Consider the following 72,089-nt stretch of genomic DNA (forward strand, 5'->3'; position numbering starts at 1 on the left):
TATTTTATTTTTCATTCTTTATTTTTTGTTTTTCAATATTCTCTTCAGATGTCGAAAGAATGCTTAGTTGTTTGGCTTGTTTGCGGACTTGATTCAAGTTTACATGCAATAGAGATACTTCGTTCAGAATTTTTATCGGTGTTGGTTGGTCCACCATCTGCCTGGATTTACTTGGTTCTGGATCTGAAACTGATTGAGCCTGTACTGAATATCCTATGTTTTTTTTAATAGATTGCTCAATGTTTTCACTAAAAACGTACTATGAAATGGCTCCTGGATTTAGCTTGCTGCCTTGAATCCTGATATTTCCACTTATCTTTGATTTTCCCTAGGCTTGGTTTCGTAAGGAGCGATCTTGTTAGACGGCGTCCTGGCTAATGTTTCATCCATAGTTTGCAGCATTCGTACAAGTAAGTTCTTAGAGACTTGAAAACAGCCATATCCAGTGGCTGAAGATGATAAGATGTTTGTGACTGTATCGACAGTAAGATGAAATCTTTATTATTAACATACTCCAGCATTTTAACCCAATTACAAAGTGTGGATGGCCCTCTAGCAAAAGAAGCACTTTACCATCTGGTTTTCCAATCCAGAAATGGGATTTTATACCTTCAAAAAAAATATTGGAGGTTATTTTTTCAGTCAAAATATAACTTGGTCGATGATTCAATTGCAGCCCAGATTCGTCCATGATGTGAACTTGATCAGGTTTATTTATTAAGTCATTGCCACTAGGAGTTCTTTGAAAAAATTTCAAAATAGGAGCTTACTTCTGCTTTATTCATCCCTTGATTTCTAGCATATGGCACCCCTTCTAATCGCCTCAATGAAATATCGGAATTCTTTTAAAAAACATTTTTATCTAATCACAGCTCGCCTCATCTGATGTCCTATTTAATCTGTCTTTGAATCCTAACTGCTCAGCATACTTGAATGCAACAATTTTTAAATAATTGATAATCAAAGGAAAACCTCGTGACTTCATGTCTTTTATATGCTTGTTCAGTCTTCTTTCGTTGTCTGCGCAAAAGATTGATGATGAATCCATAGGCCTCTTTATGCGATTGTTTTGTTTAAATCTTCTTTCCAGTGTTTTTTAGGGAATACTGTGAATTGAAGAGGTCCTATAAACAGTCCTCCTGCTGTTTTGTATGGCATTTTTTAAATCGTCTTTACTCCAGGCACCTGTACTAGCAGTAGCATTCCAAGTAATAAAAGCGATTTCTCAAATTTGTAGGTTATTTCGAAGTTCGAACATCGGGCAAATCTTTCACAAAATAAAAAAAACACGTAAACAGTCAGAACTTCTACAATATTTCGTGACCAGCTAATATGTTAACCCTTCAACTTAAATCGAACGTTTGATTGAAAAACAAACTCAAGTTACTTACTTTTTCATTTGTTGCACGTGCAGATACGAAGAGACTAAATTGAAAGTAGTGCCTCCGGCCTATTAATTTCAGAACTTCCATCTATTGATAATCTCTCCCATATGGCTTTCTCTCCCGGAATTATTCCACCAATTTCTTTTTATTTCAGAAATATAAACCAAATTTTTAGAAATGAATGATATGTATCCAAGTAAATTATTCTTTTGTCATTTCAATAAATCAAAAACTTCTACAGTTAAGTAACAAGTTAATAAAGTGAATTTTTCTTTGAAAAGAAAATAAGTCTCATAATACCTACTCATTTCTGTCTAAATAATAATTTTCTCCTTTTCGAATACAGCAAGCTGCTTATAAATCTTGTTGAGTGAGAAAGCGGCTAGCAAACTAACTTGTGGCAACGCACAAACTCGGAATTAAAAAGAAAAGTACAATGAAATTCATTTACGTGAAACCTTTTGGAGTAGCTCCCCTTTCGTGACAAAATTTTCTCATCCGCATTGAGCGGAACAATGGCGTACATACAAAATAATATTTTTTTTCAAACATTAGATGCCGTTTTCATCATTGAATTGGGTTAATCTCCAGTCGCACAAAACAGGGAGTTTTCATGAGATGTTTGCCCGTAAAAACTTATGATGAGTCTTTTCTATAATAAAATTTTCTCGCGTTCAACATTTGATTTTTTTTTCTTTTAGTCAAGGAGATCAGTAACTAATGGAATGTTTCGCAGTAATGCCTAGTACATGTTTGACAGTACTGGAGCATATCACAAGGCATAAACCACTTGTGAACACCTCATAGGTGTACAACGGCATAGCAGAGTTCACAGTTGTACTTCAGTACCTAATCTAACTATCTTAATGCTCTTTATTCTTCTTTTTCTTCTTCTTTTATCTTTTCTAAGTTATACTATCGCTCCATCTTTTCCACCGACACTTCTCCTCCCGGCCAGCGATTTGTCTCTTGCGATCTTCACTACCCTGTCATCTGTTATTCTACTTATATGGTTGTTCCATCCTTTTTTTCTATTCAATAAGCACTCGTTAATCTTCTCCACGTTACATGTTGTTCTAATGTAGTCTCTACTTACTCGATCTCTCAGTGCATTCTCCGTGATTCTCCTCAGTATTCTCATCTCAGCTGTTTCCAGCATTCTTTCTGTTTTGGACGTGTCCGATCGCGTTTCTGCTGTGTATGTCATTATTGATCTTATAACAACTTTGAAAATTTAAGTATTTCTCCATATTGTATCATTGAAACAACTCTATTGAACATTGAAGCAGCTCTATTGGCTTTCTATATTTGTTTTTCTACTTCTGATTCTACATCTCCGTAGCTTAATAGTGTGATGCCTAAGTAGTTAGTTTCCATAATCTGTTCAATGCTGGTGCCGTCAATTTCTATCTTACATCTAATCGGTTCTTTGCTAATGACCAATGTTTTTCTTTTTTGGGATGAAATTACCATGTTTATCTTCTTAGCTACTATCTTAAACTTGTGGACCGATGTTTGTAGGTCATCTTCACTTTTTGCTATGAGGATAGCATCATCTACATTAATGCTCCTTATTGGAAGAAATTGTTCTTTGCGCTACAGTAGAGGTTGCTTCGGATCCGTAGTAATGAATACAAATGAAACAGTCGTTTGGAAATACTGATATTTCTTAGGTCTAGTAGTGAGTGTTAATACCAATATGATAAAGTAACATCGGACTGTAAGATTGACATTTGTCAGAGACCACGTTCGTTGGAATGATAATGACTGGAGCTGGGTATTGTTATCAGATGAGTCGCGTTTTTGCCTCACTTAATGAGATGGAAGTCGACGAGAGTGGAGAAGACCTGGGGAAAGATATGCTGAAGTTTGCATTGACGAGCGTCTTCGATTTCGAGTTGGTCTTCATAGAAAACGACTCCCTAACCTCTCACAGATATATTACGGAGGTGCTAGAAGACCACCTTCCAAGGTGACTATGGGGGAACGTGACATTTTTATGCAAGATAATGCGAGATCACATGCAGCCAGAATTTTCAGGGAGTATCTGGATGAGGTAGAAATGAGGCTGTTTGACTGGACTGCCCGCAGCCCAGACATGAATCTCATAGAACATGTCTGGGACGAGTTAGGACGATTGATTCGCAGACACACACCAGAACCAAGAACTGCCCAGGAGCTGAGAAGATTGCTGTTGCAGGAATGGGATAATATCGACCAGAATGTGATCCGCAACTTAATTCAAAGTATGCCGCGCCGACTTCCAGCAGTTATCAATGTAAGAGGAGGGAATACACGTTATAAGTGCTAAGTTTTTTTATTTTGTTCGTTCCATATCTTCCCTAACAACAAAATGTTGAATTTCGCCCAAAATGTTAATGTGTTATTTTTTCAGAATAAATCATTAAAATCCAAGGAAAAAATGCATTTTTCTTTAGTATAGTGTATCACATTCAGCTTACAAAAGCCATGCGATGTTGTACAGTTCGCGAATATTATCTGAAAACGTAAAATTTCTAAGAATATGAAAAGTTTAAGGTGACCTCATTTTTTTGCTCGCGTGTATTAACTCTAGCAATTAATCACATCTCCATAGATTACATTTGAATTATAAGAGCATATATAAGAAAAACAGTGGAAACTTTGGTTTCATAAAAAAAACTAAGAAAACCAACAAGATATTTTCAAAAAATTTCGTTTCCAGTTCTAAATAGATTACGATATATCACAGTTCTTGTGGTCGCGTTTGTTAACCCATAAGTTCAATACACATTTCTAGTAAAGCACTCTAGACCACATACACGATATAAATCAAGAGATGCGAAGCACTTCGTGACAACACCAGATTTCTCAAAATACAAACTGCCGTTATATTTGATACGATAGTGCTGCTAAAAGGGGACAAAATATATTCTTGATTTATACTTGTTTACATCTTGATGATTTCAATGAAACATTGTATACGCGCTTACATTTGAGGAGCTCTAGCAAACGAAAACTGCATTCATAATTACAAAAAAAATATTTAAAGAACTTGTCGAAATGACTAAATTTTTACATGAATTTGTTGATTCTTCCGAAAATGTAATTGTCCTAATGCGACTTATAGTACAGTCAGTGAAATTGAAAATCAGGTGTAACCTCCGAATTTTTTTAAAACTCAATGGATTTGCATGAAAATTTGGAATAAGTTTCGTCTTAGACTCAATATTAAAAGGGACATAAGTCCGATTGTGAATAAAATTTCAGTTTTAATCATTTTACTGGTGGAAATCTTGTTCAAGCACAAAGATTAAATAGTGTTTCATGTTCTCCAACGTATTCAATGTTAAATTTGACGTTCACAACTCCTTATGTAACTCTTAACAACAACCCCTATGCAAAATATAATGACAAAAAACAACTTTTTGAAGATGTGATATATTCAAATTATGGAATTATTCATACTAAAAGCGATTTTGAAATTGATAAAAAAACTTTTTCCTTTCAAACCCCAAAAACCACCTCTGTATTGAGAAAAATGAAAAAAAAAAATGCTTTCCAAGAGATTGGAATGCTTTATCGGTGCTTGTTATTTGAAATAAACATTTCTTTATTGTTTGAAAAATGGCTTTACTTTTAACCCTTAAAAACTACCGCTGAACTAAAAAAATGTTACAAAATTACTTTGTACGTTATGTAATGATTGAATTCCGTGCAATAATTTAAAATAAAAATTCCCTCATATTATTTTTGGGAAAATATATCTTATTTTCATTATCAATATTAATAAATAAAAAATTTTTATTGTATAAAAAAATTGATAATATAATTATTTTATATTTCAAAATAAAAATTGTTATCTTCCAGCTCTGCTAGCAGACAATTCTGCCAACTATCTCCGCAGCATGTTCCACGAATGAAACTGCAAAATAAGCTTACTCTTATGCAACTGGAAGTAGCGCAGCACCCTTTTTTGCAGTTGCAGAAGATCATCTGTTCTTAAGGTTGGTCCACAGTTTGTATGGGCTTCAATTAATTTCCAATTTTAACTCATCCCCAATCGGTTGAATTGATATTTCTATTATCGAGCCAAATTTGCTCAAATCATAACATTTTACTACAAAAATTAGAAAGCCTATTCTGCTCCAAAAAAATGTCATTTATTTTTTAACCATAACTCGATGAATTTCAAAGCTATAATATATTATAAAAAAGCTTTTTAAAGAAAATTTCAGAAGCTATAAACTCATGAAGAAGAAAAATCTTTTGAGGCGTTTATTTTTCGAAGGGAATTGTTAATTGGCTCGAGACAGGTCATTTTTCCACTAAACTAGATACCTAAAGCTGGAACTCCAATTTTTGTTTTGAAAAATATGAGCTACCATTTTATTTTTGACAATAACTTCTCCAATTTCAGTTCAATCTTCTTTTATAAGTACTCATTTTAAAGATCTTTTTGAATACTACAGAAAACATTTTGCACGCAAAATAACGTCCTTTCCGTTATTTGAAGTTGAGCCCATCGATCAGAGTATTCTCCCTTCACTAATCATATATTACTTTGTATTGGACGTAGAACATTTTATAAAAAATTATTTTCCTTGTTTTTTCATAAGTTGTAATTTTGTTCATCACACTTTTTTCAATAAAATGTGTAGTTTTTGAGTTACTCGCGAAAAATACTTTGAAAACGTAGTTTTTTTCACTCAAGTTTTCAATCGTGATTAACTAAAAAACTATTGATTTCTAAAAAAATTTTTTCAAATATTTTGCATTCAGAATTTGATTATCTATCGACGTTATTTTTTAAAAATACTTTCTCACCCTCGAGAAGGAGTGTCAACCCCCAACGAGGTGAAAGCGTCAATCGGTGCTGTGTAGATTGTGGACTACACTGGTATTTTTCAAACAACTACCGCCATCTCTAGGTCAGAAGAGGTACTTCTGCGACCATCTTCGTATATTCAGTTCTTATGAAACAAAAACGCGTTGCTCTCCATCTCTTGAAAAATCTTTGATAATTTTATCTGTATCTAAACGAAATTGCGATGATAACAAACTCGATTATTCACCTTTTATCCAAATTACAATCTAAGGAAAACATAAAAGTTATCAATTTTAATATTCATACTGTTTTACTTCAGTTTAGGGAGCATATTGTAGCAAATGTCTGAAGCTTAAGTGTAGTAATTTAACAAGAAAGATCTGTTCTTTCCATATCATAATTTTGTGACTCACTCAGAGGCAACAGAAGTTATTACTGACTCACTTACTCCTGCTCATTTCTTAGTCTTTCTACCGTTAGATGTAAAATGGTGAAGTTGAGTTGATTAATATCTGTCATCATGAGACTAACAAAGAATATCAAAATATTATAAATAAAATGGGACAAGAAAGAAAAGTAGTGGACCCTTAAAAATTATATATATTAGAAATTGAAAATGAAATACATGAAAATTGGGAAAAATTTATATAGGGTGTTCCGAGATGCGAAAAATTCGGGAGTGAAGTAGATAACATGAAAATGATGCTGTGACACTTCTTTACGTTTTGAACATTCAGAAAGTGCATTTCATGGAAGTAGAGGATTGTACAGCAAGACTAGCCTACGCTCGTTGGTTTTCAGATAAACAACGAGTTACTGATGAAGCTGGTTTCATACGAGATGGTTTTATTAATTCCCATAGCGTTACTTAGAATTTCTCGAAAATGATTTCCCACTCATTTTATGTGATATTCCTTTAAACAGTCGCAGAAACATGTGGTTCATGCACGATGCAGCCCTCCTCACTTCCTAAATGATATGAATGAAATTATCTCAAGGCCACCACGTTCCCCTGAATTAAAGGCAATGTAGTCATTTTTTGACGGGGAACGAAATGATCAATAGAATTGTAACGCTATAAGGCAGAATCCTCTTCCAATGTTCAAAGAGATATCCTCTGTAAACTCCGGAAGTATGTAGAGGTGCAAAGTGCCCACTTCAAACAGTGATAATAGTTTTTTTTTTGTTTGTATTTGATAAGTTGTAGGCTAATCAACTGAACTTTTCTATAATTCAATTTTTTCCTTATGTAAGTAATACGATCTTCGACAGTATGCAGTTGAATTAGAAATACTTCATGTAAGTATTTTCAATAAATAATTACAATTTTTGATAATTTTCTTCGGAATTACTCTTTATGGCGAACGGTTTCATTGGCATTACAACGATCTATGAATCTACAAATCTACTACACCATAAATTTTATCGAGTTAGCCAAAGAGTACCTTTTTGTTGATAAATGGAGTGAAAAATTCATTTTTGCTATCTTTAGATTGTACAGGCCTCTCTAAAAATTACCATTGAGCATGATCCGCTTCTGGCGTTCTGATAGTGATATAGAATTATTCATTCCATCAAACACTTCATAGACATACGTAATCATCAATTAGAAATTCATAATGTTGTATAATAGTGTATAATTTAAATATAAATTCTGATTTCGCCTTTAAAGGCCTATAACTCAGAAATGAGGTGACGTATGAGAAACTTTTTTTATGTTATAGTATTATTTTCACTCTCGAATTGTTTGCATCAAATCCCGCAACAATCTGTAAAATTAACAACATATTAGTCTGAAAGCGGGTAGTAGGCATAGAAATTAAATAAAATATTTATTACGAGCATTTATATATTCACTAGATTTCTTCAGCAAGAGCACAAATTTATTTTATTTTTTCTAATTTCTTGGGCTCTTAGGTTGTTTAGATAAATTAATCAAACTTCGATGAAATATCACATTTTTATGTTAGATATGTATAATTTAACGTTTCACTCTTGCCTTGGGAGTATTTTTGAAAATAAATCACCTCTGAAATAATTTCGAAATTCAGTATTTCGAAAATTTATTTCGCCGCTCTTCAAAGGAGAAAACAACTACTAATGCCTAATATTGAATTACAAGACTAGTTTCGACGTTATTACGTCTCATCAGATCGGTTTAACGTCAAAGAGCGTTGCATTTGGTACATGTAGTTAAACATTCCATATGTAGTCCATAGCAAAATTAAACCATCATGCCGCATGACCGGAATTAAATATTATTATAAGAATAGAATTCATTTACAGAGTAGAAGACACTTTTCAGTAAATATGCCCTCAAATTATTGCAAAGTGCAGAAAGAGATTATATCGATTTAATTTCAATTGGCAAGTGATTTTACATTTTTTTGCATTGTAAAATATTGAGCACTTAACTACTTCATAACGTGGAGTAGCTGGGTTTAATCTTTTAAAGAAGTCCTGGTAGTGAACCCTGCCGTTTAGTCCGAGTGAATATCTAACAACTCTCTATTGTAGTTTGAGGATTCGCTCAAAATGAGTTGCACCATACGTACCCTAGAACGGAGGGGCTATATAAGATGCGGCTCAATAAGGGCATAATAAACTGTTAAGGAGGTGGATAAGATCAATTCTTAGGCAACTGATCTCAGGGCAAACAGGAGGATCTCCATTTTTTAGATAAGGCGGCAATGTGTAACTCTCATTTCGAGGAATTGTCCACAACAGTTTCTAAGAATTTCACAGAGACAACGACGTCAATGGTGGTATTATTTAATAAAAAAAGCCAATGTATTGGTTTTAGAAACGTTGAGATAGAGAAGGAAGAATTGCACCAAGATTTAAGGGTGATTAGATCACTAGATATTGTCCTATGAAATGCCCAGAAGTCAGGGTTGTTCCAAGAGCGACACATTTTACCATTCATGTCTAAATAGGCGATGTCGAATATGAACAGATGAAACAAAATAGGGCCTAGTACTGAGCCTTGAGCCACTTCACATTCTATTGGCTTGAAAGAAGACATCGTTATATCAACCCTTACAAGTTAACTTCGGTTGGTAAGTTTTGATTTAAACCATGCGAGAGTTGTTTCCCTGAAACCGTCGTACTGCAATTTGTTAATTAAAATATTATGTTTCGCCATAAAACCATTTTCTCTATCAAATGTGAATATTTTTAGTTCAATATAATAGAGTCAGCAGCTCAAAAGTATGAAAAATGTATTTTTCGGCTCAATTTTCATAATAAACTACATCAAACCTCTGATCGAATTTCGATACCACATAAAAACCAAAAAACTCGAGGACAATTTTCATATTTTATCGATCAATTAAAATAACATATAACTAATGAAATGTATAAATAATAAATAAAAGTTGTAGAATATAATATATGCATATAAAAATGCGAAATGCAGACTGGTTTTTATAAGAATAGAGCGTACGCACACTGTATGATGACAGTTTTTACGACGGATCGGTCGTAAAATGTTGAAGTTGGGAGAATAATAAAAGGGTCTTCAAACTTGGCAAGTAACAGCTGTCTTTCGCATCAAAGAAACTTACATATAGGAAATTATTTTCAATGGAAGTAAAACACAAACTTTGTAAAATTATTATTGGATGAAAAGTTCGTAAATTGTTGTGATAAATTGTGAAATATCAAATTTTATTGCAACCGATTGAAATTACACTAATAATTGATAAAATAAAAGTTTATTGGCGAATTTGCATCAAAAATTGAACACAAGGGGTGAAGGGTCAGTAATGGTAAAATCGATCTAACCAAATCCACAAATTTGTCATTTGTGAAAGTTTGACCATTCAAAGAATTCTGTAAACCTCGAAATAAATGGTAATCAGATGATGCCAGATCAGGGCTGTATGAGGAATGTGGTCACTTTTTAGCAAAACTCCAATAGTTTCTCATGAGTTGCCAAAGATTTGTGAGGCCTTGCATATCTTTCCAATTTGACAATTCTGGCCGTTCTTCTTTGATTACTTTATCCAGGTTCATTACTTGTTGACAGTAAACATCAAAATTGATAAGTTGGTTCCTTGCAAGCAGCTAAAAAACCAACACCTTTGTAATCCCACCAAACTGACAGCATGAGATTTTTTTGTTGTTTTTCATCTTTCGATGTTATTTGTGCTGTTTCATCTTATTTTCTCCATGATCGTTTTCGAACTATGTTACTGTAGAGGATCCATTTTTCATTACCAGGGATGATTCTTCTCAAGAAAGGGTCGCTTTCGTTTCATTTAAGGTACATATCGTGAATGTCCATTCTTTGCGTTAAATGAATTTCTTCCAATTCGTGAGGTACCCAAATATCAAGCTTCTTAACTAGCCCATTTTAAGTATTTCTCAATCGTTATGTGCGTAAATGTAGCCTATTCGCAAACCTGTCGAGATATATGACGATCCTCTTCAATTATGACTTTGATTTGGTCATCATCAACTTCAGTAGGTAAACCAGACCGTTGCTGACCTTTGATGATTCCACAAAACGTAATTTTTTATACCATTTCTGACACGTGCACTGTGTTAAGTAATGAGCATGATAAATTTCACATATTTCTTTGTGAAACTATGAGAAAAGACACAGTTCTATAAAAAGTGAAACTTCTATTATGCGATTCCTTGAGACTTACAAGTGAAAATTAACTAACTGCGTTTTGAAATAAAATATGATTATTATATATTTTAAGTGAAGCTCTCCCTCTATTAATTGCAAAGATGTAAAAGAAATTGATTCGACGATTCACTGCTTCATATATATACCAAGTAAACTATACCAATAAATTTGATGCGCGCTCGCCCGTGTTGGTCTAGGAGGCGGGCGTACCGGAAGGTTAAATAATAATCATTCCAATTTTAAACTTCATTATTTATTTATTTATTTTGAACAATTTTCAATAATTTTCTGTGATAGCTTCTGCTAATCCAACGCGATTGTTACCCATATCAAATTCACTGTAATATTTACCAATGAATACATCACCCAATATCCATAGAGGGCCATCAATATTCACATCAAGTCCCATAAAACCTAATATGCATGTGTCTATAAGAAGACTTTCCTCCTAAAACAAATACGAATAATTACTTTTAAAATGATTAAATGTTTCATAATGAGTAATGAATCATGGACGAGATATGATACACAGAGAACTCAAAATCCAGTGATTAATTAACTCTGTGGAAGATGATATGATCTGTTAGTACTACTTCATACTTAATCACAATATGAAGATATTATATAAGACATCCTCCCGTGTTCATGAGAAATTATTCATTGAATTTCTGTTTCCTACAATTTAAAGCGCCATTCGCAAGTGCTCTACGGCACTTGCGGGATTGACATAATAATTTTCATAAATTTTCTAAATTCAGTTGAAATGTACATAATTTATCATAATCTATCATAGCATAATTCTGATTCTGCCAGTTGTGTTTTATTTCATACTTTTTTGACATGCTTTTATCAGTTTCACTTGTATGTTTTTGGCATAGATTTTGCCCTAAATTGAGCGATAAGATTTAATTTAAGCCTTGCATATTTCTGCATATACACTAACTACAATGCAATAGGTCGAACAAAATATCTGATCATTCTGATAGATTCATAACAATTCATGAATTTTTCTTTGTATACTTTGGATGAGAGTAAAAAACATACAGCAAGTGGGTGAACTACGCGTGAACCACACTTAGTAAATCGAGATGTGCATCTTTAAATATTACAGACGGATTTAATATAAAAAAATTGAGGTAAAAATACAGTTTTAAAACATTGGAAAAGATGTGTCCTGGACGTTGATATTACCATTTTGAGCGAGTTGGGCAAATGGAGAAGAAAGCAAAAGGTAGGCCTACTAAGTAAGTAAATTTCGGGAAAATAAATCGAACTAGAAACTAGCTAGAAACTTTGATGTACATCTTCATATGTTATAGACGGATTTATTATAGAAAATTGAGGAATAAAGCCAAAAATTCAGTTTCAAAACATTGAAAAATGCGTTTTCTGGATCTCTATATTACCATTTTGAGTGAGTGGGGCAAATGGAAAAGAAAGGAAAAGAAAGGCCTACTTAGTAAGTGATTTTCGGTGACGGGAAAATAAATCGAACGAATACTTATAGAAATCAAACCCAGATATATTGGTCACCTTCTAGAAACTTTTATGTACATCTTTAAATGTTAAAGACGAATTTAATATAGAAAATTGAGGAATAAAACCAAAAATTCAGTTTCAAAACATTGAAAAATGCGTTTTCTGGATCTCTATATTACCATTTTGAGCGAGCCGGGTAAATGGGGAAAAAAGAAAAGGGAATGTAGGGAAAATACTTTTCGGTGACGGTAAAAAAATTGACTCAGTATAGGAATCGAGCCCAGATGTATTAGTTACGCGCTAGAAACTTCAACTTATAAGATATCCTAGAGAGACGTATCGCATTTATATTTCACTCACCTACTTAATGAGTCCCACTCACTGAATCATTTTTAGTAATCTTAACAATTTTGTGCATTTCTAAACATTTGTTGTACCCATCATGCTGACAATTTTTTTTATTAAATTCTAGCGTGTCAGATTCCTTTAGCACAGCCGTGTTCCATTTTGACCAAACAATGATAAGGTAGAAATAAGCTAATACCAAATGTATGAAGTAAAGAGGTAACGAAATTTAAAGTTTACCAGAATATTGGAAAAGTGTGAAAATACTCACCTTGATGACATATTCTTCTGGTGTCAATGTGAATGTATATCCACCCAAAACGAAATCTATATCTGGCATCGAAGATAGCTTACTGCAATCAATGACAGCTTCTCCGTTGATATTGAATGCAGTTCCTACTAACTAAAATTAATGATAATCATTTTATAAAATAGGTCTCGTAATAATTGATATCATTTGTATTCGCTCGAATTAGTTAAGTATACAGCACTCGTATGATGAGGTGACCAATAAAAAAATACTGTTTTCTACACAGAAAACTGAAAATATTTTCATTCGTAATCTGTTGCTTGGTGAATAAATGCCTGAGAAATACAAATGCTGAAAACTTTTTGTTACATATACGTGGATTGGTTCCAGAGTTACCTGGCGTACCCTAGAGATGGTGGTAGTAGCTAGAAAGAGCTAGAGTAGCTAGAGTAAAATAATTGGTAGGAGACCTTGAACGATTTTTGAAGACCAGCATCGCAGTGGTCGATCAAATGAGGTGATTGCACCAAAGCGGTACTGGACCATCATTTCACACCCGAAACTAAAGAAAAATCGAAATAATGGACTGAGAAGGAAGAACTGGCTCAGAAAAAGGCAAATACCGTCTGCAGGCAATGTCATGGCCATGGCCATGGGATGTGCGTGGGATAATTTCCATTGACTACCTTGAAAAAGGAAAAACTATCAACGACGAGTATTATGCGAGTGACGAAATCAAGCAAAAAAAGGCGCATTTGCTTAAGAAGAAAGGGTTGGTCCCATCAAGACAATGCACCAGAACACATGTCCGTTATTACCATTGCCAAAATCAATTAATTAAAATTTGAATTCCTACCTTACGCATCCTATTAGCTAAATTTAACCCCCTAGGATTGTTTTCTGTTTCCAGATTTGCAAAAATGGCTCTATGATCAAAGATTTTCTAGCAATGAAGATATGATGTTGGCAGTTGATGGCTATTTGAGAAGCTTGACAATTCTTATTATAAAAAAGGTATCTAACTTATTGAACATCGCTGAGAACATTGTATAGAGCTAAAAGAAGGTTAGGTTGGAAAATAAATATATTTTTTTCAAAAATTTTTGTGCTTTCTTGTTCTTCTGGGACCATCGTCGTACATTGCAATCAAGTACAAATATCAGCTACCGAGATGATTCAGACCAATAAAAGACAAGAAAATTTCATCTGCTGCATACTTATACCAATTATATTGAACACTACTGTTAAATTATTATGGGATAATGTAGAAATAATCTTTTTTTGTAATATATAATCGATATTAACTCACTTTCTGAAGTTTGTCAATTTCTTCGGTAGGACCTGTGATTAAGCTGGTTCCAGTATCTACTATTGCGTGACATCCTCCACTACAAAATGTTTCTGATCCAATATTGATACTATCCATCTCAACTTGCCAGTAAGCTTGTCTAGACACTGGTAAATAAGTAAAGTTTCCTTTGTAGTATTTTGGATCGGATCCACCAAGTATTAATTCACCTCCGACTAATCCATAGGCATCTCTTAAAATAAGGAAAAATGTGAAAAATAAACTAGAAATACTGCAACATGATCGAAATAATCAGTAATGCACAGCAAGTTTTTTGTAATCTGAAAGAAACACTGAAGGAATATTAAAATAAAAGGTGATGAATGCTTGTATGAAATTAAAATAAGTTTTTCCTATAACATTTCCTCAGCCTACCCCTTTCCAAGGTATTACCCTCTAAATAGTGGTGACTAAAATTGAGTTTGTATTTTTTTTTTCCAAACATGTATGGCAATCCATGACATTACGTTAATGTATTTTGGCTATAGGTGGTTATTCAGTTTATTTATTTTTATATAAAAAGTTATAAAATTATTGTTTATTTTTTTTTCTCTGCAGCTATTGGTTTTGGGAAAAAAATTATTTCATAAAACTTTATCTTGGAAAAAAGTTTTGATATGAAATAAAGTGAGGGAAAGTTTTGAAAAAAAATGAAAACTCAATTTTAGTCACTGCTTTAGAGCTGGGGAAAGACCAATCACCTGAACTTTGTCACATGAATTTAGAAATACCCTGAAACTATCTGCATGTGCATTACTCGTGACATTCACACCATGCAACTTTGGAGTTATTTTTCAGAAAGAGAAGGGAAATGTTTTGCTCCCATACCTCATTGTGATAAGGTCACTCAAAGTAAATAACAGCAATTCCAAGGAGATTTTTAGAATTGCTGCTACTTGTGGATTCAACGTCAAAGTGAGTTTATTTATTTATCATTATCAATCATGTTTCATACCACAACAGGAATCCAGATCAGAAAGTAATTATACTCCAATATCTCCATATCTCCGAATGGTGATATTTTGAAAATTCATTTTCACATACCGATAAAAGCATTTATCGTGGCTAGTATCTATGATAAATTTCAACCATCCAGGATGTTCCAGAAGTAGTTGAATATATCTAGCATAAAGTCTAAAGAATTGAAATTATTTGATGCATGAAGTTTTTGCAAGAGTGAATTAGGATGACTGGTAATATGATATGTGTTGCTACTTTGTTTTATAATTGGATGCTCAAATATTTTGAGTCACTTTGACCAAATTCATAATAATTTACTTTCTAGCTTCAAGCGAACTCCCCGTACAGATTTCTGCTATCCAATTCTTGACTTAAAATTTAGACGTACTTAAACAGTTTGAGAAAAAAACTTAGCATCAGGCTTACCTGTTCAAGTAAAAGGAAAATATTGGTTGGTCAACAACGTTTTGTTCAACCATCGTGTTGAAAACTGGAGTGATTCCGTTTACTGAAATGGTAGGATAACCCATACCTAAAATGCCATCGAATTGACCTGCTACAAAAGCCAAACCTGGTTCTTCCATAGCTTCAGCGAAAAGTTGGTTGGTGACTTGGATATCACCGACCTAAAAAGGAGCAAATAAAAATGATGAAATGAAACATTTCTCAGTGGTACTAAATATTTAGGTGTACTTGAAGTTTTTGAAGTAAACAGTCGTTCTTTTCCTTAGTTTGTCGTATATTTCTTTGAGCATAAAATATTACACTGAGAGCCCCGTATGAGAACCAACAAAGAGAAGCTTATAGGGTAGCTCACAATATGACGATTGACTGTACCTTATAGGGCCAAAAAGTAGGGCCCGAAAATCAAATTATTTGCCCCCTGCTACTCACAAATTTAATATTTGGATCAGTGTATGCGACTTCTAAGGGTATTAAGTAATGGTAAGTAGAAGGGAGTAGATTACGACCTAATCTTAAAATTTCAGAGAAGTTTTTATTTGTTAGTTGATTCAAGAAATTTAATTTTCATTCCATAGATGATTAAATCTACTCCTAAATTACCGTCCACTTACAGAAATAAATCGTGATCTGATCAATATAAAGGTTGGCGAAGAGCTTGTTTAAGAATTTACGTGTTCTTTAACGTTAACAATACGATAAATTTGAGAAGGAAATATAGGTGAAAGTAAAACACTCACCTGTACATTATCTGATGAAACAAAGCCACTAAGTGAACCAGAACCATACTGAATTTCAAAATTTGTTCCATTTTCCTTATAAGTTGAAGATTTTTCCGAATTATATTTGGAATGGAGCTCTAAAAATATTGAGTATTTTCATATTTCGCAGATCAAAGACAATCTCAATACACAACAACAACTCACAAATGTTTATTCAACTACTGCAGGTATTTTATTTTATTTAGAATAAAATTGTAGATTAATCAACAGGGATTCTAGAAATACCTGTGTGTATCGACCTATTTTGAAAATCAAAAGAGAAAATAGGAAGAATATTCACTATTCACCTAAGAAAAATATCTTCAACAGAGATTGCTTAATACTCTGAATAAGAACAAATGATCTATTTCATAAAATATACATCACAGTTTATTAGTTAAGAAATTAATGTGAGATAGTAGTATACAGTGCATTTAATACAAAGATAATCGTTCAGCAAAACAAGCTTTACTTACAAAGACACAAATATTGTATATGTTTAGAAGGAGTCTACAATCTTAATCAATTCGGAAATCTCCGATATCGCTTAATTTGATATTGTAATAGTAAATACTATTCTACTCACGGCAGGCTATATTAAGAATGTTACACTTTGAGGATGGGACCCAAAGATTGGATGAACCTGTATCAAATATCACATTGAAAGTTTGAGGTGGTGTACCGATACTTATTTCACCATAATATTGTGCCTAAAGCAAACAAATTATTAGCCATTTATTTCAGATAAAAACACTTTTCATATACGTTGAATGCCAATAATACCAATAACTTAATAGTAACCTAATATCGAACACTTTCTTCTGACACATAATAATAGTAATTCTATTAACCTCATCTCTTAATCATGCAGCTCTTGTAGATTTTGTCGCTTATCTACAAAAATCTTCGATTTTAAATAGAGCCTTAGGAAAATATCTAGCAACCTAAAGTGTCACTGTATTGGTCCTCGTAATTGGTTTAAAAATTTGCGAACATAATTGGAATTATTGTCATTTGGAAACATGAGCAATTCCACTCGTATAAATTGTAGATAACCTTTTTTGTATAATTTTGTGGTACTAATTAGTAGTTTAATTGCGGATTAGGATTATTAGGATTAGTTTAATACATTGATACTCCGAGAAATTAAGAATAGTTTGGGAAAGGTGAATTTGGCTCATCATAATAGATGCTATTATGTTTTTGATAATGCTTTATCACGAAACTATTCTATAGAATGTTCAATAGTTCACTTGAGCATTAAGGTTTGTACAGAGATCGGAATAAGTCAAGCTACAAATATAGATTGATAGAAAAAAATGCAACGTCAAAATGAATTTATTGAAAAAAATTACGAAAGGGATGCCCATCATGATCAATGCATTTACGTTTTTCAATGGAGACGGAGGTCCGGCGAAGCATGTCAAGCTGTCCGCGAAGAGTTTCAAATGCTATTTCAATTGCGGTTCGTGGTCCTCTTGCAAAAACGCAGTCCTTGAGAAGGTCCCACAGGAAGAAATCACAGGGTGTCAGGCTACATGACCAACGAATCCTCATCTGCCTATCCATTCTCCAAAATAAACATTAAGGTAGTCCCAAACACATAACGCGTAGTACTGCGAAGCTCCAATGCATGTAATGGCGGATGTCACGAGAGTTGGCCGTCACTTCAAAAAAATATGGACCAGGATACCTTCCGCATGGATACCTGCCCACACACACACACACACACGCGCGCACACACACACACACACACATGGTGCGGAGCGGTGCCTGACTTATGTCGTCCTCAGTATGAAAACCAGGAATGAAAAAAGTTTGGCAGACAAATGTTTTGGCACATCCTAATAGATATCTTATCAATGGTTTCCACTGATCCATACAGTCTTTTCAGAATTTTACTTGGATATAATGATCAGTGAGAAAACAATGAAAAACTCCTAATAATTAATCTTGGAAGGCAATTGTCTTGATAGTTTCAGGAGAACTACAGTACAGGTTTAAGTAATATGTATAGTAATGAGTGCTTCAATGTGGTTCGCTTGATTACATCCCAATAACTTCGACTAGTCCAAGAAGTTCTTTGAAAACTGTTATACGTCTAGATCCAAATAGTGTTTGGATTTAAGTTAAACCAACCTTCTTAGTGCTGCTTCAGTAAAATTAGATCTTCCTGTAACTCCTGAGTATAGATTTTCGTGGTTTTGTTACCTTAATTCTAGATTGCTTTGCCATTGCGTAGATGATCATTCGGAAAAATGTAGAAAAAAAGTGAGACCAGATCAACTCTGATATGGCAAATCTGAAGTACAAAATATAGTCTAATTACAATGTTCATATATATCATAGAGATGCCATGATACGATAAGATTATTAAATTTGATATAATAAATTTTTTGAGTGGTATGAGATGATGAAATAATTGATCAAGTGCACATTGTAATGATAATTTTCTCCTGGCAGCTATATCAATTTTATTGCCAGGAGAATCGGATATTGTTGCATAATCTACCAAAATTCAAATTAGAGGAGAAATTGTGTCTCTAAATTTGATTCACATGATTTTAAGATAACTTTAGTAGATAATTCAATGAAAAACTAAGAAACATTTTGATATAAGAACTTACGTCTAGGTAGTTGGTTAATATAACGTGTGAACCCTCATTAACTTTACCATATTTGTTCAACAAACCTTGTTTGAGTTTGGACAAACCAATTTTCTTTATGAGATTTCTGGCTGTATCGATTTTCTTCAAAGGTATTCTAAAAAATTTGGCATGCATTAGTAGAAATAGAAAATCAATGAGTCAAAGCCTATTCATGTCGTACTTTGAAGTTATTTCGACCAAAAGGAAAAGGAAAATCCAATATTTTATATGAATTGAAGATATGAACACGAAAAACATGAAGCTTGTCGTCGTAAACTATGGAAATATCGAGGGTTAGAAATGCAAAGAAATCAATTTAGGTGGTTATATTTTCCATGTCCATTTAATCAAAGCTATCAGAATAAAATCACTTTTCAATCTCAGTAGAACTAATTCTATTAATTTCTTCTATTTTACAACACTAAATATAATTCAGGCAAAGGCTAAACGCAGAAAAAAAGTTTATTCCCCATTTTCCAGTTAGGTATACGAGAATATTGCAGGTGTCCTTCGGTTTATTCGAAACGATTATTTACATAGATACCTTTAAAAATAAAATTAATAATTTCGCTAAGACACAGACCTTCATACCTCGAAATGAAGAATAATTAATCCATTTACGCTTGCGTGAGTTAAGTGAGAAGATTACGAGGAAACGGGGATAAACTAGAGATGACATCTAGTATACAAACTTCTAGGATCCTAAATCAAATTAAAAGTGCCGATTGATATTTTCAGATTAGTTGGATTTTCATTGTCTAAAAGGTTGAATATAGAAAAAGACAATGCGAAGAATACCTTCAGAACTTGTAATTATTTTTATGAAATATAATTAGTTTATTAAGATGATAATAAAACAATAATAATTTGAATTCAGGTGACATAATTAAGCAAAGAGATAAAGAAAATCCAACTTACCATATTTCTCAAAAATATCATAAGAAGAATGAGGACAAAGTGAAGTAGATATGCGAAAAATGAAACTAATCGAATGTATGAGGATTACCAAAACTAACATAAAAAAAAACTATTTTCAGTGACGACTCCTTATCTTCGACATATTTCATGTGATACTAACTTTTTTGATAGAAGCAATCGATTCCTTCAATTTATTTTCTCTATAAAAATATGTTTTTCTGAAATTATTAGCTGCAACTTTTTCGCCATTATCACTTAACCATTATTAACAATATCATTTACCTGTGTAGTTCACTGCTAGCAGCAGCTACAATAACTAAAAGTAATAGGAGATTATATAATTTCACCATACTGTAACAGTTATCTATCACACTGTCAAATATCTAGTGAATTTCTATTCTTTCTATTTATACCCGTCCCCTTTAGATCAGGTATTCACTTTGATACGTGAAATCAACACGTATTTTCAATTTATCTAATTCAATCGCGATAAATATTCAAAAATCTTCAATTCATGAAGTACCTTTTAGAATCATTATCTGATTACACATAAAGAATTTCATAATAATAACTATTATTGAATAATCGAAGTAAACTGCTCAAAAAAAAATTCAAAAAGTTGAATATGTTTCAATTACAATTGTTGGTTTTTTCGGGCAGTTCCGGAAATCTAGGTAAATTATTTTTCTGTTTATTCGGAACGCAACGGAATGATTTTTTCAATGACTGCCCAATTGTCTTACTTGGAGACTGAAATACGAAAACGAAAATCATTAAATCAAAAATTTATAACAAATAAGATCGATATACATATCCACAATGTAACAAAAAGACCATCGTGAAGATATTTCCATCAAGGTTTTAGCAATTTTTCACAGAAATAAAACCGAATTCTTACGCACGATCATAACAATGGACTACATAAAGGAGAACCGATTTCAAAGGAGGCAAAGACCGTTCCAAGATCATGTCGTCGGTTTCTTGAGATGTGCGTGAGATAATTATCATTGTCTATCTTGAAAAAGGGAAAATTATCAACATCGACTATTATGCAAACTTATTGCAACGTTTGAGCGAAGAGATCGAGCGAAAATACATCAGCTCACACATCCGCTATTGCAATAGCCAAAATTAATGAATCAAAGTTTGAATTGCTACCTCATGCACCCTATTTTCCAGATTTAGCCCGCTCGCATTATTTTCTGTTCCCAGAATATGGAGCTAGAAAGATTGAGTTGAAAAATAAATATATTTTTTTCCCAATATTTTAGTTTTTTCTTTGTTGAGCCAGGTACTTCTCGAACCATCCTCCTACTTTCAACAATACTAATGAAGGACCATTAAGCGATTTGTCTCCGAAGTGAAAGCTGTCTAAGCTCTTGGGGGTCTGTGAAGGTGGTTAATGAGAACCCAAGAATCATTGTAGTTTGTATGAAGCTGAGAGTGAAACGATAGAGGAGGCAATATCAAATCAAATCTAAATCTTCTTTTACGGCTCTGACAGGGTACAATCTAACATTATTGTTTGAGAAGTAGAAGGTTGCTGCAATAATAATAGGAAATTAACATGTCACACTATTGTACGTAAATCTCTGAAGCCATGCTTTTCCCAAAGTTTTAAAAATTCTGTACAAAAATTCAAATGAATCATAGTTAAAAAAATGCTTCTAGTAATAATAATTTGGCCAACAATAAATCTGATGACTGATCCTTTGTCTGGAAAATATTCGAATTATTTGTTGGAGTACTGAAATTTGTTCACTAAGACTTCCTTATTTATTATTTTTCTCCATTTAATTTATAAGTTTTAAATTGCTCTATACGGTAAGTAAAATGGTAGGGCTTCTTGTGTAAACATACTATAGATCACTGTTCTAATTTCAATAGTAATTTTATTCAATAATTGAATTAATTAATAGTAATTCATGCAATAAGTGTATAAAGTGAACATTTTTCATGCACATGCTGCATACATTATTGTTTCTACAGCCCTACACCAAAAGATAAAATAAAAATTTGGCATATATCAATCAAGCTTCTTTCGTAAATGAAATTAATAACGAAAGCATAATGATTGGATTGAAAGTGAATTGACAGAATATATCTTTGTTTCAGTTCGAAAAAATTTAAGTTATGTGAAATATCGATCCAATTACGCTTAAGTTGACTACTGAAAGAACAAATTCAAAAATTCATTATATAGGAGCAAATTCATTAAAAGTTTGTGTCTACAGACGTCATTAGGTCTAACTTCCTAGCCTCATGAGATAACAATTAATTTGAGTGATGTAATTAGAGATTGGAAATGTAATTGTTGATGTTAGTACGGGAGGAAGAGATTTAAATACTTACACGAAACTACCAGATAAAGCTTCCTTTCATTTAAGTGATGAATATTTGTAACAGTCAAACTGGTCTCTTGATTCTCATATGATGTAGAAGTTTAAAGTTAAGTAGTGGTTTAAAATACTGCTGTTATTGGTATCTTATGAAATTCGAGAACAATTTATTTTTGTGTTGAAAGTATTCCTCACATACCCTTTGGGAACAGCAGTGAATCTCCATCCTCCATGTTATTTTAATTGAAGAATGTCTCCACCCGAATCAACTAGAAGCAATGCCGATGACCTGTATATTCTTCACGATACGGTAAACTTAAATATTGTGTAATTAACGATGAAATCCTCGAAAAGTGTTTATACCATCAAACTTGTTTTGTACATTTTCTGTTTCTTTATGATAGAAAGAAATGGTTGCTGGTTACGTTTTTTTGTTTCATATTAGTATTTTCTTGTTATAAATGTATCAAATTTTAATTTCATGTTCCTCTTCTCCATGTACTAGTTCTTGCTCATATATGTCTAGGTTGTTTTTCAGGTCCAGATCATCTTTTTCTTAATAATGTGTCAGCCTTGATTCTTCCAAGATACATTGCTCTTGAACCCCTCCAACATTTTGTTATAATTTTGCCTAGTTCGACAATTTAGTTTTCAAAATATTATTTGGAATGTAATATATGAGTTGAAATATTCGTTCTTTCATAGCATATTTCTAATAAATTAATCCACATTCATTTTCCGGAATTTTCTCTTTATGAAATCCAATGTTTGTCAATACAATTAATGAGCAAAACTATTAAAAAGTAACAAATGCTCATGAAATAGGTATATTACTTTCTAAAATGAATAAGTTTGTCGTAAGAAAACTCAATGAAATGAGTGTGTAGTAATTATATCTTTTTTTAATGTCGAGATTTCAGAAGAGTGTGTTTTCAAGTTATTAATAATTTTTTTCCGATCTCTTCGTTTCAAAAATTATTTTTTAGACAACGCCATCTGAAAGTTGTTCGTTCTGTTTTCATTTAGATACCGAAAGTTGCGTTTTGAGTGTTCTACGAGGTTATATTAAAAAATTCTCAGCCTATTATAGAACCAAACAAAATTTCAATGTCAAAATATTTCATTACTCAACATATTCTTCTCTTAATTGGATACATTTATCACAGCGAACATACAACGTCTCTAGACCTTTAAAAAAACGTTTCTTCTTGCGCTGCAAACGAGACCTCCATAGCGTTTATTACCTCCTCGTTGGAATAAAATTTACGACCTCTTAAACTTTTTTTCAGTTGAGGAAAGAGATGATAGTCGGACGGAGCCAAATATGGTGAATGCATGGAGCTGGTCTAGACTAACTAGATACCAATACATCCTCGTATGTAGTGAAAGTGACAGTTCAACTTCAACTTCCTTAAATGTGACTCTAGCCACTTCAATGTTGACGTTGACAGTTTCATTTCGGTGATTTTGCATAACGTTAAATTTTTAATTTTCTGAAATTATCATATACAGAGATTCCATCAATATCTAGTAGAAATATACATATTCCATCTGCATCCAACCCAATAAATATTAATAATTATCCTGGAGGTACAATCAACATTATTTTTTGCAAATAATTAATAAATTAATATTGACATTGCAAATATCATTAAGTACATTATATTCTTCAACAAATAAAATTTTTATGATTCTCTATTATTTATTTTATTTCATCAGTGTAATTGAAAAAGTTTTGGATCTAAAAAATGTTGTGTACGCCGCGCCTCGTCAGACCCATCCAACAAATTAGCACTTTCAGTCCTTGGCATACAAATAACTATTCTAGATTATCGTAGAACAAATTTCATTTACACAAATAATCCTCTTTTTCAACTATGAATGTTAGTTGTTCTCCGCATGAATTTTTACATGAACTAACTATAACTATTTGTACATCTTAAACAACTTCATATTCCGGACGAAAAATTGAATAATTACGTTGAAACGAATTACAATAAACATGAAAAGACAAAATAATTCAACAGAACCACAGATGACACTGTATAACGCTGATTTTAGGTTGTATGCTTTACACATAAATTTTCATTCCTACCCATTCACGTCCATCCAAACAGCAACACCGCGCCATGGTTATTTCAAACGCTTAGACCTCAGACAACATGAGAACCAAGCTGCTCTGTAGAAATTAATCTCGGTTTCAAGACCTGTTTATAAGACCATGCCATTCACTAAAAGTGACATTATTGACATAACTTTATTAAAATCTGTCAAGTAATGTCAGAAAATTATAGTGATTGCCTCTAATTGAAATTATTATCAGCTTTTAACAAATTTCCAGTTCAAATGGCAACCATACCACAATTTATATCTCAAAAACTACCTTCCATCGATTTTAATAATGTCCCACTTTTAAAAGATAGCCGCTTGAGATCTGGCCAATGCTCTAGTAATAAAAGTCTTGTTCCAGGCGAACCAGAAGGTCCTTGTGTGAAAACTGAGATACCTGGACCGCGTTCGAAAGAACTTATAAAGCAACTAGAACATTTTCAAATGGTAGGTACAATTCAATATTTAGTGAACTACGAGAAATCGATAGGAAATTACATCATAGATGCTGACGACAATATCTTATTGGATACGTACACGAATATATCCACTATACCCGTCGGATATAATCACCCAAAGCTGCTTGATTTATTTAAGGATGAATGCAATTTAAAATCTATGGTGAATCGTCCAGCACTAGGTGTTTATCCTGGATTAGATTGGCCTAGTAGACTGGAAAATGTTTTAAAAGGTATATCTCCCAATCTTCCTAATATTCAAACGATGATGTGTGGAGCCTGTTCAAATGAAAACGCTTGCAAATCTGCATTTATAGGTTATAAGATGAGAGAGAGATGCGGTCAAGATTTTACAGAAGAAGAAAAAAAATCTTGCATAAATAATCAGCCACCGGGATCGCCGTATCTTTCCATATTATCATTTGCGGGAGGTTTCCATGGAAGATCATTGGGAACCCTAGCATTAACCCATTCAAAACCTATTCAAAAACTAGATTTCCCTTCTTTCGGGTATTGGCCTATTGCAACCTACCCAAAATACAAATACCCTTTGGAGGAAAATTGTCGTGAAAACGAAGAAACAGATAAAAAATGTTTGCAACAGATCGAAGAGTTATTTGAAAAACAGAAAAGCTGTGCACCTATTGCCGGAGTTATTATTGAACCTATTCAATCGGAAGGTGGTGACAACCATGCATCTTCTCAATTTTTTCAAAAACTACAATCTATTTGCAAAAAAAATTCTGCTTACTTGATAATAGATGAAGTACAAACAGGTGGGGGTCCTACTGGGAGATTTTGGTGCCACGAATATTTTGATTTACCGTGTCCACCTGACATGGTGACTTTCAGTAAAAAGTTGCAAACCGGAGGATACTTTTACACCGACGAACTTAAACCGAAACACCCTAGCAGAATTTTTAATACGTGGATGGGAGATCCGGGAAAAATAATATTGCTGGAAGCTATAATAGATATAATTAGATGTCAAAATTTACTCGATCAAGTGGGAAAATCGGGTGAAAAGTTAATTTGTGGATTGAAAAATCTCGAGAAAGAATTTCCTGATATAATACATTCCGTTCGGGGTAAAGGTACTTTCGTGGCTTATGATGGAAATAGTCAGAAAACAAGAGATGCCATAATAAAAGAATTAAAGAAAAATGGAGTCCAAGCGGGTGGTTGTGGTGACAAATCTATTCGGTTGAGACCAGCTTTGGTATTTCAAGAACATCACGTCGACATTTATTTAGATATACTTAGAAAAGTTCTTAAAGAAGTTGGTGGATCAAAACAAAAATGTTGAATTTTGTATAAAATGTGAGTTAATAAAAAATTTCAAGTATTTTTTCTTGTTGTATAAGTACATGGTGTGCAGCAAAAACGCTGAATGGATTTTTCAACTGATTTTTATATATTCAACTATTCTGAAAGCTAAATACACTGAAAAATTCTTGAATGTCAAAGTGCAAAATCTTTTTATGAAAAGGGTTTTTTGAGATAACTTGAAGTCATAAATAAAAAGTGCAATTTTATATTAATTGAATGCTCGATTTGTCACGATATTTATATAGTTCCTTAATTGATTTTAGGTGTTTAATAATTTTTATCGGGCAGTTATCAACAATATACACACACAAATTTTGCAATAAATTTCAAAACTAATGAGCTATCTATTTAACATAAAAGTATAATAACCGCAAGCTTCAATAACAAATTACAGTGCTCATGAGAATTAGTAGTAGACAGTCATTTCAAAGTATTAAATAATTTAAAAAGTTTGAAAAGCCATAGATAAATAAAACAATGATCGTATTCACCCACCGGTCTACCAGACCGAAAAGACTCTGGCAGAATAATGATTGGTTTTATTGGAAAATCGCATATGGTAAGCTTGGTTTCCATTTTTACTACCAAAAAATACTTAATAATTTGTACCCCATCGCAAAAAAGGCGAGAAAAACACAAATTACATTCCGCTTCAATGCTCAAAATAATACTGATAGAGCCTCCGAAAGTAGACGGGATTTTATGGAATAAGGACACGGTGAGACAAAGAAAAAAACGACTATGGAAATTGCGAAAAATACGACTTGGAGGCTGGATTATAACATCATGAAACAGTAGAGATCAAGAGCTTATAATGGTGAATATAAGTAAACAGACATGATGTCGAAACTTATGTAGTATCGGAAAAAGAAATGCACAAGAGTTTTATTGGCTACTAGGATGGTATTTCAACAACTAGTTTATTTGTAACGGTACAACTTTTATCATGTTTCTATTGTTTTCGAAGTGCACCTTATGGATGTGTGATTGTTTTTATCTCAGAAAAGTACCTAAACAGATATATCATTTTAATATTGAGGTCGACCATACAAAGTAACGTTGGTTCAAAAGTTGTTAGATGACGATTTTGATAGACGTGAAGAGTTCGCAAACCCAATGATGAAGAAATGTTACAATCAGAACGATCCAAATTTTTTAAGTAATGTCACGTTTTGCGACCACCTTTTCTATTAATTGAAACTTAAATCGGCATAGTTGTAGATACTGGTCACGTCACAATCCTTTTTAGTTGCGTGAATCCCATACCCAATACACGAAAAACTGAATGTATGGGCTGGAATAATAGGTGACAAAATAATTGGTCTCTTTTTCATTGAGACTGACTTAAATGGTCCGGCGTGTTTATATTTATTGAAAAATAGAATTACACCTGAGTTGGCTCGGATATTTCCGAATCCAAGTATATTCCATTTCATTGAAAAAACTTTATTATTAGAAATTTTCACACAATAACAATATCCCAAAGGACAATATTTGGCTACAACAAGATGGTGCCCCACCTCACAATGCGTGTGTGGTGAGGCAATACCTAAATAATGTGTTTTCCTGAAGACGGATTGGAGGACGTGGTTTTATCGAATGGCCTCCTCGATCACCCGACATGAATCCTTTAGACTATGGGGGTCATTTAAAAAACATCGTTTATAAAACAAAACCTGTCAATATTCAGGAATTAAAAGATAGGTTTACCACAGAGATAAGAAGAGTTGAGGCGTCAGAGATGTTGCAAAATGTATTACAAAATCGAATGGTTACGTTAGAACAACATTTTGAGCACCTACTGTAAACGCTTTTATTCTATGTTTCCTAAAAACAAGACACAAACATTTAAAGATTTATCTTGTAGGTTTTCTGCGTCATGATTTGGATATATTATACTACGTAACAAAAGTTGAAAGTAAATCAGTACGCACGAAGTGAAAAATTTCATAAGTGCGTAATGGGCTTAAATCTCGTGTAACGTACTATACTTTTTTTACGCTCATTCATGCATTCTACTTAAGAAAACGTATCCTATTTATAAAGAAATTGTATAATGTGCTGCCTACATTTAGGGGCATCACTCTTTCAATCCCAAATATATTTCGCTAATGCTAAAAGTTTTTATGTTTTTTATTTGACTAAATTTGTGTAAATAGACTAAATTAAGTCTTACGTAAATAAAACTTTGATTGTAATTCAATTAAACCAAGAAGTTTAAGTTTTCTTCTCAAAAAGCACGCGTATGTTATGAGATCTCATTACCTGCATGGGCATGGGCTTACAAAAACTATTTTACTGAACCAGTTTCGTTAAACTTTTCACTAACTTACTGACACTAGACCTTGTTACGAGATTTATATCAGCACATCAATAAATTAATCAAAGAATATTCAAATTGAACGAATTTATTCAATCGGAGACATCTAAATGTACAATATTTATTGTAGCTTTGTTGGAGATACTGTCAGTGTAGCTTTTATTTCTTCATTTCTGGTAGTCATTGAGTACACCTTGTGGTATAAAACTTTCCTCATGAAGTTCTCCTACCCCTACTTCACATAAAGCTGTGAATGATAATGGAACTTATAAAGTTATACAGAGGAAAACAAATTTTCAATTCAAGTAAAACAGAATCATGGATGAAAGGGTATATTAGAAGAAGTGGAATATCATTTTTGGAGAGAAAATACAAAAATAAGAATATGTTCATGTTCATTTCCCTGTATACTTTTATTATTATTAACAATAAAGTGTTAATTTAGATATCCCGTGTACTATCAAGCAAATTACCGACGAAATCCTGTCCGCTATCATATTCTCAGTAAACATAATTAATTTTCACTCACTTCAGGTTAAATTTGTGGGTTTTCACCGGATATATTTATACTCAGGAAATAATTAATGAATTTGATTAAGTATTAAATTTATCATATTAAGACTATAAGTTATTTTTGCGAAGAGTACGGTTGAGTGAGGGTGATTTTTGTGAGGTAAAATATTTTTGTATTATTTGATAATTCAATAAAAATAATCAAAATTTATCCAATGCTATACATACTCTACTTAATATAATCACCAAATTCTGTAAAAAAATCAATACCTTAAGCTCGAAGAATAGATTAAAGTTTTTTATTGGATCATTCAACATATCCTTGAAATAAATTTAAATATTCTACAAATAAATTTGGAAAACTTTTTTTTGTAGTTGGTAGGCTTCAAATTCTCTAAATAATTGGTTTTTCGATTTAAAATTATCGGACTGGAAACAAAAATTGTTTGGCAATTTATTTTTATGGGAGGAATTTGAGGACATGCTAATACTAGAATGCATAGTGTTAAATTCTGATTTCAAAAAAAGTTTACGTTTGTAGATATGTTTTGGTTTGGACCCGGAATAACTAATATCAGGTGATTCGATTCTCACTTTCATCCAACCCTCAATCACAATACGATAAATTAAACATAACAATTTTCATCTTTAAAAAATTAGAATCTTCTTACAATAGAGTGAGCACCTCTAAAAAGTTGTCTAGAAAATGAAAAACGACCAACTATATTCTAGTCAGTGGAAACAGTAATATTTTCCAGAGTGCTGACACTTGAACTTAACACCATGAACAGATTAGAGACATTTGAGGTATGGATCTACCGAAAAATTTTGCGAGTACCATAGACAACAAAAAATACGAACGGAGAAGTTCTGAAAAGAATAAAAAGAGAACGTAAATTGCTGGGCACAATAAAACGTGGGAAATCAGCGTACCTGGGACATATAGTACGTAGCGAGAGGTATCATTTGCTTCAACTCTAGATAGAAGGAAAGATAGAGGGAAGAAAGGGATTGAGCAGAAGGATGTCATGACTCCACCATATTGAAAATTGGACGGGGATCAGACCACAGAAAAATCAATTTATACCATCAGAGAAAGGATAAAAAGGCCAGTGATCGCAAACATTCCTCAATGGATAGTAAAAGAAGGAGGACAAACATCCATCTCCATATCCTAATTGTACTATTGTATTTACAGAATGAAGTAGTCTTACATCTTTTCTAGTTCAGTTTCAATTGAGCAGTCTTATTATGAACCGCTAAAAAGATGACACCCGAAAATGGTATGAATAAAATTCATTCAAAACATGAATTCGTTACACAGATTCTTAAAAAATGATCTGTTGATATAAAAGATTTGCTCGAAGTGCAAGAAATACCTCAAACTTGCCAGGACTAATTGTACCATCGTCGAGTTAAAAGCGATTAATTATATGCAAGCATTCAATAATTCAATAAAATAGTTATTGTGTTCTCACCTAATATTGAATTTTTAAAATAAACACGGTCATTCTTCAATTTATTTTTATTTCCATTTTATTATTTATCAGTCATATAAGTAGATTTTTATAATTAAAAAAATAAGTTTAATGAACGAAGATAATCCCCAAAGTACCTAGTCTGGCCTAGATACGGCGGTAGTTGCTTGAAAAATACCACTGTATTAGAAAGTGTACAATCTATGCAGCATAAGTTCCAAGTTTAAAGACGCCATGTTGTTTAGGATTTGTTTGGCAGCCATCTATAGCGATAGTGATACAATACTAAAGGCGTCAGCCCAACGAATATCAAAGCTGAACTAGATTCTACTCTGGGTGAGACTGTTCCTTTGCTATCAACAGTAGAATTTTAGTGGGGCTATCACTTCAAACCCAAAACAAAAGAATAATCAAAACAATGGACTGAAAACGGAGAACCGGGTCCAAAGATTGCAACAAACGTTCCATCTGCAGGGAAGATCATGGCGTCGGTTTTTCGGGATGCGCGTGATATAATTTTCATTGACTGTCTTAAAAAAAAGAATTGTCAACGGCGAGTATTATGCGAACATTTTGCAACAATTGAGCGTCAAAATCAAGCAAAAACGGCCTCATTTGGTTAAGAAGAAAGTGTTGTTTTTTCAGGAAAATACACTATCACACACATCCGTTATTGTAATGGCCGAAATTAATGAATTAAATTTTGATTTGCTACCTCATGCACTCTATTCGCCAGATTCAGTCCTCTCGGATTATTTTCTGTTCTCAAACTTGAAAAAATGGCTCGTTTGCCAAAGATTTTCTAGCAATGGAGAAGTAATGTCGGCAGTTAATGGCTATTTTGAAAAGCTTGACGATTCTTATTATAAAAACGGTATCGAACTTATTGAACTCACTGGGAAAAGTGTTAAAAGAAGATTATGTTGAAAAATAAATTTTTTTTCAGAATTTTTCTGTTTTGCAATTTTATAAGCTTAAAAATAGTTTTAGAGTTCACAATTTTTTAATTCACTTTTTCATTCAATCCCTGATGAGATTTATATCCCGTTCGGCTGAAAGCTTATACAAATGATTGATTTTACAAAAAATTACCATGAAGTTTGTAAAATCAAATTAATTGAGATTACTATTTTTGAATGAAAATTTTCCACTTCGTAGTCCAAGTGACAACGAATTTAATATAAGTGGTAAGTTAAATAAAACTTGAGTGTTAATTGGTTTATTTAAAAAATATTTATAATATTAAGAGATTAATATTTATTTTGAAAATGTCTCTCATAGTTGAGTTAATTTGATATCGACTGATTCATTCATTAATTTTGGATCGTGCCTCACTTTTCAAAAAAGGATAACTAGAAACTTCCTTAAGCATCTACAACTCTTCTAAATTAATTTTATCTCAAAATCAAGCTACCAAATCATACTACTGTTTTTCAAACTGTTATGTTCATCATCCTCGATTTACTATTTTTTGAAAAACATATGTGTTGGTAAACAGCCCAAATAAATTATGACTGTACTGTATCGAGACTTAATGCAAAAAATTTGGGAGTGAATAGATGACATAGAAATAATGCTATGTAGTAAAAATTTTTTTCTCAATACCTCAAGAGTAATTGCAAAAAGAAACATAACATATAAAAGAACCAATATTTTCACAGGGATCTTTCCTTGATGGTACTGCATCTGGACCAGCCGTCCCTGATTTGAACTTAATGGTCCATGTCCATAGGATTTCTGACTCTGTAATTTCCTGATCCAGGAAATTTCCTCATTTCTGATGTGAGATTAGTCCGTTAGCTACAACAGGGAGACTTCCGAATATGTCCCTTTACTCAGACTCTATTGACGCAATGTCTCCAGGGTGGTTTTCCGTCTAGGGTATCACGCGCCAAAGCCGTTCGATCAGATCCATACAAACATCGGAGGACTTTATATTTGAATGAACGTTCGTGGTTCATGTTATTGAAGAATGGGGTTATACGGCTTCCGTTTACTTTCTATTTGGGCTTCCCAGTTCTCGCTCCTTTCTCACCCCCTCTGTATGGCGGTCTAAATTAGTGAACTGAGAGTAACGGAATAGTATTCTATCATAAATATTCTATCATTCATTGTTGTACTCCTCAACATCTGGATTTGGACTATGACGAGTATCAAATTTTAAGCATCTACCTTGATCTCTAGGGCTTTTGAGGAGCGAAAATTCCACTTTTTTACCCCTTGTTTCTTTGTGGGACCGCGCGTTCTCCAATTGTTCGAGAACGTCTTCGCGGGCCTCGATGCTATATTCGTTTCTCAATAATTTGAGGAGTTTTTTCATGGGGGTATCGAGTTTTTCGTGTAAATTTTCCTCATTACAATATATGGGGTGTGCTGTCATACCATGTTTTATAAGTTTATTTACGCACGGATCAAATATGACCGTAACGTAGCGTTAAGTTTTATTACAAAGACACAAGACCATAGTTTGTGAAGCAAGGCCTGTCGTTTTTGAATTATAGGCTTTTGAAGCTGCGTAATCAGAGCTTATATTTAATTTTATTTTTTAAATTACACATTTGAACTTTATGAATTTTTAATGGATGATTACGAATGCCTATGAAGTATGGAATAAATAATTCCAAACTACTATCTGAAGGCCAGGGGCGGCTCATGATTAACAATACGTTACTTTCACAGGGACAACCAGTATAATCTTAAGATAGTAAAAATTAATTTTTTAATCGATTTATCAACATTTTGAAAAAATGTTTTGTAATTATTTATTGAAAATACTCACAGAAGGTATACAGGAGAAAACACAATCAATCATTTCTAATTGAACTTCAAGATTCTGGCTTATAAAGCCACAATGGAAGTTTATTGTATTTATCATTTCGTACTTTGTGTATACTAGTGTTATATATACCAAACTTTCAAGATATTCCCATAAAAATGAATCCATTGTATTTAAATCAAGGGAAAGTGATTGTCATGCAAATGGAACTCCCCGAACCATACACCTATTAGGAAAAATATGATTAACATTTTTGACACTATTCACGAAGTGGGGAAGGGCTCTATCGTGCATGAACAACATGTCTCTGCGAATGTCACATAATATTACCAGCTATTCCTGTCCACACAAAATCGATGTTGATTCTAACCGACTAAATTTTTCTGCATTTCAATTTTTTCCTTATGTAAGTACCACAATGTTCAACAGTGTGCAGTTAATTTAGAAATGGTTGATCGTGTTTTCAATAAAAAATTACAGTTTATGATCATTTTTTTATAACGGTTTCTTCAGCGTATACAACGACCTAAAAACCTACATGTCTCCTAAACTATGAATTTTATCAAGTTAAAAAAGAGTACATACCTTTTTGTTGAAAAATTGATGCTATCTTTAGATTGTATAGGTTGTCCCTATAAATGTTACGGATTGTTGACCATTGGAAATGAGTCATCCTTGGCCTCCAGATAGTAGTGTAGAATCATTTATCTCATCAAACATACGGACATACACAATCATCCATTGAAAATTCATTAATGTTCGAATGTATAATTTAGCAAATATACTGAAATATAAGTTCTTATGTCGCAACTTTAAAGACCTGTAACTCAGAAACTAGGACGCATATGAGCAATTTTTGTCACAGCATCATTTCCAAGTCATCTACACACTACCGAATTTTTTGCATGGTGTTAAAGGTGACAAACTAATGACAACTGATGCGCAATATAGAAGATGGGTCTACGAAATAGCAAATCTAACAGTAATTTCAGAGAAGATAATGATGACGATAGTTGCCGAAAAAGTAATGGAAACGACTATTAAAGCAGCTTTCCTTAAAAGGACAATAGCTCTGACTGTTCCAAAAAAAGTAGCTTGACTATACGCCGTGACGGATATTGAATTCTACCACCTTGATTTATCCATGTTTTTTGTTTATACAAATAAGGCTTGCAAGGAGAATAGCTTAAACTGTGGGCCAAAGACCCAATCTATAGGGGTCTCGTCAGCAAATCGATTAATAAAAAATTGATTCTTCAGAAGATAGGTCCACCCGATCTGCTCCAGTATTATAATCAAATCACACAGAAGTGACAAATCATCACATTAATATTTATTCTTTTATTTTAGTGAGCGGCACGTAATCAAAATGGCGTTAGAAGTTGAAATGTTTTATTTATATCCTAAGGAAAATTCTAAATCACACAAAACCGACCAATATGAATTGGTTAACGAAGAAGATATACCTGTTCTAAGAAGGGGACAAAAGTTCACAGTCGCCCTTAGATTTAACAGAGATTTTGATGTTAACAAAGACATGGTTAAAATTGCATTCAACTACGGTAATTATCGTTTTATTGTTACTTTATCGCGATATACCAATTATCTTATGAATATACAAGTAAAAACAGTCCCGCACCCAGTTTCTACTATGAAACTATGAAAAGTACCATAACTACGTAACTGATTTTTGGATATACAAAATGGTTTGGCCCTAATACCCGCTCAAGAGTCTCGAGACGCCTCCTAGAGGCTCTCAACACGAGTCTTGGCGAGTGAATCTAGCAAAAATGCTAGTCATTCATACTTTCGATTTATTCTATCAGATCTCGTACAAAATGGACTGTTTCAAGATTCATACCTATATTCATTTCTTTTCTCAATCCATTGCACTTCACTTTTATCCCTGTGAGGAGAACTTTCAAAAAATTGTTTCCTGTTGATATAAATACAAAATAGTGATGCAAAAATCGTTGTTCCATTGCATACCTGCATTACTGCAGTTCTATTATGTTAAATTCATCCCGTCTTTTGCTATTTTCTCTGCGAGTGCTATTATTTCAACTAAATAGTCATAGTTCAATCGAAAAGTACGTGGAATAGTAAATCATACTCGTACTAGCGTAGTCGGATTGACTTATAATGATAATTTTTGAAGGAATTATATTACTATAATATCCTCTATTTTTAATATATTTATAGCACAATTTTGGTTGAGCAAATAACAAGTATTGCGTGGGACGGTATCCAATTCAAACTATAATTACGTAACTTGCAAAAATTCTCCTGATTTTTGGATCTACAAAATGGTTTGGCCTAATACCCACTCAAGAGTCTCGCGAGGCTCTCAACATGACTCTCAGCGAGAGAATACAGCAGAAATGCTAGTGACTGCGTTAAATACTTTATACGTCTACTAATGTCTTGCTTTCTTATCCTGTGATAAGGACTGCTTGGATTTTAGTTAACTTCCGTTAGTATTCAGAGATTGTTCTTACTTAGGTTGATACATTCAGCAGATCCACTCTGCATTCGCTGATACTTGGTCAGCTTATGTACATATTTTCTAAGAAATCATGAATCTGAAAATCACAAGGACCTACTAAAAAACTTTGGAACTTTTTAAAAATATATATTATGAACTTATGTACTTAGATTTGTTTCCGGACAATTTGGGTACTGTGAGTGGCGAACAAGCTGAGAGGTCATTTCTTCGATGGAAAAGTGTTATCAAGGGAAATGGAGTCCAGGAATGATAAAAGAATACATTAAAAAGGCATTCCAGAAACTAAATATTCACAAAAATTATGAGCATTCATTCAATATTTAGTAATAATATCTCTATATGTTGCTGTTGTATGTACTTTTTAAGAAAATATGTTTCGATGTCACAAGGAGACCTGATGTGTCAATTTTTTTTTCATTGACCTATGATTGTGGTACGTTTATGTGACAAATAAACGTGCAATTCAAATCTTGAGATGTTCATATTATATTATAAGGGGGCCCACATTTGAGTTATTGTTATTATTCGAAACTTTATTAGGGTAATAGAAGAAACTTACTTATTATTCGAAACTTTCACGAATCTCCATTGAAGGAGATGACTAATATGCTGATAAAGTCAAAAACAAGCAGTCTAGTGACCTGAACATTGGACAAATGAGAAATGCGAAACTCTGAAACCTTTTGGGTACAATAGGACTCTTTATCTCCTGAGAATGAATAACTGCAACGAATATGGAAACGTCCATATGGAATATTTGATTTTTTCGAAGTAAAAAATGGATGAGAGATGTTGCATGCAGTATATGAAACGAACCGACGGTAGAGATATTGACGAATAAATTGCAAAGATGTAAAGTCTTGGAAACATGACCCTTAAAATATTTCTTAAGAGAATACGAGAAAATATGCAAAATTATTTTCGAAAGAATCAGCTGTAACTGTTAGCTTTCAAAAATATATGTGTAAAATTTTAGTACAGCACTAGTGAAGGATTAAGGGTTTGGCGTGACAATCTTATAAATAGAATAAGTTCGTTCGGTTTGTCGTCCTCACTTATCGACTGTATCAGTAGCTTTCTCAAAGACCGATCCATTCAGGTCACTATCGATGAACACACCTCGCAAAGGTTTGATATCAACTCAAGTAGAGATGCATCTGGTCACTTACTCTCTTTCTCTTGTACATCAACGATCTACTCGACATAACAGCAAACTGGATCTACATCTTCGCCAACGATAGCACATGTTAATCAAATCAGCTGCCTCATTTGAAAAAGCTGCCTCATTTGAAACAGCTGCCCCATTAAATATCCAAATCTATAGGCAGCAACAGATCACCGCCATCAATACCGATCTTCTAAACATTCTGGAGTGTGGAAGCAATCTAAGTTTAATGCAGTGAAGATTCTAGCTGCTATTTTTACAAAGAAGGCTGACACTGGAGCTCAGGATTTGGAACTGTCTACTATCTACTAGTTTAGCTAAGGCACACAAACTAGGAGCTCGCTCTTAGAAGAAAAAGCTATATATCCAGCAACAGCTACTTATCCTTTACCCAGGCCCAGATTTGTCCAACTGTTGAATATTGCTCGCCCATCTAGAGCTCGGCTTCCAAGCATCCTCTGAGGACCGATGCTCGATTCAATACAGAAGAGAGCAATTCGACTTATAGGTGATCCAGAGTTAACAAGAAACTTGGGGAGCTAAGACCAGATGTGGCTTATAAATACCGAGTTCTCATCCAGACGTCGAGAACGTCAATACACATATTCCTCTAATACTAAAGCTAGAACAGTTCAAGATCAATATCCATAGGCATCTCCACACTGTAGACACTACTCGAATTTAAAATAATATGAAGATGTCAAATAAAATTTTAGGTCCAACACCACATCCTATCAAAGGTACTTCTGGGGTACTTAGACTTGATCCTTCTAAAAAGTATTCCATTGATAATAAGAAGCCATTTTGGTTCGCTAACGTTCTGGATGGGAAGGAATCCAATTTTATGTTGGAGGTAAGTGTAGATTATTTTATTAAAAAAGACTGTTGGACAATGCAAGTTATGAAACTTCGTCTTCCTAATAATTTGTGAAACGTTATGCAACTTCAAAAGAATCGAATTTACTAGGAATTCGCATGAGAAACAAGTCAAAATAAGGTTAATTGGAAAAATAGTATCAAGTTTTAATACAGAGAGTGCTTTCTAAGTAATGTCGGTTTCCATTTATGAAAATGTCTCTGTCTCAAGGTCGTAACTTGATAAGGCTAGTCTCTAATTATATGAAGAGTACAATTGCTTCACTATCTTTCAATCATTCTCTTTTTGTTTATTGACAACACAGTACTTTTTCATAATAAAATGAGTGGAATTGAAGGAAGCGTCACAGTTGATGAGAGATCGACACATCGTTGATTCAATCGTTTCATTAGAGGAGATTTCTCCATACATCGACATTTAAAATTATTATTTGAGATCTATAAAAGTTGTAGAAAAGTGCTACACTAATTAACCGAGATGCAGGTGAAACGTCAAGTGGAAATGTGTGAACAGTTCCTTGTCCTGTCGAAAGATGATCGTTTTATTAGACGAATTGTGATAAGCAATGAATTTATCTAAACAATTCGAACATGGATAATCGTTAGTTAGACAAAGGGCAATTACCAGAATGAATCCGTCGCAAATAGAGGTCGATTAGAGTGGAAAGTCTTGTTGTGCGTCTAGTAAAATTATGAAGGTTGAGTTTACATCGAAATTATTCCAGATGGTGGAGCTATCAATGGCAAAGTGTATAGTGGACAGCAGATGCGAATATGAGAGGTTTTATTGGGTGAAATATTCAGGTTTAGTTAACCGAAAGTGGATTCTCCTACAACACTACTAAATCACATACTCCGAAAGGGAGACCAAAGAACATATTTTCAAATAAATGACGAAATTTTTATATGGGAATAAATTTGAATCTAAGGGAGATGTTGGAAATACATTGCGACCATTTTTTTACCAAGGTGTCAAAGAGCTGGCTGAACGTTGGGTTCAAATATTATGGTTTTCTTTTTTGTATGATTATTTGATAAACAAAAAAATATATATAAAAACTAATAGTCCTTTCCCCTCATAGTTATCAATAATGTTAACTTAAACAAAATAGAGAAACAGAAAATGAGTTTTTGTTATGTCCCGCAACAAAATTATGTAAAATACTTTTAATTACAATATAGGATTAGCTGTCGATATTATATACTGTATATTACCATAAAAATAATCAATTACATTGAGTTGAAATATTTGAATTTATATTTACTTCAATAAACACATAAATAACCACAGAAAATATCTGTATGATAGTTTGTACGTAACATAAAATAATTTTTGTATAAATACTTGTCATTACAATCAATGTATGATCTCAATTTCTTTTAGATCAAGAACTGTCAATTAATTCATTAAAATCTTTTATTGGTCTACTCCTTATATAACATTTTATTGCAGTCTTCAATCTTTTTGCCACATTTTCTTTTTCCTATATCATCTGGTAGGTTGTTATATAATACAGTCCCCAAATACAAATAATTTCTCTGTTCAATATATCTCGGTTTAAATATTGTCTTAAATTGACGTGTAAATGATATATTTGACCTGATATTTCAGCTTCGATGTTGAGTTTATCAGTGGGATACTTGTTGTTTTTGTTCAGCAGTAATATCAAAAATTTATTTTGCGAGATTTGTAGTGCCTTATAATGTATTTTTGAAACACCTCCAGTCAAAGAGAGTGATACCACATACTCATCTTCTTTGATAACATGTTCAACACAGTTTTTCTTGGCGATCTGTAACTAGAACTTTCTTTACGAGTTTTACAACCTCTTTACTCAGTTCTGGAGACTGATTACATTTTCGTAAATCCTGATTTTACGTTTGCCCTTATTAACTTTATAGGGTTGCATATAGGGCAAAAGTAAAGAGGTAGTCTCAGAAGGGTATAACCTTAATCTTTGCACAGTCAATATAATAAATTGTCTCTAGCTTCAGACCTTCAGTAATAGTAAGCAATTCTTTGTTTGTTGGGCCTTTTTTACGATCACCGAAAGGAATAGGAATATTTTTTTCAGGCATAAAAGCTAAAATTTAAGCTTTGTTACTACTACTATCTTGAGGAGTTGCTGCGAGTGGTAGGAGGCGTTGTCTATAATAATTACTGACTGTGGTGGAATGTTAGGTGTTAGTTGTTCATCAAACCACGTTTCAAATAATTCTGCTGTCATATCTTCGTGATAATCAGCTAGACAGTTATTAATTTTTGTAGCTAATATTAATGAAGCATGAGTCACCAAACCGTTTCTGCTTCCAGCGTGTACTATTATAATGGTGCATTCAAACATCAATTTCTACTATTGTCAACCCAAGCGAAATTTAATACATCGTGACTGTCAAACCAGGTTTTATATATGATAAATTATGTGTCTATTAGAACTCCGGTAATGTTTTACCTGACGCAAATAACCTTGTCATCGAACGATCCTTGAAGATTCGGTTATCGCCATCCGTTTAATCAGTTTTTTTTTTGTTTAAAACCTCATGCTGACAAAAATTGACGCAATTTTTCTAAACTGGTATATTTGTATTCTGGATAAACTGCTACATGTTACATTACTTCGAATGTCAAATCATTTTCTTTGATTGCTGAATTGCTGTTTGTAAATCAAATCTTTATTATTAAATCTGTACATGTCTTTATTCTCACTACACCGTACAATTTCATTGCCTTTTTTCGCCCATGGTCTCAAGAACGCCATATTTTTATTTATTAAGAGAAATTTATAAACGCCAATGCTTATTGCAAAGTGCCTGGCAGGAATATTTCGAAGAAATTGTGTACATACAGCTTCGGCCAACACAAATGCATTTATGTTTACGATTCGATGTTTTCATTGGTAAACAGTGGAGATGATGAGTCCACGTGGATTGATGGTTTGTTAGATGTTTACCGAATTTTATACGAAAGGTTAACATAATTTTTCATTTTTTAATTTGGTATAAGTGCCGTGCGTATTTAACTATATTATTTAACATATTCTAGGTATACTCTCCACCTAGTATTCCAGTTGGTTTGTGGACAATTAGGATTGATACTGCTGTAAAGACGTCAAATCAACCATCAACAGTTTTTAATTACGAAGGAGATCTCTACTTCATTTGTAATCCTTGGAATTGCCGTAAGTATAATTCCTTATACAGGATAAGCCATGAGGAACTTCACATAGTTCTACCACTTGGGAAAATATCATGAAGCTACTAGAAACTGGTTATAGTGCAGTACACTACTATGAAGCTTTTGACTGGTATTAGCTAAACTTTCACGTCTGGCTTTAGGGATTTGTATTGTATTTTTGTACCCTGTATAATATTTTTTTAAATGCTATAATGAATTTTTGAACTACATAAATTACTAATGGAAACGACATATGCAACAATATTGTCATACTCCTATTAAGTTTTAGTGACGATCAAATCTTGATAAAAATAGAACAACCAAAAAGTCAAAAATCGCATAAATTCTGCAAAATGTGTAGAAGTCTACTGGGTTCCATTTTGAGAATCTACTTTGAATTATTTTTATTTTGTTGCAATTATTGTATTTTTTTTTATTTATGCATATAACATTTGTACCAATCAAAACTTAAATAAAAATTTGACAATTTTGTCGCATATGCCAGTTTAGTTGGTTATTTATGTAGTCTGGAAAACGTTCATTGCATTTGAAAAATATATACAAGGTGCAGTATGTATTCAATATGAATCCCTGATTCATTTTTCCAAAGCCGATCCTGGAATCTCTAAGTTTAACTAATACTAGTCGAATGCTTGATAGTAGTGTACTCCAAAATTCAAAATATCTTATAAGCTGTGTGAACAATATGTGAACAATTAAAATATATGGTAAATTTCACAAATCACCTGGTAAATTGGGAAAGAAAAAGAGTTGCTACTTTTTAGTAGCCTCATGATATCTTCCCTGGGTGACTCTATACATGATAAAAGTATGTAGAATATCATATTTCGATCCAATTTTGTGAAAACATTCTTTTAAGGAAATACTCTGATCTGCTTTTGCTCCGTCGCCATTTGTATAATTATATCAATTACTACGTGCATCTGCAGTCATGTGATATTCTTGGTCTTTTTTAAGTTTTGTTTCGCTGTTTTTTTGGATGCTATTATTTTTTGCTTAATAATTGTTTCATGTTCGAGATCCCCGAAAAGATCCGTTTGACAAATGTAAAACTTTAATAATTCGCAAATGTTGGCAAGCTTCATGAAAAAATAATATTTGGAACCAACATTCTATTATAACAGATTTAATATCATTGAATCTCAAAATAACACCCTTATAGTGAAGAAAGAGGCGTTCACACGCTAAATTAGACAGAATTGATAAAACTAGAATTCAGTGACAAATCAATGAACCAAATTCGTAGTGGTAATCAATGATCTCGCTAATTATCGGTTTGGCAGAATAATATTGATTATTTCATTTTTAAGTCTATCTCAACCACAATGACTAACGGCCACATGAGCTGTTTCGATTATAGAATTTCATACAGGTATATTCAGCCAGTAAACTCTCTCTGTTTTGTAAGTAAGCAACGTCATGTGTAATTAATCAAAAATAATAACGAAACTTCATCCAACCGAGCATTTTTTTTTCATTTGTTTCAATAAAAAAAGTATTACTTTTGTTTGTTATAAATTTATTTTATAAAAAAGTTAGTCTTATATTTATCCTGTTGAGACAGTACGAAATCTGCCGGGTCAGCTAGTTGAGTATAAAAATAAATAATTTATTATTCTTGTTGGTTATGTTCGTTATTTTCTGTTATTAACTATGGAGATTTGTATGATTGCTCTAAATTATTCTGCTCAAATATAGCTCAAATAACTAATAGGGTTCCTATATAATATTTCAGATGACCAGACGTATATGCCGGAGACAAGATTGCTGGAAGAATATGTTTTAAATGATACTGGTAAGATTTGGGTAGGACCTCTAGGTACATCCAAAGGAAGAGAATGGGTTTTTGGACAATTTGATACCTGTACTTTACCGGCTATTCAGTTGATGCTAGAAAGATCTGGACTTGCTTATATCAGGTAAATCATTTCCATTACGGAGTTCTTGAAATTCTGATTCTTATTTTATACAATTTGTTCACTCAATTCAACTTCTCTAGAATATTATTTAAAACAATAAACCTCTTGTAAAGAATTTTAAAATTATTTTCTATTATCGTCATTAGTAGGTAAGATATCCTGTTGATTACACTAGTCATCAGTGGTTTTGTTTCCCTTGATAAATTATTTATTGAGGCCAAATTAGTTGGCACAATTTATGAAACTACCAATGATTTTGTTGGATTTCCTCTCATTTGTTCTACATAATAAACATCGAAAAACAAGAAATGTTCATATTTGCTCCAAAAATCTAAAAGTTATAACCTTACTTCCCCGACTTGAGATTTTTCCTCAGGATGTGGTATTCGGCTCAGTTGAGATATACAAAAACCTGATACTCAGATATAGTGAGCAATTAATATTAAGGATGATATCTCGGAAAGGGGCTGCATACATTTTGTGATAGAAGACCCATCTTGTTTTTATACGAGCAATCACCTCTTGACTTTTGTCGCATGAATTTAGAAAGATCTTGTATATAACAAAATATATCACTATCATATCATAAAGATAAGATACATATATAAGACTGATTAATTAGTAAATGGAACAAAGTTTTAACACGTGATAGCTTAAGCTAAGGATACATTTTTAACACGTGTCGTGTTAACATGCATTAACACGTGTTATATAAATATCTAATACGTTATTTTAAATAGATCTATGCATATTATTGTGATATGTCGTGAAAAACCGACAGCACGCGTTTTCAATATCTACGTTGATCAGATTTTCGTCAGTGTTACAAAGTGTTGTAGGTTATTCACCACCTGTGCCGAGTTTGTTCTGAGCGTGACTGAAAAGTGCTTCCTTAACTATATAAGTTTCCGTAATATATTTAGAATTATCTTTATGTTAATTGAGGTACAATTTATAGATGAGGTACGAAGGTGTGAGTTTTTGTACAATTTTCGAAGTAAGGACTACCGAGACCAACGAAAACGACAGTCGCAAACCAATACTTTGTTTCAGTAAATACTCAAGGACGTTTCTTTCACAATGCATGAATTAATTTTACAAATTCATAAAATGTTAATCTTCTTTTCCAAAAATAATATTGTGTCTAGTTTTGTGATAATTTTATACTCGGTTGTATTTTGTTGTTTTCTACCTTAAAGTTATTAAAAGTCTTTCCTCTGGAGATATTGCTTCTCTAAAATTGGTATTTCGCTTCTTTAATTTACTTTCTAGTAAATTGTAAACCACGTCGAATTATTCCTTCTGGGTCATCCTGATATACATTTTACACCTGTCATCGTCATTACTAATTTCGGGTCACAGAACATGATATTCACCACATTCGTGCCTACGTTGATTTATTGGATGAACACAGTACTCCCTGGATTCATATTGTTGCAGTAACCGCAACCAATTCCTCTTCTTCATGTAACCAATCCATCTCTTCTTGTAGGTGCTCCATTATATTATAAGCTCGGGAGGATTGTGAGTGTGTGTTGTGTGAACCTGAAGGTCGAGGATACTACTTAATAGGTTAAAAACAGCAAAATGTCAGCTGGCACACACGTGTCTTTAGCTTTAACTAGATTCACTTGTGTTGCCTTCAAAATAATTAAGAGCAGCTGTTCTGCACGGGAGGGGATCTGAGAATGAGGATCACGTTATGTTTCTATGTACGCAAGAATTTCCAACTAAAAATTATTACTATTAATCCAAAAATCATAAAAATAAGAGCGCATTGATCACTGAATAATAAAAATTTTCAAAAATATCCAAGGCAAAATATATTTGAATAATCCGAGAGCTTTGTTATACATTTTATATCTTTTAAATCTAATATTGATAGTAAAAGCTTCTTATTCTTCTATGAACTCAATTTTATAACTACTTGACGTGACGTGAATAAGAAAATTTATTTTAATTCAGTCGAGGAGATCCTATTCGATTGACCAGAATGATATCTAAAATGGTGAACAGCAACGATGATGACGGAGGTATTTTGAACGGCAGATGGGATGGAGACTACGACGATGGTACTGCACCATCAGCCTGGACCGGATCCGTACCTATTCTACATGAATATCTGGAAACCCAAAGTCCAGTAAGCTATGGTCAATGTTGGGTGTTCTCAGGTGTCTGCACAACAAGTTAGTACATCATTTATTCAAAATTTCTATGATGTTTAAAAACCATCAAAACACATACATTGTACAAGATACATTATATTATCAATTTGTAGTATGCCGTGCTCTGGGTATTCCATCAAGGGTAGTATCTAACTTGGTATCTGCTCATGACGCGAACTCCACTTTAACCATCGATAAATATTTCGATGAAAATAATGATGAACTACCTTACGATCCCAATAACCCATCAGGAGAAGATTCTATTTGGAATTATCACGTTTGGAGTGATGTATACATGGCGCGTCCCGATTTACCCGTGGGTAAGAACATCAATTTCTCACTATAGATTTAACTCTCGCTCACTGTTTTACTAATAATTGATCATTCTATTCCAGAGGAATGGAGTTAGTGAAGTTTCAAGTTATTCCAGTATTAGTTATATGATAAGTTTATGTAAACTCATCACTTATTATAGTCAACTTTCAATCTACTACCAATAAGCTGATAACTTAATTTCTTTTTCGAGTCACTGATAAAAACTCGAAGTAGATTTGCATGAATATATTTAACCTCCTGAATGCTTTCTTAACAGTTTCTTTTGATTTAACGAAATATTATCATCATATGTGAATAAATTAACTTTTGTAGGCTATGGTGGTTGGCAAGCTATCGATGCAACTCCTCAAGAAACGTCCGACGGCTTTTTCCAATGCGGCCCAGCATCTCTCGAAGCCATTAAAAAAGGGCAAGTTGGATTCAATTATGACGTTGGTTTTATGGTGGCATCAGTTAACGCCGATCTTATGCGTTGGAAAATTGATCACTCCAATGTGTTGGGATTCAAGAGAATTTATTGCAACAAATACCAGTAAGTGAGAGGTGGAGAAAGCAGCAAATTAGAATATGGATAAAATATTCTTAAAATTGAACGATACATTTCCACATAAGGATAGTTTCAATTCAATTTATGTTTTCTTACCTATTCCTTTGATTCAAATGCTTTGTCACTCTACTATAATAATTTTTTCAATAATATGATATCAGATACATGTTAATTTTTAAGATCCAAGTAACAAGTTGAATTAGAATATAGCTTTTGAAGTTTGAGATGAGATTTTGCTTGTCTTTGAACAATTAAGATATAAAATTACGATCAAAAAATTTGTTCCTTGAAAAACTATTTTAACGGATAATGATTGGACAGTCAGCAGACATCGAAAACCATATTAACCACTAAATCATTAAACCACAAAAGGTTTACATCAATCACATTCTAAAACTATGCAAAAAATGTCCAAATGTGAAAGATGATAATTTATTGGATAATATCGATATTTGATAAAAGAAAATATTTAAGAATTTGAATAGAAGTTAAAATTAGATAAATACTCCAAGAATATTCCAAGAAAAGACAACTGAAATTGCACATTTAATTAACCAACTTACACTGATCGATCGATAAGAAGTTAATTACCAACTAACATACCTATAGTCCAAACCCGCCCTTTCTAGAAAGTACCTTTTAAAAATCGATGCCTTGATCACTCTTCTATGCCACTCACTCTTACTACTACATTCATAGGTTTATTGGAAGTGTCCGGTTATTTTTTCTCTACCTTCAGAGTAGTGCTATGCACTTTGCTTCTTGTTTTCTTCTATTTCTCGTTAGGTGTGTGTTTTTTGAAGCCAGTAGAAGAGGCAAATTCTTAGGCGGATTATTGAACCCTTCAATAGCTAATAGCTATTCTTTCTTTGTGCTTCTTCTTCTTGATATCTAGACTGATGATCGTCCCCAGAGCTGTTTTCATCAGCGGGAAGTTGTAGTGAATCCTCATGTCTTGAAATTTCCTCTTGGCACTGTCATTCATGATTTTGTCTCTCTTTTCCTCCCACGTTATATTCCACGATATTCATGTTGTCTTACAGTGGTTTCCGTTTCTTCTTGGAAAAATCGCTTGAATCTCTCTCATTGGTACGTGACGTCTACGCGTTATCATCGCCGGTGAGTGCTCGTGATGGCAATGACAGTGTCTTCTGCTTAGAAAACATTAAGGTGTTATCAGTCTTGATGTTGAAGTGCACCATGAATTGGAAATCTCTTTGTGGTACTCTTGTCTACACTTATCTCAAATCAGATCTAGTCCTGTTGCTTTTGATCCGCATAGTTCCTGATGGCTTTAGAAAGCTTTTATTATATTGAATAGCAAACCGTCGTAACAGATAGGTTTGAGAACTGATAATCAAGACGATTGTTCCACTGAATTAATAGATAATTAACGGAATTTCTCAGCAATGAATTCGTTTGAATTCATGCAATCGATTGCGCAGATGGCTAATAAACTGTATATACAGTGGATGATTAGATAGGTAAGCAAAATATCGATGGAAAGTTTGCTTCGATTTCTTGAACTGCACACACCATTTACCATCATTCAAGGTCCTTGAAGACAATGAAGAGATGGTGTAAAATGCTTGTACTCGATTTTTATATATTAGTTAGTCCTTTCATTTAACAAAACAACTATTTACAGCAATGGAGACAGACATTGTTGAATTATCACATTGCAATATGAACCAAAGGAAAAATTTGTAATTGAACGACTTCCATCCAAAACTTCCAATATTGAATGTTAGCAGGAGATTTGAGGTTATTGTAAGATGCCACATACAAGAGAAAATAGTTGGGTTTGGGTACAGACAAGCATAAGAAGTGAAAGGATGATCAAATGATAAAATTATACGTTTTAAAGTACCCATTTGAGATATTTTACATTGGTTGTTATCTATTTTAGCACAGACAAAAATTATTTTCTGTTTTCTATAAACCGTTGCTCAGTATTATCAGCTAGAAGCTTTGTTTTAAACAGAAAATGGAATTTATAATGAGGTCAATTAAATCGATGTTGACGAAATTTCTGCATGTTATGTTTTTCCAAAAATTACTACTACGTAAAATTAAATAGGGCGTATCCAATTGCAAAAGTACAAGCAGAAAAAGTACCTCAGGGAAACAGTTATACGGTGCATCATCAAACGACATAGTGTGCTTACTTTACTTCATGTGTATTTTACCGTATAGTGGAAGTGTTTCGTTATATCTTTTGTAGGAAATATCATAAATGAAAATATTGATAGAATAGAGTTTCACGAATTTCCCTTTGTATCAAAAGTTTTCCGAAATGACAGAAATTTACTGTACCATTATCAAATATTTCTCTTTTTACTAATGTATATCAGAAATATCAGTTTTAACTACGGAATACATTTTCTTGGCACATTCTCAAATATTAAGTAGCAGAAAGACAATGACATTTCTTGATTAAATTGTCATTTTTGCTTTCGAGATATTTATAAAAGTATGGAAAACATCAATGGAAAGCTTAGAGTGACCTCAAAAACTGAACACATCTTTTATCTTTTTAGCAACAACTGTGGTCTCTGAAAACGTTAAATTGGTTATACTAGTTTACACGCCCTCTATACTCAAACTGAAAGTTGTTATTCATCTAAGTAGAATATCCAAAAAAAATTATGCAAAAATTTTGTCACGTCTGGTTTAAGATATATTTATTAAATTAACCAAAATATATAATTTTGGTATTACTACATGAGAAAAAATTGAAAATAGACCAACAGAAATCTCTTTACACGTTTTCATCATCAAAAACATTCGACCTTCAATTTTTGGTGAAAACATTTCCCTTGTTTGCCACTCATACATTCTAAGTTTTCAGGGAAAACCTCATGAATCTTTAATGACATGTTCACTCCCAACTCATGAAAATTGTCCAATATATCGGTAAGAATTTCTTCGTAATTTCGATTTTCTTTCTTCCCAAAACATTTTCCACAATCACTTTCAATGTCTTCAAAGATTTTTCATTCACTCTTTCAGTTTTCCCTCTGTAATGTTTGGGAAGATTTTTTTTAAGTACCGGAAATCATCACTGTTTTGCTCAATTTTTGTTCGTAAAAAACGTTGTTTCTGTGTCTAGTAGAAATAAGTTCAATTGCTGTAAGCGGGAACCAAGAAGTTCTGCTTTAGATCTTGATAATTGTAAATCACTCATAAGATCATTCCACTCGGCCTGGTTAATTAACTGTGGAGTATTTTCTTGAAGTGAGTAGTTTCATGATCACTAGAAATCGATTTGAATTCAACATATCTTTCATTATCATCTAGTATATTTGCATTCGATTTACCGGGACACACTGCATGTGAAAGAACTTTTGAATGCAATATAAGCATAATAGACTGAGCTTCGGACGTGTTTAATACTTGCCCTTGTATTTCCAATTCAACAGTAACAATCAATTTCATGATTACCAGGTTCTCTTCATGATATTGGTGACCCAAATGGAAAGTGAACGTTTTCTCTAGATGACCCCGGAGTAACACGATTCTACAGCCACTTTTTATCTTGATTTGCAACAGAAAATTCAAAATATTGAAAAACTGCACTTTTTAAGGAATCTACAATGTGTGTTCTTTTTTTTTGAAAATATAAACTGTCCACACTTTTAGGTTTAAGTATAGATTAACATATTTATATATTTTTTAGGGTATAAAAATGTTCAATTATGTGAACTAGTGTCATCGAAATGCTCATTATACAGTACAAAAAAATTTTTTTATTATTTTTTTTAGAGTAAAATTCTGTTTCCAGTGTTGGTCGATTCATTCTAACAAAACAACCGTTTATGTATGATTACAACGGAGACAGAGATCGTCAGGATATCACATCGCAGTATAAAGCAGAAGAAGGATCTAAAGCTGAACGCCTCTCATTATTAAATGCCGTCAGAGGTACTGAAGCGGCCAAGAGATTCTACGATATGCCAGAGGAAATGGAAGATGTTGAATTCACTTTACAAGTACGTTTCAATTTGAATGATCCATACAGTGATAAAACCAAATTTAATGGCCTCAGCTTCCCTAGTCGATCTGTAGTGTTATTAAACTCCAATGTTTACAAAAATTGAATTGACTCTTATTGTCGAGATTCAACTTTATACAAAAATAGTGTAGTAATTCGATTGAATTACCAAAACAACTGGAGATCGGGAATAAGATAACCATCATATTATATCAGTAACAATTTTTTATCAGTCTCATATTGCTGTAACCGCGCCAGTAAGGCTTAAGAAGTAATCATTGATATAAGGGTTTTGGTCTGAAGAGAGAGAATGCGACACCCAACGCGTAGATAACTTACCCATGTATAATTCTTCAGTCAGTATATGGCAAATTCGTTCTTATGATATAGCGACAACCTCTTCTATATCTTTTACTATATTTGACTTGATTCCCACGGTCTTCAAGCAGCATTTTATAACATTTTCCGGTGATATCGCTGATTCGCCCAGGATGTGATCGGAAACTTATTAGACAACCCTCGTATTATCTTAAAAGACCTGATAAATATTGAGTTAGAAGCGAAATAATTCACCGCATATTTCAAGCGATTCTCTAGGAAAATAATAAAATGTATCTAACTATCAATAACATAAAACTAGGCAACTAGGCTGATCAACCAAACATCCGCTCTCAAACTTTCAATTTAATACCTCAACTGAATTCAAGTTGAGTAGGGTCTTTTATTCTATCTTTTGGTTGACAAAAAAAACTTGGAAGTATCTCTGAAAGACCGTGTGTTAAAATATTTCCTTTCTTGCATTGTCGGCACACAAAAAACGGTTAAAAACTTGTGAATCGGATTTGTGGCATGGCACGTTGTCATGATCAGAAAGAAAGTCATTGGCCCTTTATTCATGTTTCTTTCTTATCACAAATTTCTGCAAAGTTTTTAATTGTTGTTCTTGGAACAAACTTTGATTGCACTCTACCCTTACAAACATAGAAAATAATAATCATGACCTTGATCGACAGATTTGCTAAGAGTTATATATAAATTAAGACAATAAAACTACTGTGATATGTAGGAAGACGATCTTTTCATTCTATGTTACTGGGATCAAGATTTTTTATCGTTATCAAAAGACTTGAAATAATTTGGCACTTACTCGTCTCATTTTCAAATTATCGGTTAATATGTTTTGGAATTAATCACTTTTTAGGCACTTCTTCTCAACTTGAAACAAAACTTTATGTCAATGCGTTGTTTGAGAATCATATTTCACAACATGAACATCTCATTGGGGTGTGGAAAGCAACAGACTTTATTCGAAATAGATACAGAGGGGGTTATTGCTACTGGAAAGATTAATTAACATTTTTTTATCTTTGTATAATACTTGAGTTCGCGACTCAAAATAGCGCAAATTCAATTCAAAAATTCCTTTTCACAAGCAAACAAATCTCTCTTCAATTTGAATGTACTGTTTACACCACCACTATACCAACATTAACAATTACACTGTCTGCCGCGCATTCCTGAAGACGATAACTTGGTTATCGAAACGTGCGTCAGACAGTATAATTGTTAGTGTTGGTATAGTGGTGGTGTAAACAGTATATTCAGTATGCCAATATAAAAATTAGAGCTTAAAAATGGAATTTATAATATTGGTGAATTTTGTTTGTCGCAGGATTTGGATAGGATTAAAATAGGAGAAGACTTCAGCGTTGTGGTTAGAATAACTAACAAAAGTGCCGAGTATCGTCACATCAAATGTCAAATGTCAGCAGCCACTGTTTACTACAATGGAGTAAAAGCTCATCCGATCAATAAAGATGAGGGAGAGTTTAATCTCAAACCAAATTCAAGTGAGTGAATTCTTTGCTCATGAGTTCATTGCCATATCTTTTATTGAAAATATTCTTTAGAAAAATTACATTTGTCTACTTCACTTTCGCACGCACCTCGCGTGGTAAACTGAATAGTACTAATTTTATTATTTGATTGTCAACATTTAATTAGAATCAACATTGTTTGGTATTGACAAAACGCATTCGAATATATGTCGTGAAGCATAAGAGATGAAAACATAGAAAAAAAGTGGACATATGAAAACACTGTGAAAAACTATTAGTTTTTTAAGTTATATTGATCTCTTATTATTGAGTCGTTATATCCTCCACGAAATCTCAAAACCAACCACTTTCTTTATAGATACTTTAGTCAACATCTAAGATTCGACTTCATATAATAAGACCGAAAAGGGGCGCCATCCATGAAATACTTCACACGTTAAGGGGGTGAGAGGGGGTCGGCGAAATGTGACATTGTGTGACTAGGGGGTGGGAATTGTCCTAAATTTCGTGACGTCACATTTCAAAATATATTATATTCTAAACTTTAAGCAATTACTTTACGAAAACCTCAAAAACATATATGTGTAAATATAAGATACCAATTTATTGTGTCAACTATTCGCTCTAATAGTGTGACGCGCCGATTGCCTAGGCGCCCTTTGATAAATGCCGCCAAGCGCATTGTGTCTAGCAATGAAACAACGTCGTTCTTAGTTCTGCTAATTTATGATTTTTAGCTTACGAAATAAGTTTAGAAGAAGCAAAAAAAGTAGGTAGTATTAGGTAATCTTTATCATAAACTATATCATACAAAGCCTCTAATAAACACAAGCAATTGCATAAAAAAACTTCTTTGTGTGCATGTTGATGATGATAATGATGATGATGATACTATATGGTTGGATGAAAAAGATGTTGACACAACTAATGTTCCTGACATTAACAACCCAAATGACAACGAAATGGCTGCTATGCCAGTTAAAAATAATTTAACCCAGGAACGGTCCCTACTCTTTTTATAACTCGATAGATTTTATCTTAGAACTAGAGTTAGTCATTAATGTAAAAAATAGTATATTATATTAAAAGGATTAAAAGGGCATATTTGTTTACGAGCAATATTTGCAGTTGAGAGGCGGAGCGCAGCGCAGCCGAGTGAATGCAAAATTGTGAGTTATCATATTTGGCTCTTTCTTTTCTAAGATTGTTGTCGTCAAAACGTAAACCATAAATCGGGAGTATTTAAGTGTTGATCTTTTTTTACGCCCACCATGTATATTAGCCCAAGAAATGCGTTAATTTCCTCGATAACAGTTAATGGACAGTCTCTGGAGCGCGAATATGATTCTCGCATTATCGTTAATTTCTGATTCGTGAAACTAACAATTTTGCCAATGGCTTCGTCTGGAGAAAATAATTTCCAGCAATCTAAAGTATTACTAGCTCCTTTAACAATAACTTTAACACCAGCTAGTTGTGTTATAAGGTTGTGAAGACGTGTTTCCTTTTTTAGGCATGACCGATTTGTGTTTCTTTTTGTTTGCGCTTCTGTGACAGTAGCGATAGATCGAGGTGTAGTAACGCCATCTGATTGCTCAGTGTCAATATTATGTAAACTGTATTCAGACGGAGCATCACTTATGTTGTCGTCTGAATCCATGGGCTCTGTGTCAGTTCGAATTTCGTTATACCATTTCCATAGTTGCTCTTCAACTTTCTTATCCATTTCTAAATTGGAAATCCTATAAATGAAATGAAAACTTAATATTACTAAAATCTATACAAAAATATTAGATCAAACTTACCAAAAACATAAACAATTCACACCACAAAAAATAAATTTTTCTAATAAATTATCGAACGTTAGCAGTCGCGTGTGAGAATAATACTAAAAACTGCCCCTTCGGCCAACTGCTCTTAACTACATCAAACGCCAGTCTGCCATGCGCTAAAATATTGTCGTCTCCAGGCACTTCTAAAGTATTTTAAGCAGACTTGTCAAGTTTTATGAGCAAAATATCGAAATTGCTAGATTTTTTCTATCGCGGGTTAAAGGAGTGGTCTCCATGGTCTCCAGATTATTAAGTTGAATTGATATAATTCTATTAATATTTTTTGTTTCGTTAATTTTTTGAATGGATGTAACTACACGTTTTTTATTCTGTTAATTGTTTGATCTTAATTATATTAAAAAATTATTTAAATAGAGATAAAACTAATTTCGAAACCGCTGTTTTCATTCAATAATTTCCAAATATAATTTGCAAAATATGTGATGTCACACTAATGAGAAGAATAGTCTCAAAATGTGACCAACTTTGATAAGCACGGGGAGAGGAGCAGAAAATCATGAATTTCATGTGATGTAAATTATGGATCACCCCAAACACATAACAGAACAGTAAACGTATTTTCGTTCCTCTCGGTAGATTGAGGATTAAAAAGCTACTTAAAGAAAAACATTTTTAAGAAGCTAGAAATTTTTGAATTCTGAATATTTTTAAATGCATTTTAATGTAAATTCAAATTGTATTTATGAAATTTTGAAAAATGAAACCTTCTACTCTTTACAGTTCAGGCCCCAACCGCATTTGTCAAAGCTTCTCATAGTATTAATCATAAGTTTCTCCAGTCATATTTTTTTACACTTAAATGTCATCATCGCCATGTAGTATTATGGGTGCTGACTACTGAACCCTTAGTTAGAGCCTAATTAAACATGTCACTTATTCCCATTCAACATACAGTACTTAATCTGGGGGACTCTTCAATTAATTTAATGTTTAAGCTGTTTAAATAATTTAATTAATAACCACAATACGTATGCTGCAAAGGCATCAAAATTTTCTATATTCTTTCTATAACTCATTCACTTTAAAAAATTTTTATGGAACTATCAATGGTTTTTAGGAAACAATCCAATCTTAAAATTAGTTGGTACATTTATTTCCACAAGCAGCACAAAGTAAATGATTCCAAATTATTATTTCAGCCGTAATGCATTTGTCGAAACAGAAGAATAAATAAATTTAACTCAATGGTGCTGTTACTGCTACCACTAAATAGGGATCGATTGGTAAATACGATTGATTCCTAAAAGTGTTAGCTAGTTAACCCATTGAGTTTACTAGAGAAAGACAAATGATGCGGTACAAATCATGTCCCTCACTTTCAATAAACGGTTATGTCCCTATATCGAAGAATTGTGTAATATTATGGACACTTTTTCAAATTTTAGCCGAAGAGTTGAGGTTGAATGTAAGCGCCTGTGAATATTTGGATAAGTTGGTGGAATATTGTATTATGAAGATATATGCGATAGCATCTGTGACAGAAACCAATCAAACTTGGGCCGACGAAGATGATTTTCAGGTTATAAAACCTGACATAGAAATAAAGGTCAGTTATTCAATTCATTTTTAGAAAACCACTAACATTTTCAATTTGATGCGAATTAAATCAACTATCAATGTTTCGAAATAAACTTGAATCTTATTAACATTCATTTCAGGTTCCACGTACTATTGTCGTTAAACAACCAGCATCGATCAGCTTGAAATTTGTGAATCCCTTGAAAAAGAATTTGACTGATTGCAAATTCCATATTTCCGGAGCAACACTTGTCAGAAATCAAATAATTGTTCATCCTGATGTTCGTCCTGGTACTGTAATTAGAATAGACACGACCATTGTTCCGAAAACTGAAGGTGAACAGAAACTTGTAGCTACTTTTTCATCCAAACAATTATTGGATATAACTGGAACAGCAAAAGTGGATGTTGTAGCCAGAGAAGAGTAAAAATGAACGGAATCAGTTCATAATTTTTTCAATTTTTTTCACTATATATCCAAATATGTTTTACTTTAATAAAAATGTGGTAATTGTCGTTTGTTCAATTTAAATTTAAGCAACGATAATAAATATACCTTCCAAATTTGCAGTAGTTTTGTTTAAGACATCTTCGTTGCAGAATGCTGTACAATTCACTGTTTAATAACTTTGATCAGACAATCAAATTATCACATCACCGCAGCTTCTAATCCTCTACAAGGCTCAGATTCGTCCATCTTTGGAATGTTGGCCGTACATTTCAACCTTTGCTCCCAAGGAAAACCTGACTCAATACAGAAGAGAGCAGTTCAACTTATAGCTTAGAGCATAGAAGAAAAATCGCCGATGTGACTCTGTTTCACCGATACTACAACGACAAATACTCTTCGAACTATCTAACATAATCCCGCCTAGAGCATTATTTGCAAGACCTACTCGACAGGCAGACGTGGCTCATGAACACCAAGTTTGCCTGCAGACGCCCAGAACTTCAATTCATCGGGACTCATTTCTATAGATAAATGCAATCCTATGGAATCAGCTACTAAGGCACCAGGCTGCTAAGGCTGTCACCTTGGCGGATGCCCAACGTTGTTCCGAAATGCTGTGTTAGGGTGTGGTTTGTTCGTATTTGCGTTGTAGTATTAGTGTTCAGATCTTTTATAAGTCTCATATATTTTTTAGGTACCTCTTTGTTTTTCAATATCTAAATTACATCCTTCAGTTGTACTCTGTCGAAGGCCTTCGTTAAGTCTATGAAACAGATATGCAGGAGTATTATATTCAAGAGGCTTTTCTACTAATTGCCTTGTTATAAATAATGCATCAATCGTGGATCGATTTTTTCGAAAGCCTTGTTGTTCTTCGCTGTTTGGCATTTTCAAAAACAAAAATTCAACTGTAAATTAAATAAAACTATTGTATCCTTCTTTATAACCGAGTATATCACTTGTTATGTTAGTAACTTTCATGTTAGTATATGCAAACTTACCAAAACTCCATATTCAATTTTCAATATTAAGCGTAATTCTCTGATCTAACCGTGATGGACACTTAGAAATTCAGTTTTCCTACATTCTATTTGTGGAAAATAATAAATCAATTATTTTACATATATTTTTCATCAATAAAATAACTTCGATAGAAACATTTGTTTTAAACGATATTTGGTTTTTCTACGACAGTGCGGTTTAATCCACTTTCCCGCACAAATTTTAGTTTGAAAGTGTCACTTTCCCGCACATTCTTCAAAGGAGTATCACAAAACAACTATCAAACCACCCGGGTTTGATAGCAGTTGCTATGACAACCCAGGCGTGAAATTGTTACTAAAACGTCAAAGTTGTTCAAAACGTCTTGGAAGTGACCGAATAAGTACAATCTTCTTCTAAATTAAACCACATTAAACCAAATAACTCCACTGGGCCGGCAATTCTGAATAGTCTACAGAATGCAACAAATTGTGGTTTCAATATTAATATTTATAATACTTAGTAGTTTTTAGTTAAAGTTTCGTATATTATTATGTTGGAATAAAATGATTTTTGAAAAATAGGTCGTTGTATATACGGTCGTAGAAAAAATAATGTTCCTAACTAATGCGTAAAGTGTCTTTCCGCACTTGACCGCTTGCCCGAACTCCGCTCCGCGTCGTTCGGGACAAATGCAGTCGCGTGCGGAAAAGTATCACTTTCCACATTTGTTAGGAAAATAACTATTTTCACATCCTTTTTGATGATATTTGCAGCACGCAATCTGTCAATTCTATGTCAAACGTCATAATATTACATTAAAAAAGTTTATATTGTATTAAACGCTAAGGTTAGATTAGAAGTTAGTATTCTTGATGAAGAACTTCCTAAATTTCCGCGCCATTAAATTTTTTTTCTTTATAAGAACCTTCTCCTGACAATAACCAACACAGTTCACGCGTGATGGTGTGACCAAGGGAAATAGTTTTATAATACACTCATCTGTTCGAGGATATTTCATTTGCATCCATAAATTAATTTATCCGCTACTTCATTTTTACCTCACCTGGTATTTGACTAAATAAAAATATATTGAATCAAACGTACATTAAAAGTCATTTATTCCAAACTTATTATTAGATAAAACCCAATTAAATACATCATAACAAGCAACAAGTACAACAAAAATTACTATATACTCAAAATTATTAAACAACGTTTTACGTTATGTATAATATTAAATTTTATCAAAAGTCTTATCATTTTTTATATTATCAACCATTTTATATGAAAACTTTCTAATTTAAAGGTTATAACATTCTTTTTTTGAAATATAATAAAACATAAATTCCAATATTATGTTCCAAACTAATTCGTTATTATGTAAACATTTAGATTTAAGTGCTAAAAATACGAAATAATATGGATAAATGCAAGAAAATTATAAACATTCAATATCTTATTTCGAAGGTTCTCAGTTCTTTCAACTATTCCAAACTTTTTTTGAAAAAGCAACTACATTTCAATGGTATTAAACAAAAAGTTTTAATGATATCAATCACTAGGGAAATGAAGCCACGTAAACAAAACTAATGTATTATTAAACAAAAATTCTCAATTTGTATAAACACCGTCACGATTATAGATGTGAATCAATTTGTGAAGAAGAATCGTACCACTGAAGAATACCTCGTATCAGCTTATTTAGTCTTGTGCTAACTAACAATCTAATAAAACTTTGTCTTTTGATTTGTGAAAGATTTATTCTTGTCAGTTAACGCTTAAGGCCGAACGCCTGGACGTAAAAGAGTGGAATCAACTAAAATGTATACTACCGGTCAAATTTTTTACCTACCTCATCATCTAATGATTAAATTTCAAAATAATACAATTCAAAAAATTTCTCTTTCATATTGTCTAGCAAAGGTCGAAATTATGTCTTACAAACTAAAAATAATAGTCAGTTATTTGTTTACTTTCTTTCTTTGGTGTTTATGATTATGGTTAGTCTTAGTGGATATGCAAGAACGTGCTGTGATTTATACTTTTTGGACCAAAATATCTTTCTGTGAAATTCTTATACGATTGTTTTCGTACTAGCAAATTGAAACTTATGAATTTTAAAATGGGTGAAACTAAGAAACTATCGGTTGAAATTCGTGCATTAATTGCAAGTCTTCATAGTCTAGACAAAAGTAACCATAGCCACCGAATTAAAAATATTTTGTCGTTTCACAGAAATAGAGCTGATTTGCGTCGTTTCATAACCATGGATAAAACTTGGGTTCATTACTTCACACCCGAAACAAAAGAACATTCAAAACAATGGGCTGAAAAGGTAGAGCCGGCTCCAAAACAGTGCGTTCTGTCTGCGGGAAAGGTCCTGGAGTCGCTATTTTAGAATGTGGCTGGGATAATTTTCATGGACTATATTGAAAAAGAAAAAACTATCAACGTTGAGTATTATGCGAATTAATTGCAACGTTTGAGTGAAAAAATCAATGTTATTGTAATGGAAAAAATTACCTCATGCACCCTATTCGCCAGATTTAGCCCCCTCGATTATTTTCTGTCCCCAAACTTGAAAAAATGGCTTGGTGGTCAAAGATTTTCTAGCAATGAAGAGGTGATGTTGGTAGTTAATGGCTATTTGGAGGACTTTGATGATTGTTATTATAAAAAGAGTATCGAACTAATTGAACATCATTGTGTATGGAGCTAAAACAGTTTAGGGTGAAAAATAAGATGTTGTTTTTCCTGTATAGGGCCAGGTACTTATGGGACCATCCTCGTATATGAATGGAATATTACCTGATTATTTTTTAATTGGACTCTACGGTAGCACAATGAAAAAAGTTTCAACTTAACGTGTTTCATATACTATTTGTACCCAAATGCAGTACCTTTTCAAAAATAAGTTTGTTATCATAATTATTAGACATTCGAAATGATATGGTGTACTAATATTTTTCGTCCAACTATAATTAAAATGCTTTTCTTGCATTCATTCATCACATCAAACGAAAGAAAAATGTACGCGTATCTAAAATTTCAAATATCCATTTGTGAATTGGTCTATGTACATTTTATAGATATATAAATTCATCAATTCGTAAATACTTCTTGATCAAATTATATTAATTTAATACCTCAAATGGAATGGAAATCTACTTTCCAAAAGATTTGTTCCAGAAATTTATTTAGTTTTTGTATTAACCAGAGGAGAAAAACAACGCTTTAATCGATTGCGAACGTTGATAAATTCCACGTAAATCACGATACAATTTCAATTGCTGAAAGTTTATTGACGAAGATCACGTGTCACTAGATGGCGTTAAATTTAACTTCTACAGCGGTGAGTAATACAATCTGTAAAGGTGTTTGATACTTATATGTTTTCAGTGATTTTGGTAGCATTTTCTTTTTTTTTTGTGATCTGAATGACACAAATTGAAATAACCCTTTTTAACATCATATGGGAGTCAGAAGCAGACCACTGAAAGAAAGTGAAGCGGTTTTTAAAGCGGAACATACGAGTATAGTATTGTGTGGCCTAGAAGGAACAAATCCAAAATCATTAATCAAAATTGTAATCATTAGATTACAATTAATCTGAAATGTTGTTAAAGATTGGAAATGGATTTGTTCAACTACCAAAAAAGTGCACAAGAATTTTATTGGCCACTAAAACAGGACTTTATTACCTTCTACCAAGTGTTTATTGTTTTCGAAGTGCACCTTATGGATGTGTGGTTGCTTCTATTACAGAAAAACACTTTAAATTTTACTATTTTTTAAATAACACTTTCTATTGTTTATAAAGCAGTAAATTTAGTTTGTATTCTGGCTTTGATGTTAACTCTATTGAAATATTTTTTCTTTCTCACACTATGTCCGCAAACTTAAGCGATGGTCAACTTAATTTTAATAGATTCTAAAATTTAAAACAATTTCAATTCTAATAACTTCATAGTCATTTCCTGATTACTCATATCTTTTGAAAAGTAGACGAATTTTACTATTTTAGTATTAGGTATGTACAATACAGTCTGTTTATGTATATACATGCTTTTCACCAATCATATGTTCAGATTGAAATTTTATAAAAATTTACTTAAGAAATAACCGAAAAACATAAGATAACATTATAGTTTTATAACTTTTAGTAATCATAGTCGCGATCTCGTCTAAGAAAAATTAATATGGAATTTAAGTCAAACCATTTATCTCATCGACTATCTCCTAAAAATCTAACCAATTACATGTCAAAAATAGCAGGTGTTATTGCTAATATTCAACTCATATTTTTCATAAAATAGTTACTACACTCATTACAGTTCACTGAAACGTTCAGGAAAGCCGGAATATTAATTGGAATAGTTTTTTCTACTTAATAACATTCGCTTGCTTGCGCAGGTAAACATATACAGGTGATCTCTCCCGTAAACCGTGTATGGCTCATTCAAGCTAATTTACCCTCAAAGATATCAATTGTCTTCAATTTCGATTGATCTAACAACTTTGATGTTTTCAACGACGTAACAATAGTTAATGTGAAATAATAGTAGTTACAGAATCTGCCCGTCAACGCATAAGTCTGTCTCTTATTTCATAAATCAATTTATTTTTGTTAAACAAATAAAAATATTCAACCACAAGTGCTATTAATATGAACATTATTCTTACCAGGACCGGTCAAATGACCATTGTAAGTTATCAATCATATATACAGAGTGAGTTATAAGGGTCTGCAACGGTCAAATGCTTTACAAAAAAATTAATAAATCAAAAAGTTTTTAGACAAACGTCCAAAATTTTACGTAGATTTCAAAAATGTATTAATATACAGGATATTCCGTTTAAAATAACAAAGTTATAGTCGGCCATCTTGGAAAATATTTTAGTTGAAAACCCAAACGTAGAAGTTTTCATTATTTTACTATAAGTATTTTGCCATATACAGATAGTTTTAACTCGTCATGGGACACCCTGTATATTTTTGTTTGTGTTTGTGTTTTGAAGACAATTAAAAATGCGACCTACCAGAATGTTCAGCTAGATGTAGTGTTTGGTATCATACAAGTTTTTTGGTTTTGTTATCTATATAGGCTTAGTGAAATGTTTGATTATCGAAATAGAATTCAAGTTTCAATAACGACACTTTATACACGAGTGACAGACTGTATTATATCAAGAATATGATATCAAAGTGTCAGTTGGAGCTCAATAATATTTATTTCTGGTAAAAATCTACATGTACAGAAGACTAGGATTCCCTTCATAAAATACATTCCAAATAAACGTCATCGTTATGATATAAAAGTTTCCAAATTGTGTGATCCAAGAGGATATAGGTTGGTTTATACAGGACAAAATTTCGAAAATTTCAGCAGCCATAAAGTACTGGTACCGAATAAAGACTTTTTGTAGCAGATAATTTTGATACATCAAGACCAGACGCAAAGGGTCTTCTATATTTAAAAATTTATTTATTACAAACATAAAGAACGGAAAGGGCCTAGCCAAAGAAGTAATATAATAAAATTTATACAGGGATAAGAAAAAAGGACCTATGGAAATAACTTTCTACGTTTATGGAAGAAAAATCAATTACCACTTAAATGATAGTATCTATATTGAGAGATCGAGCTTTAAATAGGTGAAAAGCTGAAAATTACGAAAAATAAGAAGTTAAAATGATGTTGAAGTTTATGGCGAAGCAAGTATAGGAAAGATAAATAATAATAATAATAAATTCAAAAAGGAACGGCTCTGTATAACTTGCGTAGGGAGAAAATGAACGATGATCGTTCTTCATTTATTATTCTCAAATGAAAACTAGAAATGATGGTACTCCAGCTTATTCTCAACAAAATCTCACACGGAGTAGCAAGACCAATTGTTAATAATATATGGCTTATGTCATAATAAAATAAGTCGTTGAGCAGCGATGTTTCGAAGTAATGAAAGAAGCTAAAATATATGTAATAGTAATTCCTAGCTGAAGTAAACAATAATCCTTGTCTGTTATAAAAATATGCTAATCAGTTAATATACCAGCATACCTGTAGAACATAGGAAAAATACTTTGAGATAATTATAACCGAGTTACTACAGGCTTGGCAAGCGCAGATACGAGTATATCGGTACAATTGAAATAATTTGACATTGTATAATTTATAATAGATATTTTAGCGAACCTTGCCTAAGAATTATTTTGATTCCACATGAACAACTTATCTTTGCCTATGTACATTTCAGATATCGTTCCCGAAAAGTATTTGTATTGTAATTTACAATACGGGAAGGGGAATCCCTCATTATTGCCATCTGTGTTGCCACATAACTGAGACTCGAAAATGTTTTAATGAGTTGTATATGCATCCAAATATAAACATTTAGCAGTTTTCCGCAATTCGTTGTAATTGTAATTTATAAACCGTGTAAAAGCGAAGTCATGTTAACTAAGGGTTTGAGGACAAAAAATCCTTACATTTTTAAACAGCTTAGCAATTAAACTGGGCGTTGACTGAAAATGTTATTGTTTCTTGTAATTTGGCAGTTGTCAAATATCACAAGTAGAAACATTACGTCTCTGTTAGGAGTTCAGTTCCATGTATGGAAAATTTATAAGTAAACGAACGACGTAAAATAATTGCCATGTTTTATGAACAAAATCGAGATCTGAAGAAATCGGTTAATCACTTTGTAAGCATGGGAATAGTCAGACAAACAATTTACGATATCTGCCTGCTTGTTAAAACAGGTATTTTGATGGAAAGAAATTCAAGATCAGGCATAAAAGCAAAAAACTTGCCAAAATTGAAAAGAAAAGCGGACCGGTTAAAGCGGACCATAGAAAACTGGAGTCATTTTGCAAAAATTGGGCAGAAAATTCAGAATCAACAAGAATTGTGTACTTAACAGAGCAGAATGTGGATCAAAAATCAAGAAAATCGTTACTCAAATATTTCGAGAGGCAACAAAAGGAATAAAAGTCAAAACTTAGGAGTCTCAGTGACAACGAGTTTTCGCCACTAAAAGTTTGGAAATCATTATCGACGACGAGTCAAATTTTACTCTTGACGGGGGTAAAACGGCTAATGATAAGACTTATTATTGTCAGAAAGGCGTGGAAGTGAAGTCAGAAGTGTATTTCAACAGACACAAAAAATTCACCTCGAAAGTTTTGGTATGGTTGGCGACATCTACTCGTAGTTGCTCTTCAGCAGCTCTTGCTGATTCAGTTATGTAGGATGTTTGTAATTATAATGAAAGTAAAGTACAAATAATTAAATTAAAACAAACAGTTTGTACGGATTTTTTGGCCCCAGGCCCATAGATGTAAATCGAGTTATTAGTGTATTGATATATTGCACACATTAAGCTTGTTTTTCTTTTCAATCCTTCCGTTGCTTTTGCTGTTAAACACTTGTTAAAATATTGTATGTTTTTCGAGGACTAGTTCTGGAAAAAGTAACTAAATAAGTAAACTAATTTTACGAAAAGATATGTATAAAACCGTTTTAGATAAAAATGAATAAGCGTTAAAGTATCATTCTAATAGATTTCTGGCATTTTATAGATTGATTATATATTTTAATTATTAAGTTTAGAATTCTATACGCAGTGAAAATCGCTAACATCTTTAAATATTGGTTACACATTTGGAAGAAGATCAGTGGAAATGATGGAGATACTTAAGTCAATAAATTGACTACTATAATTCTTATTTGATCCCAAAATTTCACTGAATCAATATAAAATCGATCCTCACATAATTTTTTCTTCTTCAAATCCATTTTGCAATAACAAAATCATCATACTTCAATCTAAATAAATTCTAAAATATATAATTATAATGATATTTCTATTGGACATATATTTCATATTCAAATCCGTCTAATAAAACAGTTAATTGATTTTTCCCCACTTCCAACCAATGATTTTGGAATTGTGTTTGTGCGTTTTCAAACCATCTCAAAAAATATAAAACTGGAACTATTCTGAGGCTGTTGTTCAATTGTTAATAGAAGCAGAAGGTTGTTCATAAAACTGCTTATTAAAATATTATTCTCAAAAAAGTCAGTCAATAACATGACTAAATAATTTCCATTTTTGATTCTGCGGTTTTATTTAAGTCTTATATCAATCCCCAGAGGTTACATGATTCCGTTACATGCATAATTACGTTACCACGCGGGATAACAGCCCTGGGTAGACCTTGGTCTTCTCAACAATCTGTTGACTCATCATCCGTGACATTTTTGACTTCCCTCTTATTCTCGTATTGTACACCTCAGCATTCAGAATTTTTTCCTTTGTCTTCTATATGTTGAATGTGTCTAAAGTTATATCGCATTCTCCATTCATCTCTCACTATTACTCCTCCATATATCTCTCTGATGACTTTTTTTTAATCTTCTCAATCTTTTTCGTTATTTATCAGCATCTTTCTTTATCCGCTGTATAGTACCAAAATACTATAATAAGAACAAATAGAGAGGCCAAAAATAAATGACTAAAGAAACAGTGAAAGAAACATCTGGATTATATAGAAGACAAACCTTCTCTAAGATACAGAATGAACAAGGGTAAATGACACAGGGCAACGAACAGAGAAAAGCTAACAAAGAACAGTAGGTATATTTGCAATCTATTTGCAGATAAAAGATCTCAATTAGAAAATAACCTGTAAGATGGTTTATCTAGGCTGTCAATCACAACAGAAGAGATTATTAGAATAACAAAAAGCCCAAGAGATAAGAAATGGTGAGCTAGATCTAGTGACTGCTGAACTGCTCAAATTATTAGACAACTTATGTTGCAAAAGGCTTTGAATGCTTTTCAGCCAAATTTACAATACAGGAAATTTCCCAACCAAATGGGTCACATCGCTTTCCATCTCACTGCCAAAAAAGAACAACGCAAGATGTTTTGGGTCTTGGGTCTTGGTACGATAAAGGTACTAGTTACAACCCAAGTACTGGTACAAAACTGCTAAGACCAGAAGAAAGATATAGTTATGTGTTCTATAGATTCCGAAAAAGCTTTTGACAGATTGTATTGGTACCAATCAGCTGCAGTTAGAGTTGACAAAGAAGATAAGGATATGTCCTCTTCTCACTCCTGTTTAACCTCCATTCACCATCTTTAAAGTAGAGTCAACAATATATGAAATGCCGATGAGACAGTCCGGACAGCAAATGACATGAATGGCCTTCAAAAACTACTGGACATAATTGGAATACACAGTCACCTACAAATTAGATGAGTTCCAGAATGTAGGGAAGAGATTGAACGGGTGAAATTTAAATATTTGGGAACTTGGTTATGTCAAGACTGATCATCAGATGTGTAGAGATCAAGTGCCAGATCGAAAAAGCAAGCAAACAAGCAGCAATTCAAAGACGTGTTTACGAACTTTTACTTTGCGTAAACCTCAGAATAAAATTCACAAAATGCTACGAATAGTCCGTGCTGTTGTACGGTATGGAACGCTGGACACTGAAAGATTGGAGGCATATGAAATGTGGATGTATTTAAGAATTTTGAAAGCTCCATAGACGGCAAGAAAAACCAACGAAGAAATTCTGAGCAGAATAGGAAGAAAACGTAAATTGCTGGGCACGATAAAACGTATAAAAACTGCATACCTGAGAAATGTGATACGAAGCGAGAGATACCATTTGCTTCAACTCTTGATAGGAGGAGAGATAGAAGGAAGGAGGGAATTGGACAGAAAAAGGATGTCGTGGCTCCACAACATAAATAACTGGACAGTTATAAGAACCACAGAGGAATTAATTCATATCAGTAGAAAGAGGAAAAAATGGTCAGAATAAGACTACTCGGCAAATTAGAGTTATGTAGATCTGCATTTTAATGCTGCGGGCTAATATTTGCATAGTAGGCCCCGAATCCAGATTGTCTTTGCTCTTTGATGTTTGTAAAGGAGTTCGCATTCTTGTCTATCAGATTTTTCAGATATATGAGAGCTGTTACTTTCTAGAAGGTTCTGTTTTCTAATGCAAGTTCTACCGTGTTGGAAGTTACTTTTCCATTAATTATGAGCCCGATCTCTCTAGCTATCTCTTCTATGTGTTTTCAAATAAAACACTACAAATCTAGTTTTGCTTTTCGCTATCAGTGCGATGTTAGCAATATAGGCACATTCATTTCTACTTGTTTAATATCATAACCCGTTGGTTGAAATGCTTGAAGAGAGAGTGGAGAGTAACTTTAAGCTGAGCTGCTGATAGTTCATCACCTTGAGCCACCCCTTCATTGATCTGGAATGGGTCACTTAGTTGGTATCTATTTCAACTTGTGATTAGAATTTTCCATAGACATCATTATCAAGCTTCTCAATCTCTTCCATATCTTTAAGTATCGCTTTGAACTGTTGATGTTATCAAAGACACTATATTAATAAAAATATGTTAAGGAAGGATTTCTTCCATATAAAATCTTGTCGTCTTCCCTTAAAGGTTGTTCTTACGGTGTATTTATCATTCTGCTCAAAAATAACGAAATATCATCGAAAACTCGATCTACCTCGGGATATTCCTAACCTATTTTTAATTTGATTGGTAATGAATGTATTTCCTTCTTCATAGTCTCATTTTATAGACTGGAATGTGATTCCACCATTGGTTCTATATATTAAAGTGGCAAATACTTATGATATTCCAAAACTATTTTAAAATTGGAATTGGAATTCAGAATATGGATTTGAAGAAGCTTCTACATCAATAAACTTGTATATACACTCCCTAGAAAAATATTTTACTTTCTAATAGGGGCACAGTTTGTATGAGGAACTATATTGAAAATGTATATCTTGAAAGTGTACGGAAATTTCAAATCCCTTTTAAAATACTTTTCATCATTCCTTTCTTATTGATAAGTAGTTGAAGATTATGTATCCAATGAGGAATAACGTGTCAGTTTGACATTTTTCATTAATACCAACGCTAGAAAGAGACAAAGTTTCATAATTCATTTTAACTTTTTTTCTGCGACTGCACCATTTTGGTTACATTGGCTCTAATTTTCTTATAGTTATTGAGAAAATATAAATTCTCTTTTCCATCTTTAATTAATAATGTTACAAATTTTTTATTGGTGGCTTGGTCTTTCCTAACAAAGCAAGTGTACGAGGGTTGCTACTTATGTCTTGAGATATGGCAACACTAATGTGATTATGTCAAATTTGACACTGCCATCAAAAAGCTCGACATTTTTAATGGTGAACGTGTTTTCATACTATTTGTGCTATTTGAGTTGTTCACAGAAACTTGAAGCATTCATCTTGGCATTCGCAAATGACGAATATATTCGTACGATGATTTTCCTCTACTTTCAACGGGGATTAAACCAACAGCAATGTACCAATCAACTAGCTTTGACTTTTGGCGATGAAGAATTATCTTGACCAATCGTGTTTCGCTGGTTTTCTGAATTCAACCGCGTTCGTACTTCCCGCGTTGAATTCCGTCAAGGTCATCCAAAATCGGCTGTTGTACCATAAAACATACTTGTTAATAGTTCCACTCGCAACTATTCAATTTTCTTTGAACATTTGACTATCAAAAAGATTTGTTCACATTGGTTACCGCATATATAATAGAAAAGTAAGTAATTTGACTTTGTTTTTTAATCAAACGTTCTATTAGGTAGAGGGTTAATTTATTAATTGGTCGCAAAAATAATGTGGTAATTTTGATTGATTTTTAATCTTAAATATTTTCCGCAGATGTCTAATCAATGCAAACCGAATACAGTGTTTCGTTGGAGTGTCCGGAGTGAAGACGATTTGAAAAAAGCCTTGGAGTTACGGAATGAAACTTTATATTGCTTCTTCAAACTTTAGTGCAGACAAAGATCGAGCAAGCATATAAAAAACATGTAGACACATCCTTTGACTATCAATGATCCAAGAACTGTTGCATTCAAGTATGCTGAGCTATGGCATCAGAAAAATCGGGCTATTGTGGAAATCAGGGTTGTCATATGCCAGAGGTCAAGGGATGAATAAAGCAGAAGTAAACCCCAATTTTGAAATGCTTGATAAAGACAATGACAATAATCCTAGCCATATTTACAACAAAGGTTGCAATTAAATAATCGACCAGGTCTTGTTTATAGACTGAAAACGATACCAAAGCTGTAGCTATGTCAACCCCCACAGAAAAAGGAGTAGCTGTTTTTTCGGAAATGTCGCCAGCATTCCATTAGAGCAACGTAGAATGGGACACTAGCATTTATTTGCAAAAATGTTCTAATCATTCTCCACCGTGACAATGCGAGCTCTCACTCAGTTCAAACAAAATGTTTTTGAACAGTCGAAACGAAATAATGGTTGATCTGCCGTACAGTCCTTATTTAGCATCCTATGATTTCTTTTTATTTCCGCAAATCGAAAATAAATTGTTTGAAGAAGCGTTTGAATTATAAATATTTGCTTTTATTTCCCAACCTCAAAACCTAAGTAGCAACTCTCGTATAACTCCCTGAATATCTTCAAAATCCACATAAACACGTCGACATACTTTTTAGCAGTGTCCCTAATATTGAAATATCTGCTTCTACCATATTACTACGGATTATACTCCCGTACTTGTTTGTTCTTTGTCAAATTTCGTGACTTTCTCCTCTTCTTTTTTATCTTATTTGCTAGTTCAGATATATTTCTTCTCATTTCTAATTATTTTCTGTAATCTTTTCCAATAACGCTAGAAACTGATAAATTTGATTGTTGTGAAGGGTTCTTCAATCGGTTATATTATTACTATAAAAAAAAACGTGATACGGTCACCTCAATACAATAGTTAAAAAGCCATTCCTAAACCATGCTTTTTTGTACTTTAGTAAAAAGTTTACGCTTTTCAGATTTTTCTCTGTGCAGATTAAAAAATTGTAACTTCAAATAATGGCTATATTCTTTTATGGTTCAATTACAAATGTAGAGTTTTCATATTATTTCTAATAATTGTGGTGAAGTCAATATTCCTTGCCAACTTCCATAATTCCAAATCAATAGAGAATACCCTATATCTTTCAATTTCCTTAAGAGTATAAAATTACACGTTTCATACGAAATAAACGGTCGTATTTTTTTCAGCTTAAAAGGTTTAAGGGACTACAGACCTAAACATATGATTTTAATTCCACATACCACCACGCGTTCCCGATATTAAGGCTGGGCCACATATATCATATATATTTTCGATCGGACACCAATCGTACAGTCGACTAAGTGGTGAATTGGTGCTTGAGTTCAAGTGGTGTAGTTCACACTTTTCCAGTTCGTCTCAGAACCGCCCCCCACTTATCTCCCATGTGCAGCCTATTCGTTGCATCATGAGACGCGTGTCATTGAGCATTTTTCTTAACGGTGCGGAATTCTCAAATTTCAGTAAAAATGTCTTATCGTCCAGCAGATCAGGTTAGAGAGTGGAATACTCTCCTACTCTAGATCTGGTTTTCCATGCAAAATGTACCAAAAATTTGCGTTTTCTGCTATTCTCGACTGAAGTTTTGAGATCATGACTCATAATTAAATTCAAACATTTTCGAAGTATAAGACAATTCGCGAACTTGTTCGAATCAAAACTGGTAATAGTTGTGGAGAGTGTAACCGAAGATCAAACATGAGCTGTAAGCTTGTATGATAAGGGTGCTCAATTATACTAAAGGCCTGTCATGCATCTTTCGATCCAACTACGATCATACAAATCGTATCAGTACTGTCAGACAGTTCACGCAGATTGCAGCCTTCGTTATTTTCAATAAAATTGTCCATATGCATGTCATCATGTTTAAATCGCAGTTTCTGAAATGTTTGAACATTTTGCGCACAGAACACATCACGATTTCAATTGATTCGAGACGATAGTGGCGAATGTATCGAGCCGGAGTTGCTAATCGGAAAGAACCCGAAAGCGTGTTGTACATGTGTGATCGATACCACACCGATCAATTCTTTTAAGCAAAATTGGACGATAGTAGGATAGGAGTGGTGTATGACAAGTGTGTTCAGGCTATAACTCCGCACCGATTCACTTTCGGTGGGCACTATCGGATGGAAAGTTTGTATGATATGTGTTCCAGCCTATGTGAAGTAGAGACAACCGGACGGATATTAAACTGATCTTATAAAGGCTCCGTTTTTTGTTTTTTTTTTTTTTTGGAGGTATGGAATTTTAAAAACAAGGCCATTAAAGTAAAAAAAATATTGATAAAATAGTATAAGGAATATATCACCAAGTACGTCATATAAATACCCCTTTCATAGCAATCGTAAAAAAATGTTGGTGTGAGAATTGTGTCACTTTAATAGATTTATATTCAATTGAATGATCTATTACAGTGAATGTATATTTTTGAAATTAACATTTTCCTCGTAAAAACTGGTATATGTTATTGGATTGTAGAAAAAACACCGTATCCTTCTTCTGATAATATCAAAATTACCCAGTTTTATTGAAATTTAAATATTATGTGAATAGTTAATTTTAGTTGTAACTTTATTAATTGATTGTCACACTTCAAATAATATACTATCGTACAATACGTCCCCGATCTGACGATCACAACCGTATTTATACATTTGCCGTTAAAGAAGTAGATTTGAAACAAAATCTGCCATACTGAACACACTGTTTAGACTACCACTACACCAACTCACTCACAATTACACTGACTGGGGCGCGTTTCGATAACCAAGTTATCGTCTTCAAAGACTGAAGGTAAACTAAAACCTAATAACTTGACTCACCTGATTTATACTGAACTTTCTTACCAATAAACCTTCTCCTGCGAAAATTAATTCCAGAGGGAAAACCTCCTTGCCGGGAATCTTCACATTTATTTCTTGACAGCTAAACTATAGAGTGTGATTACATTTTGCTAAATGTAAGAAAAGCTTGAATAAAGAAAAAGGGCCAATTTCTTACAGCCCACTCTATTTCATAGTCATCAAGGAATAAATGTAAAGATTCCCGCCAACAGCGTTTTCCCGCTGGAATTAATTTCCGCAAGAGAAAATTTATTGGTGAGAAAATTCATTCGATAACTTGGTTATCGAAACGAGCTTCAGATAGTGTTGGTGTAATGGTAATGAAACATTCAGTGTGAATATCACCAACGGTTCCATAAATTCCACTTAATAGCTGTAAAATTTTGAGATCATCTCAGCTTCGAGAGAATTTTGCTGATTTATATGTTTTAAGATATGCTTATTGCAAAATTAACTTCACGTACATCCTGGTTAAAGCTTACGCCTTATTCTTCATTCTCAAGTTTTCAGAGAAATATTCAATATGGGAGTGTAAAAAGTTAAGCTCAACTTACACCTATGAGCTTTATACGGTGTCAGCATGCTCTATACTATAGTTTTATATATGGCAACCTTGG

At 33.0% G+C, this 72,089-nt stretch overlaps 3 protein-coding genes across 3 annotated transcripts; 2 read left to right on the forward strand and 1 right to left on the reverse strand.

Annotated features, from left to right (window-relative positions):
* Window positions 1-11,062: 11,062 nt before the first annotated feature.
* On the reverse strand, window positions 11,063-20,460 carry LOC130894052 (lysosomal aspartic protease-like). Its single transcript, XM_057800592.1, has 8 exons — window positions 20,285-20,460; window positions 19,064-19,199; window positions 17,023-17,146; window positions 16,416-16,534; window positions 15,640-15,839; window positions 14,215-14,446; window positions 12,927-13,058; window positions 11,063-11,279 (listed from the first exon to the last, which is right to left on the reverse strand). Exons 1-8 carry the CDS (start codon window positions 20,350-20,352, stop codon window positions 11,109-11,111), a joined length of 1,182 nt encoding a protein of 393 aa, XP_057656575.1. The 5' UTR covers window positions 20,353-20,460; the 3' UTR covers window positions 11,063-11,108.
* Window positions 20,461-24,602: 4,142 nt separating this feature from the next.
* On the forward strand, window positions 24,603-26,255 carry LOC130893838 (4-aminobutyrate aminotransferase, mitochondrial-like). The gene has a single exon (XM_057800252.1). It carries the CDS (start codon window positions 24,688-24,690, stop codon window positions 26,212-26,214), a length of 1,527 nt encoding a protein of 508 aa, XP_057656235.1. The 5' UTR covers window positions 24,603-24,687; the 3' UTR covers window positions 26,215-26,255.
* Window positions 26,256-29,060: 2,805 nt separating this feature from the next.
* LOC130894016 (hemocyte protein-glutamine gamma-glutamyltransferase-like) lies at window positions 29,061-55,801 on the forward strand. The gene is made up of 12 exons (XM_057800526.1): window positions 29,061-29,230; window positions 34,675-34,886; window positions 37,712-37,848; window positions 40,915-41,050; window positions 42,803-42,986; window positions 44,952-45,172; window positions 45,265-45,471; window positions 45,800-46,019; window positions 49,819-50,026; window positions 51,701-51,878; window positions 55,105-55,265; window positions 55,378-55,801. Exons 2-12 carry the CDS (start codon window positions 34,694-34,696, stop codon window positions 55,663-55,665), a joined length of 2,133 nt encoding a protein of 710 aa, XP_057656509.1. The 5' UTR covers window positions 29,061-29,230; window positions 34,675-34,693; the 3' UTR covers window positions 55,666-55,801.
* The last annotated feature ends 16,288 nt before the right edge of the window (window positions 55,802-72,089 follow it).

This window comes from Diorhabda carinulata, chromosome 5 (genome assembly GCF_026250575.1).
Source record: "Diorhabda carinulata isolate Delta chromosome 5, icDioCari1.1, whole genome shotgun sequence".
NCBI classification, from domain to species: domain Eukaryota; kingdom Metazoa; phylum Arthropoda; class Insecta; order Coleoptera; family Chrysomelidae; genus Diorhabda; species Diorhabda carinulata.

Excerpts from the sequence above, each read along its gene's own strand:
- LOC130894052 (XM_057800592.1), bottom strand. The coding sequence starts at position 20,352 with ATGGTGAAATTATATAATCTCCTATTACTTTTAGTTATTGTAGCTGCT. Across the intron at positions 15,840-16,415 it reads TTTCATCAGATAATGTACAG|GTCGGTGATATCCAAGTCAC; the intron begins GTGAGTGTTTTA and ends GCTCCTTTTTAG. Across the intron at positions 13,059-14,214 it reads AAATTGACAAACTTCAGAAA|TTAGTAGGAACTGCATTCAA; the intron begins GTGAGTTAATAT and ends CATTAATTTTAG.
- LOC130893838 (XM_057800252.1), top strand. The coding sequence starts at position 24,688 with ATGGCAACCATACCACAATTTATATCTCAAAAACTACCTTCCATCGAT.
- LOC130894016 (XM_057800526.1), top strand. The coding sequence starts at position 34,694 with ATGGCGTTAGAAGTTGAAATGTTTTATTTATATCCTAAGGAAAATTCT. Across the intron at positions 41,051-42,802 it reads TTGTAATCCTTGGAATTGCC|ATGACCAGACGTATATGCCG; the intron begins GTAAGTATAATT and ends ATAATATTTCAG. Across the intron at positions 42,987-44,951 it reads TCTGGACTTGCTTATATCAG|TCGAGGAGATCCTATTCGAT; the intron begins GTAAATCATTTC and ends ATTTTAATTCAG.